Genomic DNA, 68,318 nt, shown 5'->3' with positions numbered 1-68,318 from the left:
AATAAATAAAAAAATCTCTAATTTTGTACTTTATTTATTAATTACTTATTAAGTAATTAATAAATGAAGTATGTGGCTATCCAATTATTATCATCGAATTAAATACTCTCATTGTTGAGGCTTTTTTTAATTTGGTTTTTATACCTGGTTTACCAGTTATATCTGTTGTAAATATTTACGTCATAGAGTAAATTGGCAGAAATTTTCAAATTTACTGTAAAAACAGTTAAATTTTTTATTTACAGAAACCTTTAACTCTCACCATAAATATTCACCATATGTATAATCTCAAAGATAAAACTGAAGTTGCATTTCATGGATTGTTGAAAAAACCTTTTTTTCAGCCATACCAACATCTCTGTTGAATCAATGAGATATTGTATATTTTATTGCAATTTCAACTGCTAGTTGTTTAGTTTTTAAATTTTTATTCCAAACGTAAACCGCTACATTTTCAAGATATTTTCTTCAACTTCTTTCAACTCTTCAAATAACTTTTCAACTTCAGGAGATAATTATAACAGCATTTACCTAAATGTTTGATCAAAGTTTGGGCAAATATATTTTTATGTTTGTATTTTTTTTTAATTTTACTTTTATGCTTTTTAATGCAGGTACAGGGGTTTCTATGCTATGAACGTAGTTGTTTAGTACTATTTACGTAAGCTAAAGTTACACGATCCAAAAAAAATAAAACCAAATACATAAAAGTTTGGGGCATAAAATCAGATACAATAAAGTTGAGATTTCTATTCCATATATACTTTTTACAACTACACAGCATATGCACGCTTTAACAATGTATTGTCTAACAAAGTAACAATGAACATCACTACCAAGTTTGCTAAACGGTAAGACAACACGCAAAATATAGGGGAGACTGGGGTGAGATGGGAAAGAAGTTTTTGTTTGTGTGTTACGCTTTATATTTTCTACAAGACCATACAAATTGGGATAAAATTATACCCTACTGAATTGTCTTGGAAAATTAGTGCAAAACCCATTACTTAACCATTGAATTAAGTTCAAAGCATTGGTTTTTAATGTGACACTTTGTCCCATGTCACCCCGTATCGTGGTAAAATGGAACAACGGCTGGGGTGAAATGGGACAAATAATTTTGAGCATTATTTTATTCTGTCTATTCTTCTCCATATATAACATGCCAATACAGAAAATATATTTATGTTTAAGTAAAATAAGATATTGTTCTAGAAGGTCCCTTGATGTTTAAATCGAGTCAAAATTATGTTGATGTCTCAGGAGGCAACTTTTTTGCTTTTAGTTATCTTTATATTCCTTCTTTCTTTTACATCCTGATAAATTTTCGACTAGTTCATATCTTGTTAGTGTGTCAGTCAATGCCAGAGACCTATAACATTTTCTTTTTGCACTTTTTCTCTTTGCCACTCTTTCGCCCGCATTTGGAAATGGCCTTATTTCTTTTGCTGTCCAATGGTAGGCAGAAGTGTTGATTTACTGTTTCTTGTCATTTATAACTTCAGATACAATTGATGGTGATGTTGGGATTGTTTTTATTTGCCTATCAGATGTATTGCTTAAATTGTAAAACTCAGTTGCAGTCTTATCGGATACATTAGTTAGACTAACAGAAAACGTTTTTGTACCGATTGAGAAATACTGCTGGACAAACTGCCTGATAAGGTAGAGACATTTGCTGGAATTGGCCCATCAGATTCATTAGATCATAAAGTCTACATCACTAAAAACATATAGATCGTACGGGAAAATACTGCTTTAAAACCATTTCGAATGTTTCGGGAAGTAAGCTAATCCTAAATTTTCAGAAATGTCATATATTGTTATAGGAATATTTGGATGTGCCTTTAACGATGAATCACACATTTTTTCAATGGTCCAAATACTGATCTGTCAAGTGATTGGAGTTTGTGGCTGCAAAGGGTCGGCAATATCAAGAGCACAACTTTACTTTCTTTAGCTTTATCCATCAATTCAATCAATATATGACTTATGGTTGTCCATTATTTTGGTAGCAGATCCCCTTAAATTAAAATTGCTTAAATTTTTGTTATGGAACAATTGCAATTAATTTTATTTTAAATTAACTAAATTTCTTTTTCTATTTATAAAGTTTTATCCAAATTTTCAGTGTATTTTTAGAGTACTATTAACTGGGGTTTCTACCACGTATGTGAAAAACGGATAACTATTTTTTAAGTTTTTCAATTTTTTACAAAAAGTAGTATAATGAAGTACTCAAAAAGATAAAAAAATTTAAAATCGAACTTTTATTGTGGTACAAACCCCAGACAACACAACAAGGAACATTTCCTGAAAATTCCAAATCAAAATCTTTATTAGAAGTTGAGAAAACGTGTTTTATGTGTTGCAAAGTATTTAAAAAATAAAACGCTAGAAAAACGTTTATAAAGATTGCGTAATAAAAAAAGTCTAAAATTGTTATTATTCTAAAAGTCACTAGCAAAATATGATGCCTCTTTTTCACATTTTTTGTCAACAAACCTTTTTTTCATAACTTTTACTAACTTTAGTTGGTATAAGGTATCAGCTGAAGAATTTTTTTTGTTGATACCTGCAGTGAAATTTTTTTTTTGCCTTAAATTCATTTTCAAAAAAAACTTCTTAATACTTGAAAAACTAGCAATCGGCAATGAGGCTGTAGATTTTTTTCTTTTTTTTTGATGTGTAATAACTGTTTTAGAATTTATATTTACGTTTTCTAATTGTGCAACAAGTTATTTTTTATTTAAAAGATGCAAACAAACTTCTAATGAAAATAGTTTTTAAGCAAGCAATCAAATATAACCAAAATATGTGGTATTATTAGTAAACTTTAAGCTGTGAAACTTATCTTAAATTTTTTTGAGTACTGGTAAAATATTAAGCTAACAGAATATTTTCAGAGCTAAGTTTTCTTTAAAAACTTGACTATAAAGCTAAAAAATCAATAAACAAATTCGTTGCTATGGTGGTTGCTAGGAAAGTTTAAAAAAATTTAGTGCACTTAACTATGATTATTTCAAAAACTAAATTAGTTTACAACAAACAGTTTTTACACAATTAATAAAACTCTGTTAAGTTCATCATTAAAATTGACAAAAAAAAAGTCGAATTTTTTTTGATTTTTATGGGGATCTGCTACTTTAATAAAAGTAATTAATAATCCTTGCTAGGATGTCCATGCTACACAAAATGATCAAACCATTTCAAAAAAAATTCTGTATTTATCCATCCACTAGGATTAGCATCACCTTTTGTACCTGTTGGTGCACCTTTAAGCATATGGCTACGAAAATGGACATGAGGAAATATCAAAAACGGTGGAACAAAATTTCCAAGGGCATTAATGCAACCCAACATTGTAACAAGGGTTCCCCTTTCAGCAGAAGTTACCTGTCCTACTTGCTTTACTCCTTTACCAGCAATCACTTTCACTGGCTTATGAACAGTTGTCAGACCTGTTTCATCAATATTGTAAATGCAATCAGCAGAAAAGTCATAGCGCTTCTGCTCACTGTCAAGGTTTTTGAAGAAAGTATCTACATTTTTGCGATTGAAACTAGTTGTTCGACTGAAGCTGGTAGCTTCTGGCGTACGAATAGATAATTTTGTACGATTTAAGAATAAATAAAACCATTCAATTCCAGATGTTTCACAGTTTTTCCAATTTTCTGGTATTTTAATGTCATTTTTAATTGCATATTGATATGCAAGTTGCTTTGTTTCTCTAACATCAAGTCCATAATGCATATTAGATGCTTGACGAAGATATATTGAAAGTTCATCTTCTTGTGTCTTATTAAAAATATATTTATGTAGTTCATCAAAGTATAAGTTATTTTAAGAAGTTTCCTTGTTAACTTTTATTTTCCGCTGTAAACTTGATTTTGAAATTTTATTCTCTGTTTTTTTTTATTGCATTTAAATCTAGCTTAAGATTAAGATAATAAAAATAAAAACTACAATAAAATAAAAAAAAAAAAAAAACTACAATGAAATAAAATAAAAATAAAAACTACAATGAAATAAAATAAAGTAAAAACTACAATGAAACTTATAATGAGATTAAATTTAAAAAGGAGTTATAGTGAAGACCTAAATAAAATAATTTAAACTGAAATATGCTAAAATATGCGAAAAAATATTTGTCAATAAAACAATACTTACTGTGAAAGATGTCTTTAACAATAAGGGTAAAATTTCAAGACAAAGAAATTCTATATATTTTTTTCTATGAAAATAAAAACATAGTAACATAAAGTAAACATTGAAATCTTACCATAAACAGAGTTTTTGTGTTCAGTTTCTTTTTTACAGAAAAATTAATTATAAAAGTGAAAACAGTAAATTTAAAAAGTGATAAAATTGAATAGTGTTCCATTTCACCCCAAGTCTGCTGTCATAAGTCACTCCATCACTAGTAGGTGTAAGAAAACCTTTATTTTATATAGTTTTCTTAACCTCATGCTAATCTTTTTTTTTTCAGTAATTAAATTAAACATTAGTGTTTAATTAAAAATTATAACACAAAAATACATGCAAACAGTATTTAACATTAATAATGCTTTCAAAATCCAGGAAACTTGTTAGATTTTTTTCATACTCACGAATAATTTGAAAAAAAACAATTTGAAAATCAAAAAACACAATAACATGAAGTAGTTATCTTAAACTTAACACAGATATAATAAAACTTTGAGTTATTAAATTTTCTGCTGTTCCATCACATCCGATATCCCATTTCAACCAGTTCTCCCCTAGTTTTATGTTAATTCAGTTGACGTGTGCGTGATATAATGTGACATGAAAATATGCAAAAAAGCCATAAATATCAAAAGATAATTAATTATAAAAGATAAGTAATTATAAAAGATAAGTAATTATAAAAGATAAGTGATCCGAGCAATTAAGTTAGTTATTAAGAAACCTTTTGATATTTATATTTTAAAATACCATTAAAGCAAACATCAAATTTAGGTAGGTATTATTTTAATAAAACTATAATTTAAATTTTATAATAAACTAATTTATAATAAATTGATACTAAATTAATTTTATATTATATTAATATTAACTAATTTTTTTTATTAATTCATCTAAATCTTTACAAACTTTTTCTAAAGTTAAGAAATTAAAGAAATTTATTAAAAAATTAAAGAATATAAAAATACTTTTAATTTTAACATTAAATTTTTCTAATGAAATGCATTTTCATACTGATTACAAAAATGATGAAGAAAGAGTTTGTAGGCATTGTTTGCCTCACTTGATTTCAGTATAAGGTCCCAATCAATCTTATAATTTAAAATGACTTGGAATTGTTGTTTAGTTTACCCCTATATTTTTCGATGGGCCGTCATTGTAGACAATTCAGCGAACTGAGCTACAAAATTGACTTAATTAGTAACAAGCCAGGTTTAGCTACTAAAAAAAGATTGCACTTTTTTGCAAGTATTAATTTAGAACGCAAGTTTTTTTCAATTTTCGACTTAGTTTGATGAAATTTTAATTATATTTTAGTTATAATTTGAATTTTCTTATTTTATGTTTTTTGAAAACTACTATCTTTACTTGATTAAAATGTCAGTATTGTTTTTTTTTAAATGTGTTAGTATTTTCCGAAATTTCTAAAATAGATATAGGCCTAAAAAATTTGGAAACACTCCTAATTATCTTGTGAATAGTTTAGCAGAATTTTACGAAGATTTAGAAAGGTAGACCGGTCATGGCTTCTTTTTTACCCCCTTTAAAGATGCCTTTTATGACTTTGCATAATGACTTTTCACAATAAAACGTTGCATATTTTTATATTATATTTTTATCTTTATTATTCATTTATATTTTTCTACTTTATAATTTGAGTAATTTTTAAATTATCTAAAACAAAAACAGCTTAACCCTACGATTTAGTGTCTAAATGCTCCAAGTAATGCTAAATCTTTTTTTTAAAGAGTAAAAAGCTTTATCGAGAGTTCACGTTGAATTTATTTTTTATAATAGAATAAAACATGAAAGACCATTTCAAAACGAAATTTATATTTTTCACTTTTCTTGTAAAAACAAAGTTTCCTTTTTGAGTGGCTATACAAAAATTTGTTACTATTGGTAACTTAGAAAAGCGTGGTAGAGTGATTAGAGTTCAGGCTTCAGAACTAGAGTTCTGTGGTTTAAAGCCGGCTCTGATTCATATGCAATATTGGTTAGTAATAAGAGGTAAACTTTCTTGTTATTCCGTGGTGCCGTACGGACTTTTTGGAGCACTATAATAACAACAAAAAACACTTTCAGTTTTCTGTAAATTATGTTTTTGTTTGCATTTTTGTTAGTACGACACAGTTATTTATAATAACAGTAGTAAATATAGTTTTTTTTATATCGTCGTTGAGCCATTTTTTATTTTTGTTGCCCCTTTTTACTTTGACTTTGGATTTTCTTTTTGGAATATACGACTTATTATCTTTTGGTATTTTAAGTACTACTATTTAGTGTCCGGACTCTCGATTCGATAAAAACTAGTTCGGAACGGAATAAAAATTTTATTCCGACTTACGGTAAAAATCTGTTTCAAGAAATAAAATCTTTCTCGAAAGTCGGAAACTTATCGAATTTTTTGAGAATGTTCATAAAGTTTCGGCAGTCATACTTTGTCAAAAAATTGTAAGTTTATCAATTTTTGTCGAACTTTTTTTACTTTAATCCACAACATTTTTGTGGATTAAAGTAAAAAATAAGTAATTAGCTTATAGGATATAAAAAGTCTAAGGCATAAATTAACAGTTTTAATTGTTAGTTTTTAATTCCACAGCTTTTTACAGAAATAAAAAAAATATTTTTTGATAAAACAAACTTTATTTATTGTTATAATTAATCAGTGGAGCTAAAATTCAACTTTTTTATCACTTTTTTAATCTTTTATATCACTTAGAGGAACTCCGCATTTGAGCTTTGACCTTCTCTGGCTTTTGACTGGGTTTGGAACAAATCCTCTGGTCTAATGGACATTCTTCTTTTTTTCTGTTGTGAACCTTGTTCTGATGTTTTATTTCTCTTTAGAGGTTTTGGGGTTAATGATGCTTTTGGTGGTTTGGGGCTGTTCTCCTTCTCTTTGACTTCCTCTTCAATCATTGCGTCGGCCTATTCTCTCTCCTCATCATTCAATAGTTTGACCTGTATTTTTTTAACCACCAACTCGTAGTTGACCTTGATGAGGGTTAATTTCTTGGAGGTGAAAGGATCCAAGGTCTGTTTTTTTTAACTGATGATGTTTCCACTCTGTGAAAAGAGCCTTTCACTGCTGCTTGAAGCTGCTGGGACACAAAGCCATTCACTCGCCAATTCTGCCAGTAGAGGCAGATGTCCTTTGTTTGTTTTCCACCATTGTAATGGGTCCACCTTATGTCTGTCTGGTGCTTGAGGCATTGCTTGGTAAGCATCAAACTCTCTCTGCAGAGATGGCTTTTGTTGGATGAAAAAAAATACTTATTTTAAAATTGAATTTGTTTTAACTAGATCTAAACAATGGTTTTTTCTCTGGTTATATTATATCAGAGAAAAGTTTATTTTCATATATCTTAAAAAGTAGTAAAACTTTTTACTTCATGCAATAAACAATTTTTTTAGATCCGATGTATATTTTATCAGAAAAAATGACTTAACTTGATCGCTCAAAATTTTTCCGATCTGGGGTATATTTAATTGTAAAATAGATTTACCTAATATTGTGTGGTTCTTGATTTTTCCACAATGTTTCCACTTCCTCCATAAATTCATTGTCATCTACCATAATATCAATGTCACTCGAATTAGTAGATTCCTGTCTTTGCTCATTAAAAGCTTGGGTAGAAGGATGCTCATCTACCAACTTGCTGAAAACCTCCTCATGCAGTTTGTACTCATTCAGAAGAAGACCACGGTATTGAGGGTGAAACAGGTTCTCATAATGTAGGCAGTGGTGTGCTTTCCCATGTCATTAAATCTTGTTTGTTGATTGATCTGTTCCACCAGTTCTTTGCAAAATTATCTAACAACTACAGCAACAAAGTGCATTTCTGGCTCAGCCTTGAATGGCTCAAAGTACTTTGTCATTTTGTAGATGGTGATCATGACAACATGCATGACAGGTTCACAGTCTGTTGAGAACTTTTCACTGACGAGTTTCAATGACTTAAGAGCTGGGAGTAATCCTTGCATCAATTCAAAGTCGTTATTTGATGGAATAACATCCTGAAAAAAAATCGAAACTAAAGTAAAAAATACTTTAATAAAAGTATTGGCTATTATTTATTTACGTTCAATATTTCTATTAAAGTATAAGCCTATTTTCAAAATTAGGTGTTCGTAAAAAGTATTCCTATTTGTCACAAAATAATTTTCCAAAAATGTTTTTTTCTTTTTTCTTCTTCTTGAAAGCATAAAAAAATTATCCCGCACCTCAAGAAATTGGTTTCCTTTCTCTCTATGTTAGATCAATGCCCTCTTCATCCTCACAATTGACTCCAACATCATGTAGTTGGAGTTTCACCTTGTTGCAGCAGGAGAGATTATTTTGACATAATCACAATCAATTTCTCTACATTCTTTCATAATAGCTTGACATGCCAGTGATGATCTGTGGACTTTGATTGACAATTTGGTCGCATTTTCAAGCATTTCCTTGAGCTCTTTGATGTTGTTGATGAACCTGCTGAGGGCTGTGTCCAACAGGTGGTCACCACACAGCAATGAAGAACAGCCACCAACAGTCAGTAATGGGATTGCAGCTTTCCTTGGTGCTGCTGCATCATAAACAATTATTTTTTGATTGACATCTTTCAAAACAGGATATTCTGCCATCATTTCATCAAGACCCTATATTTTTTTAAAAATTTTTAATTTGTTCAAGAATTTTTAATAACATGAATTGAACGATAAGTTGATCATTTTAGTTTTTAAACATCATAATATATTTTTGAAAATAGATAAAATATTTTTAAAAAGCGTTAAAATTTTTGGAATAAAAAATAAAAAAGTAATTACCTTGGCAATCATGTAGGATATATGGCGGCCAGTAAAGTTGTCAAAGTTCAAAATAAATTTTTTCAACTTAAACTCCTTGCTGATGTAGTGAAGGGTAAGTGAAATAAATGGATCTTCAGCTTTGGAGGTCCAACAGTCAGTAGTCAGTGCCACACCTCTACAATCTGGAAGATTCATTTCCAGTTCAGACTTAATTACACCCATGACAGCTGAATTGTACTTCTTAAATGTGGTTGGGTCCTTGATTGACACCCTAGGATTGAGGTACTTGACAAAGTCTCTTAAGGCTAGGTTACTTGCAACTTCAAAGGCCGATCCTTAAAAAAGAAAAATGCTAACCATATTACAAAACCTGAGGCATTTTCTGGATTTATGCTATCCAAGTTATTAAAACATTTTAGATTTATTTGAAATGAATATAAAATGCTTTTTGAACTTTTTAAAAATATATGACTTATAACGTTCTCATTAAAAAGGATTTTTAATTGCACTTGTTAAAAAATTATATATCTCTTTAAAAATTACTGGTAATTTTTATCTCAATCTAACGCAATTAAAATTGTACTTTTGTTTAAAATACAACTCACAAATTTTTAAGCTGTTCTGGCAATGAACTTCATAATTTCCATGTCAGCCCCCAACTGTTTCTTGTGTTGGGAGGAGTACTTTCCAAGGCCATATTCTGCAAGAGTTTTCTGAGACCCCATGGCTTTTATTTTTTCATTCTGAGAAAGGGTATATTGGGCTACCTTGTCTTGAGCCTCGTCAAGGCCAACAGTTGATTTCTCAAGGATTTCTTTGAGGTTCTCAGCCCTTTTCTCCTCCCGTTCAGCCATCAGTTTGGTCAACTTTCCAAAGTCTTGAGCAATTTAGAGCAATTTTTATATATTTTAAAAATTCTTTTTAATTACTTTCCATTTTCGAATGTTTTTTTTCTTATAACTTTGTTTTTTTGTCTTTTTTTTATCTCATCTTTTTCTTTTTTTAATTTGTTTGATTTTTAATTTTTTTTTAGTTTTTGCTTTTTTATATCCTTTTTTTTCTTTTCTTCATTCTCTTCATTTTTATTTCATTTATTTTTCTTATTTTATTCTCTTTTCTTTATCTTTCTTTTTTTTTTAAATTTATTTATAAAATTCGTTATAAAAAAGCGTCTGCCATATGGCAGACGCTTTTTTATAACGAATTTTACTTCCTGAATGGCCATTCAGGAAGTTTCTGCACTGTCTGATTATATAAAATTAAATTAGAATTAATAATTGTCTAGAAATTATTAAACAAAGATTACATCAAATTTTAATTTTTACCACAAAAAAATTAAGAAGTGAATTCAACTAAAGTTATTAATTAAAATAAAATAAAAATAAATCATAAAAATAAACAAAGAACAATAAAAAAATTTTTGTAAAATTTAAAGGTAAAAAAAAGTAAAATGTATTTAAAAACATAGTCGTCAAAAATGAAAATTATTGTAAACAATGATTTTTTTCGATAATACTCGAACAGAAATTTATAAATATTTTATTCATTCCGACGTTACGAAAAAACTAGGAAACGAGAAATAATAATTTACCGTTTCCGAATTTTTCACTTTTTATTGAAAATTTCTCGAAATTTCTCGTAAACCGGAATTTTATTCGACAAAGTACTAGTAACGTCGGACACTACTACTAGTAACGTCCTTTTGTGCTTTTCTGGAGACGGAGCTTTTAGAATCGATTAAATCAAGTCTAATGAACTTTTTATATGAAAAATAAAATAGATTATAGGAAAAATAATAAGAAATAAGAAAAATTAAGCTTAAGAATATTAAGGCAAAATAATTTTAGCAATTAAATAGTATATATTCTATAAAATAAATTTACATTTTGTTTATTGATAGTAAAAGATACAAAGTATATCCTGGGGAGGCGGACCATAATTTTTTTTTAAGAATCGTGATAGAGCATTCGTTAAACTTCTGGACATCACTTTGCTCAGTGCGAGCATGAAATGCATATTTGCGTTTGTTATTATAGTTATAGATTGAAAATTATTTGTAGTTTATAAATAAACTGAAAATTATTTGTAGTTTATAAAAACCAATCAGTAGAGAGAGTGGTCTATGAACCAATCAGCAAAAAATAATCACCAATTGTTTACGAATCATTAGAAAGACAATGTGATTAATAAATAAGCATAGAGACTGATTGATAACACAATTAACAAAAGATCAAGTCAGTTACCCTATTAGCTGAAAAAAATTGTAAGTGGGAATCTGGAATAAGACTATATGAATTTTACTTAATAAAATGAAATTGATCTCGTCTCTGCTAACGATACCAACTTAATTGATGACATTATCTAAACAAACAGTGCATACTAACGAATGTTAAAATGCATTAAGTTTGGTGAAATTGCAGTGTTAATATAAAAAAAACCCAAAAACATCGTAAAGAAACTTTTAAAAAACTTTATTAATAAATAGGAGTTTAAAAATAATGTTTAATTACCAACTCCTCATTTTTAAAAACTATTCATAAGTTCAAACATTATAATATTTTTTTAACGTAAGTTTTGCGTGTTAGTCCTGACCATTTTAAAAAATAAAAGATTTGCGCTCATGTACATATACTTATATATATATGTACATATACTATATATATATATATATATATATATATATATATATATATATATATATATATATATATATATATATATATATATATATATATATATATATATATATATATATATATATATATATATATATATTGCTACTTTTCTTTTTGCTACTTTTCTAATTACTATAAATATTACAATTAACAATAAACAATTATTACAATTAACAACAAGCCTTCAAAAACTATTATATAAAAGAAGCAGATCAATGAAAACTCCATACAACAATTCTAAGACCTTTTAAAATATAAGATTGATTGGGACCTTATACTGAAATCAAGTGAGGCAAACAATGCCTACGAACTCTTTCTTCATTATTTTTGTAATCAGTATGAAAATGCATTTCCTGAGAAAAAAATTGTTATAAATACCGAGTCACTCCAATGTCCTTGGATGTTTAAGGGCCTACTAAAATCCTCGAAAACAAAAAAAGTTGTATGAAAAGTTCTTAAAAAATAAAACAAACTATAAACATTATAAAAGTATATTTGAAAAAACTAAAGAATACTCCAAAAAACTTTATTACTCAAAGTTGTTAGAAAAAACTAATGGAAATATTATAAAGACCTGGAAGGTAATTAAAGAAATTATTGGCAATTCAAAAAATTATGAAAAAAATAATCTGCCAAATAAAATTTTAGCAGATGGTAAATTTATAAACGATAAAAAAATAATTAGCGAAAATTTGAACAGCTTATTAGTTAATATTGGGCCTAACTTAGCCGAAAAAATTCCGTCAAGTTCTTCTTCATATGATTTATATTTAAAAACCTATGATAAAGTAATGGATCTAAACTAGATATTTATGAGTTGCGATCTAGGGAAGACCGGAGCTAGTTCGCTCGGTTTTTACTCTATGAGCTCTGTAGCCCTAACAGTACATTTTTTTAAAAAGATTAAAGTGTAGTCTTAAAGAGTATGGATTAGGGTATCTTATAAAATTTGCATTCATTTACAAAAAAAAGTTCTTGGGGCCTTTCCGGACCCTCAAAAAAAAAAAAAAAAGTTTGCGCCAACTTACCCCACCACGAGGTAAGTTGACGGAAACTATAAAAATGATTATTAATGCACTATTAAGTGCAAAATTAATAGAAATTTTTTTAAAATTAATTTTCGCAACAATTTATCCCAAAATTTAATATTACTTTTAGCTGGTACCAAATATTAGTCCGTATAAAAGCCAAACAGTAGCCCACCTTTTATCTGTGGAAAAAAAAACTAAAAAAATTTTTTTTTTAATTTTTTTGTAAGAATAAATATTTTCAATATTGTTGAAAATTAAAAAAAATAATAATAATTTATAAAAATAAATATTTTTTTCCATAGTAAATGCTATGAACCAACTTACCCTGTGAAAAATTTGTCAACTTACCCCGAAAGCTTTTTTTTTAATAAACAGTTTATAGATCCTGAAAAACGGCAGCTTTGAAAAAAAAGTCTGACTGGATATAGTAAAGCAATTGTGACTGGAACTTTTACAATAATTTTTTTTTTCATACGACTAAATATTTTCTTTGTAAAGTAAAAAGGAAGCGATGTTCTAAAAGTTTCGTTTTTGTCCAAAAAACGCATAAATCTCAATATCTCCAATGCGCACGCGCGAATCCTGACAATACTACAGTGAATGATGAAATGGTCAATAAAGAAGTTTCTGAGTAATTTCTGTCACTTTCTGATGAATGGCTCTAAAGATAAACGCAGTTCGTCAACTTACCCCTGCGGCCAACTCCGGCCCCGGTCTCCCCTACTCTAGATAGTCTTAAAAACAACACTGGTGCAGGTTTTGATTAAATTAGCGTGCATGTTGTAAATCTGGTGATGACACAAATGCTTCAAATTATAGACCAATATCGGTCTGCCATGCTTTTCTAAGTTACTTAAACACATAATGTATAATAGGCTTAACAGCTACTTAACGGTAAACAACATGTTGTTCAACAAGCAATTTGGTTTTAAAAAAAATCAATCAACCGATCACGCTTTGACCGAGCTAGTAACCCATGTAACAAATGCTTTCAATGATGATTGTTTGACATTAGGAGTTTTTATTGATCTGTCTAAAGCCTTTGACACCGTCAACCATGTCATTCTTCTTAAAAAACTCAAATGTTATGGAATAAAAAACAATAACTTACTCTGATTAACGAATATTTATTAAGCAGAAAACAGTTTATACAATATGAAACAGGTAAAACGTCCAAAAGTATATTGACATGCGGAGTTCCTCAAGGCTCGATTTTAGGACCGCTATTATTTTCACTTTATACAAATGATTTATCTTTTACATCAAACTTATTAAATTTTATTCTATTTCTAATCTAGTCTGTTTTATTCACATAGGGATATTAAAACGCTTTTTATAGTGGTTAATAATGAGTTTAACAAAGTATGGAATAAGTAAGGAATGGTTTACATATAATAAACTATCGCTTAACGTAATAAAAACTAAGTATATACTATTTCATAAACAAAATAAAACAGATAATCTTCCTTAAAATTACCTGATCTGAAAATAAATTTAAAAAAGTATTACTAGACAAACATCTGTAAACTTCTTAGGTGTTATTTTGAAAATTTATCTTGGAAGACTCATATAAACTCTCTTGAAACAAAACTTTTAAGAAATATTGCAATAATGTATAAAGCAAAACCATTCTTAAACATTAGGTCTTTAAAAAAATTATATATATTTTCTTTTATACATAGTTATTTAACTTACGGAAATATTGTATGGGCAAGCACAAATTGCACAAAGTTGAAAAAAACTTATTCAAAACAAAAACATGCTTGCAGAATTTTTATTTTTTATTTTTTTTATTTTAGGTGCCCCAAGAAGTCCTAATGGTCTTGTCACAGAGCACCGCGGAAGTGCATTTAACCAGGAAGTTCACGCCTCCTTCCCTACCGTGACGCGAAAATATGTCCAGAGCTCGTTTCGAACCTGGACACGCCTCCTTCCTTACCGTGACGCGAAAATATGTCCAGAGCTCGTTTCGAACCTGGCTTGCAGAATTGTATTTGGAGCAACAAGAAATGTGCCTTGCGAGCCACTTCAACTTGTTTCTCCGTATTCAACTTGTTTCTCAATATTTAGTCTTGAAGTTTAAAAAGTTTTATTTTTTTGTTTCATTTAATCTAAACATGCAGTATCTTTTTGTAAATTATCTTATATATTTTTTATTTTTGACACTTTTATATATTTTATGTTGTTGTGGATGGAATTTTATTCATTTTACTATAAAAAAAAACAATACGAGGCAATTTGTATATATGTGTATGTGTGTATGTGTCATGTGCGTATGTATATACACATATTTTTATACATTTTATATCTTTCTTAACTAGGTTTACTTTTAATATTTTAGTACTTTTTTGTTTCTTAACTTCTTATACTTGACGTTTTGTAAAGATTTTTATTATTTTCAGACTTGTAAAATACGATTGTAATGGGGCTCGGTGATAAGGCTAATTGATGCCTTCTTCTTGCTCCAGCCATTTTCTTTTATCATATTTGTACGTTATATATATACTCTTAACGGCGAAATAAATGAAACTACTACTATATATATATATATATATATATATATATATATATATATATATATATATATATATATATATATATATATATATATATACATATATATATACATATATATATACATACAGATATATATATATATATATATATATATATATATATATATATATATATATATATATATATATATATATATATATATATATATATATATATATATATATATATATATGTATATATATATATATATATATATATATATATATATATAGACATATATGAATGATAAACTCCTAATTTACAACTTTTGTGATTAATACTCAAATATTTTATAAGGTGAACAAATTCACCTGTTATAATGTTTATAATTTAAATTTTTTTACATCCAAAAAGGCATACTAAGATTATATTTTACACGTTCATAGCAAACTTAATTTTTTTAAACCGTTGAAATAATAGTTTATATCTTTTTTAAACGAATAAAATATTTAAAATTTTTTCAAATTAAATAATAATCATAAATATTTATTCTATTTATGAAAATATGAAAATAAAAAAAAAGTTAAATTAAAACTTGGGTGAAACCGGTACTACATGCGGTATACTTAAATAAGTAAGAAATAGTTGTAGCGGTATTTTTTCTTTTTTTTAGGACCACCTATGTTTTGAAAATTTTTATCGCATCAATTTTATCTCAATGTTGCGTTAAAATCATTGTTTAATTCAGTTCATTAAAGTTCGTTTGTCTTAATTATACTCGTTTAAAAGTTTATCAGCATATTTTTTAGTTCTTCTTTTACTCTGTATTTTTGTTGAAATGTAAACGGAAAACGCAATCACGAAACCTACTAAAAGTATACCCACTGTAAACGTAAAAGCTAATCCTGGAAAAAACGATCTTGTTTTTAAATAAATTAGTTCTTGCAATGAACTAAAGCATACAGTTGTAAAAATACTAACAAAAGTTCCCATTTCTAGCACTAATTCAATAGAAGATGAACTAATATTAGTTTTAATAAATGATAATATAGTTGGTAAAGCCATCCCACCAAATATATTCGAGATTACAGCGATTAAAATGCCATTTTTAGACCTAATCATAGACACTATGAGGTAGTAAACAACATAATTAATTGCAGATAATGTTAATAAACCACCGTGACTTAACCCCTTTATGTTTATAAAGCATTTTATTACCAAAAATCCAATGATTTTTATTGCGGCTTGAGCAGCAATGCAGTAACCGTATTGAGTCAAATTCAGTGATAACGAGCGGTGCATCAACAAGTAAAATCCACCTAATGTATTGTCCCCAATAATGGCAACTGTAAATGCTGCAATTAAAATCAGAATAAAAACTTCTTTATTATAAGCTGTTTCCGTAAAAAGCAAAGGAGCTTCGTTGAGTATTGATTGTTTACTAAAAATACTACTTTCCTGTTGAGCACTGCGGGCTAAAAATTCATCCTCAGAGTAGCTTGAATCTTCTTCATTGTATTCTTCTTGACTATCATCTGTATCGTAGTCTGCATTGCATTCTATTTTACAGTTAAATGGAAATGGCTTCATAATTACTGAATATATAAGAAAAACAGTTGATATAGTAAACTGAAACACAAAAATAAAAGCGTTCTTGACATCCATTATCAACGAAATAGATAAACCAGCAACAGCCATAGCAACAAACGTGAATGAAACATGAGCATTATATAAAACATAATTATTTTTTCTCAAGCCTTTTGTTTTCTCATCGTTTTCTGTAAGTCGATAATAGAGCAAAAAAACGCCTTGAAAGTTGCAGTGAATAGCAGGAATACAAACAGATGCTGCCGTTACATACTGCGCTTTTGTTATGTCTTTTATTTCAATAGCAAATGAAAATAGTAAAGATTGAACTAAAATGCAGAAAGGTGGTATAACTAGAGCTAGTCTTTTGGATTTTTTAATAATTATTTTCCACACGATGAAATACGATATTAAAGAAATACAACCAGAAATACTTGTGGTAATAATCATGAAATTAAGCAAGTTATTAACAACAAAGTTAACATTAACTTCATTATTGCTTGACTGTAGCTCATAAATACAAATCACACTATTATTAGTCCTAAACTTTTCTACACAGAATTTCTCAGCAAACAACAGCGGCCAAACTAGCACATTAATCGTGGTTAAAAAAAAGTATAATGCAAAATAAGGAACCAATAACCATTCACTTACTAATATACTTTGCTTGACTTTATCGAGGCTCCAATTTATTAAAAGTTTGTTTACCATTTTACCGAGAAGTCTTATATCTGCATACAACGCAGCATTTTAAATAATTCTTTGAGCTTGAACAAATAACACAATTCAATTGATAGGAAATAAAACGTAATGCTTCTTAATTGGACAATATAAAATTTGACTTTTGAATGCTATTATCAAAATAAATTAGATTTTTTTTTTTTGCGTTATTATTTTGTTTTAAAATGTAATTTTATTTTACAATTTTTTTATTAAAATTGCTTTATTTTTTTTTGCTTTTTTTTTTAAGTTATTGCCATCATCATAACTTTGAATATCATTTTTGCTTTATAAAATATGACCGTAGTAGATAAAAAAAGGTTATCAGCTAGCCGCATTGTCATTTACATAATGTAATATAACCGAAAAGTATAATGAAACTTATATATATTTTTTTATACATCTATTATATTAGAATGTATTAAAATAAGAGTAAAATATCTTTATTAATTTAAATTTCTTCAAACAATTTGTTTTATATATCTTGTAATAATTTTAATAACAAGGTCACAATTATATAGATTATTATTTAATTTCAAGATATGTAAAAACATTGGCAAAGAAAACTAAATTGTTAATAATATAACTTGAGTTTTAGCCAAATCAAGAAGTTGCTCTTTTACAACAAATTTGACAAATCGGTTTAAATTTCCAGTTTTTCTACAATTGGTAAGGAATGAGTTTTACAAATTACTTTTGTCTTTAACAAATTATTCAAAATTTAGATATTTTTAATAAAGCTTTGGTACATAATACTTAATCGATATATGTGCAAAATGTACTGATACACATATTGTATAGTTGACTACATGTATACAGGATCGACGAGAGCCGTCACGCCGCCTTGGATAGCAACCCTGATTGGCGCCCTTATCAAAATTTCTCTATGTTATAGATGAAGGACTTAGGTACCTTCTTTTCATTTGGCGCCCCTTGGATATCTGCCTTCCGGTAAAATCTGTCTCTTTCACACACACACACCTCCCCCTCCCTCCTCTCGGCGGCACTGCATGTGTATATGACCAGATATGAATTGTATACAAACATGTAATTTTAACACATAAGTCCTGTATACAGTACATAAATTGTATACATATATACAGATGTAGTACATATATTGTATTGTCTTAAAATAAATAAATTATTGTTTCTTATGCAATCGAGATATCTTAGAAATGGCTTAGCATTTGATGTATTTGTTGGCATTAAATTTTAGACGACTTATGATTAGCTTTAAATCTGACAAAGAAGCGCTTACCAAAACAATAATACAATAATTAGTATAACAATGAATGAATGAGAAATACATCATTTAAAAATAAATTTTGTTCAACATAAATCGTGATTATACTTGATTAAAATATTTTTAAAAAGTCTTTTTGAACTAATTTATTTATATTGTTTATCTAACTTGTTCAATGATTAATAGGCCATCCAATTGAATCTGGGCCCCATAGGTTTTTAATTTTAAGAGCAGTTTAAAATAAAATCTTGCATACTTAAATATAAAAAAGAAATCAACGGCTTAACAAATCAAAAACAGCTTTTCTACCTAATTCACACATATGTTTGAATTTTCATTTTCAAATTCCATTTTCGCTAGGTATGTTATGTATCCATACGTAAATTAACTGCCGAAAATGGAAAAAATTACGACTGAACTTAAAGAAAAACTTTTATTTGGAGAATTGGTTAGTTTCGCTGCTTTTAAAGAAAACAAAAAAATTAAAAAAGTAACTGAAATTAAAAATAACCCAGTCATCAACTTGATATCATAATGGCCTCATCTTACGAGATTTATATTATCATAACGTGATATGCTTATGAGATCAGTATGATATCAAAATGAAATCACACAGTTATTTCAAATTGAGTTAAAATTTGATATCATAACATACGAGGCCGGATAAGAGGCGACGCAAGTGACGCTGTCGTGTCGGGCCCCGTGCTATAAAAGAGCCCCGCGGAGAGCTTTAGAATGCTATTAAAAGAATTAAAAAGACAAATAAATTGTTTTTAATTTAATTTTGGAGCTTATTAAATTTAGAATACCTCAATGTTAAAAATATTTAAAATTATTTTTCACGAATTCTCAAACCATTAGCCGACTTCACGCAAAATTTTAGATTATTTATAGACATAATGTAGTATTTTCTACTCAAATCACAAGTTTAAAAAACGAGTAAGTTTTCTAAAAAAAATGTGTATAGAATTAAAGCAATACAACAGCATTATGCTAATAAAAGTTTTATTGATCTTTATGTTTGAAAATTTGAAAAAAGCGAATCAAATTAATGGTCTTAACAAAATGTTGTTCAAAGGTTAATTTCTTAAATATTGTTTGTTAACTTTGAGCCAGTCAATCAATATCGCGTATATATTTTAATATTTTTTATTTTAAAAAAAACTGTACCTTTTTTTACTGAAAATGTTTAATAATAAAAAAGAAATCATATTTTTTTTCAAAGTGTCTTTTATAACATAAGGTATCTTTCATTTTATTGACAAGATGTAGAAACCAGCTGAATGAGATAGAGAGGAAGAAAGTATGAAAGTGGCAGTACAAAAAGAAAATGCAAGAAGAAAAGCTAAAAGTGGAAAACTCAAAAGTGCTTTGAATAAATGCTTAAAAACAGACCATGCTGACAAAAAAACCAAGTGGAAAAAAACGAAAAAGAAAATGATAATAAAGATCAAGAAAAAAATGACGAAAAAGATGAAAAAAAAAAATAATGAAAACAAAAACAAAGATAAAAAAGAAGATAATGATAAAAATAAAAATTAAATTAATTAAAAGATGTAGAAAAATAAAAACTGCGAAAGATAATAAACAAGATACCCAGTATGAGATTTTTGAATTAAACATTACAGTGGAAACAACTCAACCCAATACGACTAAGTAAAGAAAAATTATATAATGAAGAACCGAATATAACAGATGATCCTGCTATTTAGTCCGAGGTAATTAGTCAAGTCAAATAAGATTTTAGTTTTTACTATTTAGTTAAGAAAGTACCATCAAAAATTCTTTCAGATGAGAGATCGTTTTCTAGATCAATATTTATAAAAATTATCTAAGATCAAAAATAACTCAGGATAGATTAAATAGTTTAGTGATCATGCCGATTGAAAGTCAAGAAGCAAGACATTAGCAAACTGCTTTACAAAGTTTTGTTGAGAAAAACTTAGAAGCATGTAGAACGTCACTATTGAGTATGTAGATTTTTACTTAATAAAATTCTGTTATACTCATTATTACTTTTTTTTCAGGTTTTCATTTAAAGGCCCCGCAAACTAAACTCGCATCGGTCCCCACGCCTGCTTGATCCGGCACTGATAACATGAACAACCTATGACATCAAAAAACAATCGCATTCTGTTTCAAAATGTGCTATAATACTCTGAGAAGTTTATGATATCACCATATTGTTAAATTGAAATCACACAATGATATCACCCCTTACACGAAATCACACTATGACATTCTAATGAAAAGTATATTGTTTTTATATTTTTATGCAATTTTTAATCAAATTATACCTTGATTAATTATTACATTTATATTGTAAATATAATAAAAATATAATAAAGTTACATATGAAAAAATATATTTATTGTAATTATTGTTTCAGTATATGTTAAAACTAATCTAAGAAAAATGTAATTAAAATAGCATATACAAAAAATGTGTATATTTTCAATCATGCATACAGAATTATAATCGCAGCATAATATTAAGTACATTACAATTAAAATGTACAAATAATTTATATGTAATATTTTGCTAATAATATTAAAACAGCATGAGAGTTTAAAAATTCGAGAGCAAAAATAAATGATACTTGATAATATAAAGTAACATTTGTTTTTATATATGTTATATTAAACCATATTTATCACAATGATATGAGTATTTTTCTTTTTTTTTAATATAAATTAAATTTAAAAGTAAAAAAAAATACAAAATTTAATAACTATTTATTCTTAGTTTGAACTTATGATTCGCTAATAAAAAAAAATAATAATAAAACACTGGAATTAGAAATAAGCAAGTACAGTCAAAGTGGGTGGCAAGTCTGTTTTTTAAAAAATACAATTTAATCGTAATGGCAAACAAAGCTTGTTCAAGTACAAAATTTTTACAAAAAGTTAGAGCTTCGAACACTCTTGAATATAATAGAAAAAGAACCGTGCGTGGAACTCAACTGAAAGAATCAATTCAGATTCAATTATTTTTAAAGGATTATAAAATATTAGAATTTGTGTCGGAAAAAATAAACCCCCAAAAAATTTAAATGGAGTTTTGATGCATTCCCTAAATGACTTGGTCATTCCCTAAATGCATATGTCATCCAGCATTTCATTTGCGTCCTTTTATCGATTCAGGCCAGTGTGGGTAATTGAACCGAACGTCAAAGGTAGAGAAACGTGCGCATGTTCGAAGCATGAAAATATTAAATTTACTAACACATTTCATCAATAAAAATCCTTTGTGAAACCATGACGGAAATATATGTATTGCAACTTGTTGCGATATGATTGAAAAAGATTACATGTACAAGGAATGTAAAACCTTTAAAAAAAAAGTTGTTCCAATATGCCTAACTAACAGTTTGATCAAGGGCAAATAGAAAGAAATCATTTTTATGCACAAAACAACAATTAAGAGGATTAGTTACAGAATTCGAACTGTTGTTGTATCTATTTATGTACTATATATTTGTTACGAAAGATTAGTTTTAAGAAATGAAGGTAAAAAGATTAAAATTGAAAAGCAACACATTCATCATGTAAATAGAATTTTCCCAAAACTATGTTTACAAGTTATTCAAAGAGTCTCAAAGCATATGGGCTTTGAGACTCTTTGAATAACTTTCTTATCTATAGGAATCAACTTAACTAATTTTTTGCAGATCAGACTTCTGATCTGCAAAAAATTAGTTAAGTTGATTCCTATAGATAAGAAAGTGCATAAAAAAAAGTTCATACATTTTTTAACAATTATTTCTTCTTAAGAACTTATTGCTCTTTAATGCTGGGTGCTTAAATTTTATAAAATTTTTAATCAAAAGTTGGTCATTTTCATTTTTACAAAGTTTAGTAAATGAAAAATTGAATGAAGTAAATGAAAAATTGAATGACGTATATGACAACGTATATGACAACAATTAGACATTATGACAACAATTAGACGTATATGACAACAATTAGACGTATATGACAACAATTAGACAACGTAAATGAAAAATTTTAATTTAATTTTATGTTTATACACAAAAATATTGTTTCAGATTATTCTTACATTTCGTTCAAATCTCTTACACAATTTATGTTTCATTCAACACACAGATGAATCTCCACCAAACTACAGGGACAAATTTATGTTTCATTCAACACAATGGTGAATTTCCACCAAACAACAAGGACAAACTTATGTTTCATTTAACACAATGATGAATATCCACGAGACTACAAGGACAAATTTGTAATTGGCAGAAAACACTTTTTAAAATTTTATCCAGCTGTTAATATTTTATATAATCAAGATGATAATAAAAAGTTATAAAACTAAAAAAATAAAAATAAAAACAAAAAAACAACGTCTTTTGAATTATTAACTTAACTATTTATTTAACCAAATCAACATCCTAACCATAAACCTAAAGCCTATTATCAGCAAGTCTCTCCAACGCATCGAATTACAATCTCAGCATTTCAATATGTCTGAAAATGAATTGTACAATACAATGAGAATTGCGTCTTTACGCCTATATTAACAACTCGCCGTCAGTAACAAAATGACATCTATATTTTCACCCTCTGGGAAAATAAGCAGAAACCGAGTATTCATCGCCAATATACTAAACAATTAGTTTTTATTAGTATTTACAGTCGAACCATCAGATGCTGGAACCCGTTGTTGTTTGATAGTTCATTTCATCTCAGTTTATTTTGAAGAGCATAATGTTAAAAGAAATATTTTTTAATAATCAGAGGAAAAAACATTTGAAAAATTAAATTTTTAATTTCAATAAGAGTTTTATGGCTAAGGTTTTGTATATTTGTAAACGTATACTTATTTAGGGGTAGTTATTACTTGTAATTTATTTAGGGAAAATTGTAAAAAAATAATTAAAAGTATATTTACTGAAAAACATAAAACTGATATTATATTAGATATTATCATTGAAAGAGCCTTTGGAAGATCATCATTGAAAGAGCATATTATCAATGCATTATCATTGATTGCGTATATTAAAAACAGGAAAAAACGAATAACTATTTTGAGACTATTAAATTACAAATACAAACAAAATATTCTGTCAGCAAAAAATTTACACGAACAGGTGTTTCCGAAAGGTTCTCGCATTTCTTAACATTTTTAGCGGTTAATCTTTGTTACTTAAGTATATTCAATAAACGTGCCATTAATTAAACGTTTATGTTGTTTGAACCGTTTACTATATCATACTCTGGGACTTTGCAAACTAGAGACAACGATTTCATTCAATGCTGAAATTGCCCAATGCGTTAACACCAATCTTCAAAGCACCGTCAGCAGGGCATATTTTTTTTAGTAAACAATTCAAAGTTTTTCCTTTAAAAGTCTCATCTTTGAAAATCTTTTTACAAACTTCCCAAGTTTTAGTATTTCCTTAACACCATCAGCTTTTAAGTTATTTATCGGAAGCAATTTTCTAGGTTTATCAGGTTTTTAGTTATCTTTTCAAACATTCGATTAACCATCTGACCAAAAAAGAATTTTTTTGTTACAGCATTTTTTTTACGTTATCTATGTGGTTTTTAGTTTCATATATTTTATTTTCAGACATTTTCTTCATCACGATCTCTTCTTGGATTTATTCTCTCTTTTCATTCATAAATATATGTATTGTATATTCTTTATTTCTAATTTGTCATTGTTTAAATCATTTTCAATATTTTAGGGTTGTCCGTTAGGGTTGTCTGCGATTACTTTGGGGTCGTCCATAAATTACGTCACGTAGTTATTGACATTTTTCAACCCCTTCCTCTTCCTCGTAACGCATCGTAACACTTAATTGACATTCGTACTTTTCAGTCTTTTTAGTTCCGTGTAAAATTGTATAAATTAACATCGCTATCCTAAACATGATATCAATTTTAAAAAGCTATTCTTCCAATATATAATACATGCGAAATAATATATAGTACATTTTAACACATAACAACTTATTACACATTCAAATATATTATTTTATGAATACATTTTTCTCGTAACATGCAACATTGGCGTTGCCGAGTGGATTCTGCTTCGGGCTTGAAAACCGAGGGTTCCACGTTCACCTTTTGGTATCGATATTATTTTAATTCTTTTTAGTTAGTGCACAAAGGTTGTTTTTTTTGTAGCAGCACACTTTTGTGCACTAACTAAAGAAAGTTCCACACTTGGATCATATAAAGTCAAAGCGAAGAAAGTGTACTGCACATAGACTTTTAAAGCCGTAACAGGCTGTAACTACTACTACCGTTAACGGAGTGTACACACCAATTAAGTAAGATTTAGGCGTAGTTGATTTTACAATCAACATGTAGATACATCAACTGAGGGTTTTGGTTTAGTCCGATACCCTTTTAATTAAAAGTCTTCTCTAGATTTAAAGCTAAAAAAATAAATGTTATGCCACGAAATGGAGACCCCCTTCCTCCCCCTTATAACAAATTGTCCTAAAATAAATACCGCTAATAAACATAATAGTAAGAATTATTGTAAATATAATAATATAGCAAAAAGTCAAATGACTTTTGGGTAACTTTAAAGCGCAAATGTTTCGAAAGTTTTAAAAATTTACATTTTTGTTTGAAAATTAATTGAACCCAACATTTGAATCTTTTTTGATAGGTATTCCATACTTTTTTACTCGATAGGCAATGCTATACTCAGTATATTTATTAAGTTTCCGAGACAGTTTATAAGTGTTATTCATATTTGCTCTTTGAGAATACTTTTGATTTACAGTTACTTCAATTTTTTTATTAAAGTTTGCAGGGGGATATTTGGTCTCTAGGAGTGGTCATTTTTATTCTTTACTTTTATGTATTTTATAAATTTAATTTCTTTAAAATTGCAAATATAAACATATGAAGTACAATAACATTTAACTTTAATAATATAAAAAAACATAAAGGTAATTATATAAATCAAAATCGTGGTGATGATATACATAATCTAGTCTATTAGGGATTCTTTGGCCTCTTCAGGTAGTGAAAAGTTTTGCTGTTTGTGTGGCTCCTCCTCATTCTGAACACTCTAGAAACTAAGAAAAACCTCCTAGCAGTATTGTCATCATTAGAGTTTTCAGATCCTCCTGACTTAGGAACAACAACATTAATAACAACGTCGTCTCTCAGCGCAAACTAAATCTCTATTTTTTTTTTGTGTATAAGTAGTTCTTTTATTCCTCCTCTAGCCTACTTCTTAAAATTCAGTTGAATTATTTTTTTATTTTGTATCAAATTTGCGTTTCTTAAAAAAAAAAAAGATTCTCCATTTCGAAGATATTTTAGAACTTTCAGATTCAGGTAGGGGTGGGGGAATGTATTCCCCCTCTGGCTTTGTCACTGGCCAAGATTATTTTTTGAAAATATTTGATGAATGGAAAAGTAATAAAAAAAAAAAACGCACAAGATGTAAGGTATCATGAAATCAGCTGTGTGATATTTCAGCATTTAAATTGTACAAAGTATTACATTGGAAGTTTATACAAAACCAGCCGGAAGTTCTAAAGAAAAATTTTGTTTTAGGTGTACAACATGTACATATTTTGATTTGTTTATAAAGTCGGCTACATGCTTTTTCAAGATGACATTTTTTATTATCAGGTAACCAAAAAAGTTCGTGCAGTTTTTCCGTATATAATAAAAACACACAAAACGACAAAAGTAAGTACATTTATTCATCAAAATAGTCACCATTAGCATCTAAAACCTTTTCCCAACGTAAAACAAGCTTATTTATTCCACTTCTAAAAAATTCTCGGTCCTTTGAGTCTATAAAAGCTTTCAACTCCATTTCAACCGCGTCCTGGTCTCGGAACTGCTGTCCTTTTAAATGATTTCCCAGGGAAAGGAAAAAATGGAAATCAGTAGGGGAGAGGTCTGGCGAGTATGGTGGATGAGGCAAACTCTCCCAACCAAGGCTTTGGAGCTTGTCCTGAGTCACGCGAGCGGTGTGCGGTCTCGCGTTGTCGTGGAGAAGCAGAACTCCTCTCCTGTGCACCAGTGCAGGCTGCTTTACAAGCAACAGGTCGTGAACTCGTTGCAGCTGTGCTGAGTAGACCAGTCCAGTAATGGTTTGGCCTGTTGGGAGCAGCTCGTAATGCACCACACCAGCTGTAGTCCACCAAATGCAGAGCAAAACCTTCCGCTCGTGGAGATTGGGCTTGGGTGTCTTTGGGATAGGGTCATCGAGGGACAACCAATGGTAGCAACGCTTCGTATTGTTGTACACAATCCATTTTTCGTCGCATGTCAATAAACGATCAAGAAAAGGCTCAACATTGTGGCGTGATAAGAGTGATGTGCAAATCGTAAGCCGTTGCTTCTTGTTGTCGATCGACAAATTGTGCGGAACCCACCGACTCAGCTTCCACGCTTTCCCAATCGCATGCAGATGCAGGCGGATGGTTTCAACACTCACAGCAAACCTCAATTCAAGTTCTTGGCAAGTTTGGCTGGAGTCAGACTCGACAGCGTCCTTCAGTTCATCCTCATCAACCAACAATGGGCGTCCAGAACGCGGCAGGTCTTCGATGGACTCATCTCCAGAAGAGAATCGCTAAAACCACTTCTGTGCTGTGCGTTCACTTACTGTACCTTTTCCAAATGCTGTGCAGATGTTTTTGGCCGCTTGTGTTGCATTCCTTCCAAGTTTGAACTCGTAAAGTAAGCAAGATCGAATAATCGTTGGTTGGGTTGCCATCCTTTCTTTACACAAAACCTTTCCTGTAAGCTCGTTACAAGCCTACACTATATATGCAGCAACTGCGCGTGACACACGCGTTCTATTACGCAACAAAGCTACTTGCCTTGTGCGATGTGGGTGTTGTAAAAAATGCTAAAAACAATTCAATTACCAAAAACCGCACGAACTTTTTTGGTTACCTAATAAAAAGAGAAAACGTCCATGATCAAACTAAATGTCTGTAAAACCAGAGAGCAGCAAATAAAACTTTATTCAGAAGAAGAAGACAAAGTTTGTGAGAAATAAAAAAAAATGAGAAAATTATTCGCGTAGATGATGAAATAAGAAATTGTTCTAAAGATGACGAAATTTACCTAACGCTACAAAAAAGAAGAGTTAGATTGTTAACTCTTACAGCTTTTTGAATCCGAAAGCGCTGATCAAATTATTAAATGACGTTTTCGATACTCCTCGGCGTTAGAGGTACAATGGCTAGTAAAGCAAAAATAGCCAAAGTACTCGGTTCGCCAAAGGTTCGGTTCGCCAAAGGTTCGGTTCGCCAAAGGTTCGGTTAGCCAAAGAACTTGGTTCTTACCTCGAACAGCAAATTATTTTAAAATTGAATGTTTATCGTCAATAAACGAAAAAATGAGATTAATTAAAAAAATAAAAATTGATTATGAATGCAAACGTTCATTTCATCCATGCAGTCACAAAAACAACAAGCATGTTTTTTCGCTAAACGATAAATTTATTCAACCTTTATTTCTTTAATATTCAGTATGAGGATCATAGGGAAACTTTTACCATGTTCTATTTCACAGGAAAAAAGTGGGTCACGTTTAGATTCTTGCAAGTGGTTGGGATGGGTTGCCTGATTTGTCAAATCTCAAAATTCTCGGGATAATGCAAAAAAAAAAAAAAACAACTTCCAATAAATGGAACAAAAAAGAAATTTTTTTTACCACTGGAAAAAAAGGAATTAAACCATTTAGACATAATAACTTTTTTGCTGCCTCTCGGATGTTAACAACTTTCATGCTGTCTCTCGGATGTTGTGCATTACATTTGGTCCAAGCTAATATAACAGCACCACCTTTTTTTTACTGCTAAAACGAAAACATTTCAACATTATCTTGTCGGTTCTGCAAAATATTAGTTGCATCTTAACCTGCTACTTCTGACCAAGAAAAAAATAATAATACTGTTTTGTAAACTTTTAATAATGTTTATGTTACTTCTGTGTACCACCTCCATACAAACATTTGCCTAAATAAAAGTTTTTATTTTTAAAGTTAATTTAAAGCATTGCTTCAGCAAGTTAAAACTCAATTAAAATTAAACTTACTTTCATTTGCGGCGGCTCGTGGCAGCCTAGATACGCTATTTTTTGCTGGTTTAATTAATACAACTTTCATGATTTATCTCATGCAAAATTTATTATGAATTTATGATAAATATCATCACAGTATTTATCCTCTTCTTTATTATTCTTAGTTATTATTATCTCACCATCTAACAAAGTAACCAGAACCGGATCAAGGGTGACGCCACTGACTTTAAAGTAAGTTTAAGACAAAAATGGAACCCGAAAGCTCTTTCAGAAAAGTTCACTAATTAAATTTTTACTATTTCATGTAAACTCACTTCTAATAAAATTTTTTCGTATTTCAAAGCAACTGATGCAATTGTTCTCCATCTCATGACAATCTTAATTATTTAAAGTTATTTTTAACGTTTTAGCCAATTGTCTTTAAACATTTTAGAAAACCTTTCGGATAGTTTGTAGCAATTGATGCAACTGTTCTCTTAATCATTAAATGATTTGCTAAAAATAGTTTTTAACCAATTATTTAATGATAAAAAGGACAATTGCAGTTGTTACTAACCTGCATCCAAACGTTTTCTATGAGACGCACGTGAGTAGTCCAAACACAAAAATAAATAATAAATTATTAATTTTATATTAATATATATTTGTACAGATAAAAAATTAAGAACCTTATTAACATATTGAAGATTAACGAATTGCCCTCTAAGCTTCGTAAAAACAAACGCACTTAACACAGACTCTATAAAATTATAATAAAAAACATGAAAGTACATTATTTATTGCATAAATCCTCTTTGATGACAATGCCCTTTAAAATGATCATTGAATAAACACCCCTATTCCTTTACTGTTGGTCGCGACTTCAATAGAGGTTGCCTGACAATTTGCTTGGGTTCTCCATTAGATCGTCTAAATATAATTTGTTTAATATTTTGTGAAGTGTTTAATTTTGAATTCGCCTCTGCCAATTAGAACCACTTTGTTTTCCCTATTCTTACAAACTCCTACCTTGGGCACCTTATTTTTTGTGTTTTCATGCTTGTACTGCAAAGAAATAATGTTTGAGAAACTTCCAGAAAATTATAAAATGTCAAAAAAAACTTCACAAACTGATGCCACATATTTCAAAACAAATTGAAGCAATCGCATATCAAGAGTTAAATCTCACTTTTATTTTAAAGTTTGATACTAGTAGCATGAAATAGTAAAATGATTATGTGCCAAAGCTTTGTCAACAAAACAAAATCCAAAGTTGTTATCCAGAACAATTGATTCTAGCGTCTCAAGAGTATGAATTTAATTTGCATGTAAAATTTTAGTAGAAATGGCTCTTGTTATCCACTTTGTCGAATTCAAAACTTTGATGGTAAATTCTTTTTCTGCATCACACACAAGACCAGAACAAATTATCTACAACCGTGAATTATTAAGTATAGAAGTTGAAATCAGATGCCGTCTCACAGGCTTTAATAGCATTTCCGTCAACTAAATTTAAAAGTTGTGCTGTACGACAAATAAAGTCAACGTTTGGGAACTTATTTTTCAGTTGCGCTTGCATGTCGTTTTATTTTCGGGACATATTAGATGCATTTTTATTTGACTGACAACAAGAACCCTTAATATCCAATTTAAGCTTGTAGAATCTTTTTTAGTCATTTAGAAAATAATTTCCTTATAGATTTTGTACAAAATGTTTTAAACATTTGCTCTGTGAATCTAGTTCTAAAGTTGTTATTTAAAATACACTATTTAACTTTTTTTATGTCCTTGCAGAGGTGATATAGAGGGCCCTTAGCATATATATTTAAAAAATTGTAAGCTCCTGCTGGGATCCTATTTTTAAGGGGCTAACACAGCTGCCCCCGGGTTAATCCGGAATTGGATAATTCTTCTCTGATTACAGTCATTGCAGTGTACTTTTTATCATTTCAAATTTAAGCGATACTTCTACTCTGAATACTAATTTTACTTATGCACTCATTTATATTTATGATTTTATAACCTCAATTTTTAAAGTAATAGCTTCGGTTGTGTGTTATTTATAATTATAAAAATACACACTTAAATATTGTAATTTGTAAAAGTTTGCTTTATTTCAAGCAGTGGCAAATTAAGACTTAGTTATAGTTAGTTTTAGTGATTGAAAAAAAATTAAATTAGTTTAGAAACAACATTATTAGTTTTATTGTTGGGGTTGCAACAACTTGGTAAATAATATCAAGGGGTCTCGGCATCGGAATGGTTGAGAACCGCTGCCCAAACTGAATATAGGGGGAGCTGTATTTGAAAAAAATCATGCATCTCCCTCAATAAATTCTAAATCCACCCATGGAAACATCTCTTTATTTTTTAAACATTTATCTTATTATTCTATGTAACTACTTTTTTCTCTAAGGTTATATGTTTAGTAATGTATTTTTTATATGTTTGATCAATGATCAAACATATAAATGTTATGAAAACATGATCAATGATCATGTTTTCATAACATAGTTATTTTTATTTTGTAAAACAGTTTTTAAATTCCTTAATGCTTTTTTTTTTTTTTTTTACAACTTTATTTACTCTTTTTAAAATCAGAAATGTTTTTACTCAATTTGTTAGTAAATAATTTTTTTTTTTAAATTGTGATAACTAGACTTTAAAATATGAAAAATTTTAAACCTATAATTGGATTCAGTTTTCCTGTTATATTTATACCATGTAAGTAAATGTTTAGGTACTTTTCTACCACTAAATAAATGAAATGGTTACTATAAAGTTATTATCTAAGCTCTAACTCATACACTTTCTAAGTATAACCCGAAATATTTATGGTTATTTATATTAGATAATTAGCATATCATCGGTTTTGCAATTATTATTACTATAATCGGAACTAATTTGATGTAAATGAACCTTTTAAGATGCTAAAAGACTTAACAAAAAGTTTAATAAAAGATTCAACAAAAGATTAAATTGCAGGATTCAAAAAAAGATGTTTCCTTTTTTTTAAGTATTCACAACGTTCTTATAGAAGTAGACATTCTTAACTTAATTTTTTCTTAATTTAATTTTAGTTATGATGCGACTTAATCCATAAATGTTGTCTTTTTTGTGTCAGTAATCGCACGAACGAATGATAAGTATAATTATTATCGATGAGCGTTCCTTTAGTATGCTGCGGCTCGTAAAAACTTGACTTCGCTCAGCTATGGCTAATTATGTTCATTGTTAATAATTTGATTTGCAACAAGAATTTATTGAAGCCGTGAAAGACCTTAGCGTTGACGATCGAAAGAATCCACTCCAATTTCAATTTCTTTTCGAAAAATTTAAGAATTTATATTTAAGATTCTGAGTTTTTATTATGTTTCAATTTCGTCAAACGAGTTTTCAATATTTATAAACATTTAATACTTCGAATATTCTTTTTCAAGTTTTTAAACTTTTATTCTGGATTGCATTTTTCAAGTCACTCAATATCTTTCTTAAGAAAAGCCTAAAGTTATAAAGCACAACTTTGGAGTAGTCCTATTTTTGATGGTACTCCGCCCAAGCTTTGCTCCAACACTACATCCCTGCTCCTACTCCGTTCTGTACCCAAAGTGCAATTTATAAAAATTTATTACAAATTCATAAAAATTAAAGAAAAAATAAATATAATGTTATTCTAATTTTTCCATAAAATAAAACTGCTGAGGCAGTTCATTTTATGGAAAAAACCCCATAACGGTTTTAAACCCCGTCAAGAATCTGCAAGTACCGAGGTAAAAGAAATGGTTTAACAAAAGTATTCCCGACAAATTATAATTTCGTATTTATAAATTATACTTTTATCATGGTTTAACAAAGTATTCTAGACAAATTATACTTTTTTAAATCATGACTGGTAGAATACAATATAAAGGGTTATTGAATTTTCGCGTCAAAGCATGGCTTATAACTTAATTGAAAATGTTCTAAAAAGATTTAAAACCGATGATCTTGTTAATTTGAACATTGTTTATGAAACTTATATTGTTTAAATTTATAAATAACTATAATAAAATGGTTAATAATGAAGGTTATATTTATTTGCGTTATGAGTAAAATCTTGTGCTCTAGTGCTCAGCGCTCCAGTTCCCGGTCGCATATTTACATACTCCACAAGGCGATAGCACACATATATTAGAATAACATTTTTTTAATTAAAGTACACAACTATACAAAGATCGTGAGGGTTTATTTTAAAAGAAAAGTTGAATGTAATTAATGCCCTTCTCCATGACTTTTGGCGTTTGCTCTATCTTGGGATATATTTAAAGCCAAATTTCGTGGACGTTTTTGTGGTTTGTTCTTTTTTATACACTTAAGTGGACGACCACAGCGTTTCAAATTTTTTTTTTGTTTTAGTAATATAGTCAGAAAGAAAACAATATATAGGTACAGTAAGTACTTCTTCAAAAATTTAAAAATATGTTTCTTTATAAAAAAGTACGAAAAATCGTGCGCGGGCGCATGTGTGCTATCGCCTTGTGGAGTATGTAAATATGCTTCCCGGTCTCGAAGTTTTAAAAACATAGATTCCAGTTTTAAAAATTCTTCTCAAAAATTACAAACTGCGCGTTAGCTTTTAAAAATCGCAATTTATATGATATGACCGTCAAATTAAAAATACGCTAGACCGTAGCTACGCTTTGGCGTAATCAGTATTTTAATTAAACAGCAACATGTTGTAGATGGTGTTGAATAGATCAAACTTAATGTAAACGTGGTGAGAATGTGGAATAACATAATGGGGATGGTTTCGGGACCGGTAAAACCTTGATAAAGATGGGGTGGTGATAAGAAGATTCATGTTAAAGTAGGGTGGGGTAGGTTTCTATTTCCATTTTACTCTCTAATAAACCTCTAATTATTATTCATTGAAAATATGTTTGATTGATATATTAAATCGACTTAAAACCTCAGTCACAATTTCAGGCATAAACTCGTTTATAGTTAATTTAAATGAGTCTGAATAATATATATACGGATTTAATTACTAAAGTTAAGGTATAAAATAACCTGGTTAAGTTATACTAAGTTTATACTAAAGAACCACAAAAGATAATTATGTGCATGTGATTAAAAGATATTTACTGTGGTCACTTTTTAGTATTTTTGTGGTCTTTTTTTATATTTCAAAAGTCATGCATTTCTTTAAGTTATTTAGAAATGTAGTTACAAGTTACTTGTACTTGTCAAGTATAAATAAGTTATATTAAAATAAAACTTTTAATATTCACTTATAGTTACTCAGGAAGTTTATATATAATAAAATATACATATATTTTTTTATTACATTTAAACTTGTAAATTTATAATGGTCGATATATAAAATTGTTTTTTTTTTAATTTTTTTGACCATTGTAAAGTTTGTTGACCATTCAAAATTTTAATTTTGAATGGTCAACAAACTTTTAAAATTAACAATTTAAAAACTTTAAAATTTAACAATTGATTGTAATAAAACAGTTGATAAAAAAACTGCTTTTTAAAATTTACCAGTTATTTCAAATTTGTTTAAAATTCTAACGTTTTTCTTTTCTAGTCAAACATATTTATCATTTCAAATTTGTATGATTATGCATGCTTTTTGATAAACAGTTTTTTAATATCATGGCATTTTAAACTGTTATTATCAATATGGAAGTAGATGTTGATTTTGATTTGGTTAATAAACTAAATGTTTTGGTTACAAGTGATCATGAAGATCTCCTTAAGCAGTTTCAAATGATTGTTGGTAATCAAATAAGCCCTTCATCGTGCTCTTTTTATTTAGAAATGGGAAATTGGTATGACCCATTACTTTTTAAAAATGTTTATTGTGTTATAATTTTTATTTTTATTTAATAAAATTGGCAGTCAAAACATTATTATCATAGTCATGCATTATATCAAGTATTATCAAGTATTATATTTTATATGACAAGTATTATATGACTGCTATTTTAGCAGTCATAAGACTGAATAATAAAATTGTACATTTATTATCATATATGTTATTTAAAAAAAGTGTTGACAAACTTGAACTTCTTCCTTTAATCAAAGTCAAAACTTTGAAAATGCTTTTAGCAATTGTTAAAAGCATTTTTAAAATTCTATCTTTTAACATATTCAAAAAATCTCAAACAAAAAATCATTCTTTTTTTAGCATTGCATTTAGTTTGTCCTTGAAGGCCAACACTCTTCTTAATTTCTAGTAATTTCTGGGGTGCCATCCCCAGAAGTTAGTGGAAATGAAATTTAGATTTAAACTTGAAATGGCTGGTGAGTTTTGATCAAAAAAAAATTATTAACAGTTTTTTTACTGATAATAGTAATTTTAGTGTTGTTTATATTCAAATAATAATGAATGGCAACAACCACCAATGGCAAACATATTCAGATATTTTTGTTTTTAAGTTAGAAAAAAAAAAGAAGAAATAAACTGCTGGAAAGTTTTAGTTTTGTTTATGTTTACTTATTTTTAATAAAGCATTTCTTTTAATTTTTATTTTTCTTTAATTCTACAAAAAAAATGGCACTTTTACTTATATCTTAATGCCAAAATTTTAGGCGGTTTACCTTAATACCTATCTGTCAACCCTTTTTTTACTCCTAAACAAATTGTTTCTGTTAACTCTCAATTTAAATACTAGTTGTTTGCATCGTTGCTATTAAAGAAAAATTGTATGCATATGTAAAATAAACTGCTAACTTCATAAAAAATATTCAGTGTAATGGTTTAAAGCAAGGTTTGCTGTGGGATATCTGATATATATATATATATATATATATATATATATATATATATATATATATATTTATATATATATATATAAACAAAAATATATATATATGTATATATTAGGGTTATGACTTTTTTTCAACCCCATGCTCCTGTAGTTTGATGAACTTTTACCTAAAAAGCACGAAATGAACTATTATTTGCATATCTTTTGAAAAAAGTTCACCCCACCATTGAAAAATTGGTTTTGACATAAGTATTTCTATGTATTCAAATGTATTTAGAATGTCAAAGTCATGTAATACAATAAATTTTCAATCTAACAATGACTCAGACTGTTGACCTTGCTCTTGCTCTTGCTTGTTGCATAGAAAGATTTGAAAGTGCAATTTGTTTTTATTTTTGTATGGCGAATACATTTCCTTCATTACTTTGATTGTGTGCTCTGCACATTGATTACTTCTGGGGATCTGTAGTATGGATGGCTCTTGCTTCCAGTGATTTTTCAAAGAGCTTAAAACCTTTTTGTATGGATTCAGTACTTCAGCCAAATTATTAAAGTTGTTTTTGTTGTACTGTTGATCTGTAAACCAATGGTCTGGCCAGCCATATAATATAAATTGACATGACTCTCTGCATAACTGTTCTTGTTGAAGGAATTAAAATGAAGGCCAGGATCGCAAGTATAGCTTTGGAATTCCACCTCGCATTATTGATGTTGAGTAATTTCTGAAACCTGATCAATGGAAAATGTCCCTTTTCATCAAAAAATCGGAACACTCAAGTGATATTTTTTTTTATATTAATTTATCTCCCCAAGGCTGAGAAGGCCACTACAGATGAGGAGGCTACTTGTGGTTATAACCCTCTCTCAACTCTATGACTCCAGAACACGAACCTTGACAAACAAGGCCGCTGTGCGGAGAACTAAGTTGACCGCAGTACTACCAGGAACATGGTGGGAATCGAACTTGGAACCTTTCGCTTATGAAGCGAGCACACAACTACCGCATAGATGAAATAAAAATTTCATATCATCTCTCCAGCCTTATGTTTTGAAAATTACTTCTATTCCGTTATCAAACTGTGTTTTCAGTTGTTCGTACTCCTTCAACAGTTGAGATACAACTGGATATTCTATGTTTGGCGATTGTATTTTACTTCCAAGCTCTTCATCCATTGCCGAGGTGAGGATTCTATCTAATACATGGTGTTGACAACTGATAAACTGAGGTTTGTTGATGCGTTTCTCTGTGAACATTCCTTACAATATTACAATGACACCATTCTTTTTTCCAGTGTTAGTGCTGGTGGTATCTGCAACAATCATCTGTATTGAATTCCATAGGTGAAATTCATTGAGGACTTTAGAAATTCCTTGAGAATAGCTCTTCCCCTGCCATCTACTAAGTCTAGGACATCCAATTTGATTTCTCTTCTTTCATTTTTAAGGATGACCACCTAATAATTGGTTCCATTGATATGCTTGCCATCAAAGTGTAAGGACTTTCCATATGCAGCTTTTCAATCATTTCTTTTTTTCAGCTTGATTGCCTCTTTGATTGTTGACTTGTAAATAGCTAATTGGCATGGAGTAGGGATGTCAATGCCTTCACAAGCCAATTGCTTGCATGTGTTAGCAGCTTTGTTTGTTCATTTTCTTGTGTTGGTCACCAAGTTGACTGCAATTTTGCTTTTATGATGTTTTCTGCTTGGTGTAGGAGTAGTCTCATCTTCTTCATCATTTTCATATTCACTGTCATCAGCCTCAGAGTTAATCACTAAAACCAGGATAGTAAGATGATGAGCTGGATGACTTTTTAGAAAGTTTTAGTCTTTTAGAGGGATGGATTGTTTCTTTACTGGGCGCTTGGCCTGTAGAGTATCCCAATGTTTCTTTGCTTTCCACTTGGAGATGGTACAATCGCTTGTCCTCGAAAGATAACCATGTTCCATCCACTTTAGTAATATCAAAAATTTCATCAAGGGGTTTGTAGCTTTCCCGCTTGACACATTCATGGTAACATTTCAGTATTTTATCAAGCTTTGCTTGTATAACTTGATCAGATACATGAGAAAAATTCAGTTTATTCTTCCACAATTTGGTGACTTCTTTAGAAATTTCCGCTATTCGCTCCTTTCTTCCTTTGACTTCTGGTCCAAGGAAATGGTAGCGACTGATAATTTGCTTTTGGAGAGGCATTCTGCACGTTTCTTCCAGTGAATATTCTTCCAAAGGGACCATTCTTCTTTTATGAGAGTCTTCAAATTTTACCAAATTATTGGTCCAGACATCCTTGTTCTTCTGAATGCTGCTATTGCTAGGCTTATATGTTGCCATGTGTTGCTTCTGTAATAACTATAAAGTTAGATAAGCAGCTATATATATAAAGTCTAAATTGTTCTATAGTATTCTAAATTGTTCCGGAATGTTCTAAAGTCGTCTTAAATATTCTGGAATTTTCCAAAATATTCTAAAGTTCTAAACACTTCTATTCTATACAAGTTTTAAATACTTTTCAGCAAAGCCACAAGATTAAATAAATGATGATTCGTAGTTTTAATTGCCGGGTCACCTTTTTTTTACAACCTAGAGGAATTGAATATGTTTTCAATGTTTTTCTAACAAAAGTTCATTGATTTATGACACAGGAAATTTTTTTTTTCTAAAAAGTCTTTATATATATATATATATATATATATATATATATATATATATATATATATATATATATATATATATATATATATATATATATATATATATATATATATATATATATATATATATATATATATATATATATATATATATATATATATATATATATATATATATATATATATATATATATATATATATATATATAGAACCCTTGTTCTATATATATATATATATATATATATATGTTGATGTTGTCCGAAAGTTTTTTCCATATTTTGATGACAAAAAGTAAAAATTAAAATTCAAGACCTGAATTATTTTTTTTTAATAATTGATAGACTGCCTGCCCCAACCAAACCCTCAGTCGATGTAGCAGCACTCCCTTGCGGGTCAGGCTAAAAGATAGTAGATGTTGCAGCACTCCCTTGCAGGTCAGCCTATAAGATAGTCAATGTAGCAACACTCCGCACATGATTTACAGTAAAAAAAAATTAAAATAAAAACAAATTGATTAAAAAAATTAAAAATAAAAACATTTTATTAAAAAAAATTAAAATAAAAACATTGTTTATATTGTTAAAAACATTCAGAATGTTTTTAAAAACATTCTGGTCAATTAAATTTGCGTTTTTGTAGTTTTTTTAAAAAACGATTTATTTGTAATTAAATTAATGGTTTTTACTTTCGTCCAACACGAAAATGTTGGACGAAAGTCAAAAGTAATTAAAAGTGACGTATGTGTTGGCGTAAGAATCACTTTTTCCTTCCGCTCTTCCCAAAAACAACAAACTATAGATCTATATATATATACATATATATATATATATATATGTATGTATGTATATATATATATATATATATATATATATATATATATATATATATATATATATATATATATATATATATATATAAATTAGTAGAAAATCACCTAACAAAAGTTTTTATTTTATTTTTTCTAAGTGATTTTTTGTTAAGTGATTTTCTACTAATTTATAATTGCTCTGTTTTCCAAGAACATTGAGCACTCTATTTTGTAGAATACATTTTAAAATTGTTTATATATATATATATATATATATATATATATATATATATATATATATATATATATATATATATATATATATATATATATATATATATATATATATAGATATAAATATAAATATAAATATATATATGAATGTATATATATATATGTATATATATGTATATATATGTATATATATATATGTATGTATATGTATGTATGTATATATATATGTATATATATATATATGCAGCGTGGAAAATAACGGGCGGTCAACGGTCACTGACCGCCCGAAATGACTGAAATTGCTATTTTGACCTCTCAAAACGAATTCTTCCCGGTCAAGGTTGACCGGTTGAAAAAAAAAGAGTTATATAATGTTTGACAAATTATCAGGATGCCTTTAAAAATGCATATACCAAAATTTTATAAAATGTAAATCTTTGAAAAAAGCTTTTAAAATAATTTTATCCTTTGTACGCTACTTTAAATCGCTTCGTTAGTGAGTATTATAAATGACGTAAACTATTAATATTTTTTGCTTCACTTATCAAGACTAATTTCATTTTAGTGGTGGTGAAATCCATAACTGCTTTTTTCATAAATGATTGAAGTTCTTATTTTATTATTGTTTTAATAATAATATAATATTAACTAAGAACATTTTTTTATTCCTACATTTTATTTATATTTTCTTTACATCATTTTACTTATTTTTCTTTTTTTCTACCTTTTGCTTTTAAATTTTACCTTTTGCTGCCAATTGCAATGAAAAAATACCTTTATTTTTTATTTTTAGTTTAATTTATCCGTAGTCAACAAAACTTACAAATTATCGACTAAAAGCCGCACACCAAGCCCTTCTGTGATGAAAATAAATTTCTTAGATTTCAATTAGTTAACACTCCGGAAAATAGAAAGTTCGTATTTGAAGTTGTCGAGGTTCTTATGTTCTCTATTTTAAAGACTCTTGGTTCGGTTGACGCTGAGTGACTGAGAAGTTAACTTTAATATTTAGATAAATTTAAAATTACCAAATGCGCGTTTGCTTTTTTTTTTCTACTATTAAAATTTAAAAAATATATATACTGTAGTATAAAGTTTCGTTTTAAGTAACTTAAATAATTTTGATAGTAATTCATAAAACGATTGTCATGATTTTATTAAATATTAGTTCAGCATCTGCCGACGAGAGGCATTAACATTATTATCAACTAAATAACATTAATAGTTTATAAAATGATTTTAAATAAAAATGAATGAAAGATATAAAATGATACAAATGAGATATAAAATGTGCAATCATTTTTCTTTTTCAACGTCGGTAACGACTGAAGTTCTTATTTAACCATTATTTAAAATCAATGTATGTAGCTAAGAACATTTTCTCCTTTTTTTTCATTCATTTTTCTCGTAACCTTTTCCCTCGATTTCTGAAGTCATAGCAATGAATGAGTTTTTTTAAATAAGTTTCAAATTAACAATTGCGAATTTGAACATTTTTTATATTACTAAATTGTAAGAGAATCGTCAAACATCAGCACTTCAAAATGGAGGCGACTAAAAAGAGACAAACAACACTTTCATTTTTAACACAAGCAGGATCGGAATTAAAACCACCTGTTGAAAAGAAGAAAAAACTCAATAGTAGAAAATTACAGCTAACAACAGCTCAAAAATGGGTAAACACTACTCTTGCAAAATATAATGCAAATGAATGGCTAGAGATATTATATAATGGAAACTATGTTACAGCATTACAATGCACTGTATGTCGTCAGTATACTAAACAAATTGATATTTATAAAGGATATACGCCAGAATGGGGAAGCGATGAAGGTAGTTGTAGGATACAGCACAGTGCCGCAGTGGATCATGCAAATGGTTTGCCACATCAAAGAGCCTACGAATTAGCAATGAAAAGTAAAGGAATGGATGTAAGCGAACGAAATGATAAATTAAGCAACCTGCAGAAAGAAATGCGGCAAACTGATATTTTATCGGGCCTGAAAACCATGACCACGAAAGATCTAAATTTAACAAAAGAAAAATTTGAGGTAGCATACTTTATTGCCAAAGAAGAGCTTCCGCTTAGCGTATACCCTAAAATACTACGTTTGGAAGAAAATCATGGTGTAGAGTTTGGCCAAGCATATAGAAATAAAATAACTTGTGGAACTTTTATTGATTACATTGGATTGAGTTTGTCAAATATTCTCAGAAATAAGTTGAAAACACGAAATTACTTCAGTATTTTAATTGATGCATCAACAAATGTATCTGCAATTGAAAAAGAAGCTATATTTATTATCAGTTTCGATCCTACTCCAATAGGAAAGACCGAGATATGCGTTGAGTGTTCTTTTCTTTCTATTTCTGATCTTGAACATGGAACATCTGAAGGAGTTTTCAATAAAATTAGTCAATCCCTTGAATCAGAAGGTATCGAAAATTTTAAAACTAAATTAGTTGGTTTTGGTGCTGATGGCGCAGCTGTAAATAGAGGAAGTAGAACAAGTGTAAATGTATTACTTCAGAAAGAAATTCCATGGGTAACTTTTGGTTGGTGTGTTGCACATCGCCTTGAGTTAGCGTTAAAAAATAAATTTGCACAAATGAAAGCGTTTAATGATGTCAATAACATCATTTTGAAAATGTATAACATTTATAAAAAATCCCCAAAAAAGTTACGACAGTTAGGAAACCTTGTTGCTATCCTTGAAGAGGGTAATTCATTTGACATTGCAGGTATTCGCCCCAAAAAAGCATCAGGTATATTGGATTTTTTTTTCAATTTTAACTATAAAAAATACTTTATAAAATAATATACTTTATTAGATGCTGGTTTTTTATACAAAAGTTCTTTATAAAACAGTATTTTGAGCAATAAAAACTTTTTATAAAATAAAATACTTGTGCAATAATAAATAGGAACACGATGGATTGCACATAAAATTCAAGCACTTGAGATGATCTTAGACAAATATGGAGTATATATGAAACATCTCGAAAACATGACTGCAGATTTCAGTTTTACTCAAGCAGAAAGAGCAAAGTTTAAAGGGTATCATCAGCAATGGAATCATGGACGAATACCGCTTTATATAGCATTATTCATAGAAGTTTTATCGCCAGCAAAGTTGTTATCTTTATCTTTTCAAAGCAACGAAATTGATTCCGTAGCATCATCTGGATTTATTGAACAAACTAAAAAACAGTTAAGTCGCTTGAAGAAAAAAGAATTTAATGATTTACCAACTGTCAAACGTTTCCTTGCAAAAGTAAAAAACAACACTGGTAAGTATTCATTCCAGGATGTTGAGCTTCATGACTTTACAAACGCACTAACTTTAGTTAAGAATTCGAAATCAATGATTGTATCGTTAATTGCCGAATCCATAGAAGAGCGTTTGGAAACACAAAATACAGTTCCTGATATGTATGGAATGTTAATCCTAAACACTGGTAGCTGGTTTCAAAATAACACCAATAATTCATTTGCTGATGATAACATCGAAAAATTGTATGACTTTTATAATATGCCGTTACGTAATGCTGGCTTCACTGGGAGTGTAAATAATATGTTAGATGCTTGGCATAACTTAGTTGATTACACTGTCAAATATTTGGCACCAGATAAAACTGAGTACCGTAAAGTATGGTATCAAATTTTTTCGAGTTCTATGAAAAAAGATTGGAGTCCAGTTCTACTTCTTCTTGAATTGTTGTTCGTATTGCCTGTTTCGAATGGAAAGGTTGAGCGTCTTTTTTCTCTTATGAATAGAATTAAAACTGACACAAGAAATCGCTTAACTGAAAAACGGCTCAATAATTTAATTCGGGTGTGTACTGATGAAACAAATAGTGGAGAATTTGATGTGAATCCTGCCATTGAATTATGGGCCGAAGATACGTTGCGAAGGCCTACACAAGAAAGTCGAAAAACTTATTCAAAAAAAGAAAAGAAAAAAACAACTATAAAAACATTAATTGATTTAGAATCGTCATCAGACGAGTCTTTAGATTTAAAATTGTCTTTCGATGAAACTTTGGATAATGAATCAGATGAAACGTATATCTAAAAACATCTTTAAAAAAACATTTTTAAGTTATATAAAACTTTTTTTTTTGTAACTTAGGCAATTATTATAGTTGTATTACATAAAACGATACTTGATTAAGTATTCAGTTTAAATTTTTTTGATATAACATAAAAATGTGTATTTTTTATTTTTTAAAAAAATAGAATACAAATAAAAAAGGAATACGAGTTCGTTCATTTTAAAGTATCAAGTTATTGTTTTATTTACAAAGCTTCGTCATGCAAACGTAATTCGTCATGCAAATGTAATTGCTACGTTAAAAATTTAAACCAAAATAAAAATTAAAATTTTGACCGCCCAATAAAAACAACTGACCGTCAATTTTATGTATTAGCCGGTCAGTTTGACCGCTCGCCTTTGATTTCTTATTTTCCACGCTGTATATGTATATATATATATATATGTATATATATATATATATATGTATATATATATATATATATATGTATATATATATATATATATATATATATATATATATATATATATATATATATATATATATACATATATATAAATATATTTATATATATATATATATATATATATATTTATATATATATATATATATATATATATATATTTATATATATATATATATATATGTATATGTATCAAGAGCTATACTAGGAAAAAAAATTGGGCGGCGGTGCCCCTTGTCCTGCTGAAATTCAGCAGAAATATTGCCAAATATCACCGTTTTTTCGCAAAAAATAAAAACTTTGCTATAAAAAACGTAAAAAAAAAAGTTCTCTAATTTTTAATTTGGGTGGCAGCCAAATATGGTTGATGCTATCGAAAATGGTCTAGAATAGCCCCTGTATATATAATAGAATAGCCCCTGTATATATACATACATACGTATATACATATATATATATATATATATATATATATATATATATATATATTATATATATATAATATATATATATATATATATATATATATATATACATATATATATATATATACATATATATATATATATATATATATATATATATATATATATATATATATATATATATATATATATATATATATATATATATATATATATATATATATATATATATATATATATATATATATATATATATATATATATTTATATATATATTTATATATATATATATATATATATATATATATATATATATATATATATATATATTAGGGCTGTTCAAAAAAAATATTTTTTCAAAACGCAAATACACAAGAAGCCAAATTTTGGGCAAATATAAAAAAATAAGATTACAAAAAAAAATTCTAAAAATATTGACATTTACCTTGTGCTCAAGCGGCAAAATACCCTGAATAATGTCGCTATTGTTTTCAAATTATTTTGCTTTAAGCGCAATAAGTCTCAATTATTTTTAAAAAAAATTTTTCTCAGTGATTATAATGGTCCTAAATTTTTTTTCAAAAAATAATTTAGCGCAAATATGCAAAAAAATAATTATGCGCAAATACACAAAAAACAAAATTTATGCAAAATTCAGCAGAAATATTGCCAAATATCACCGTTTTTTCGCAAAAAATAAAAACTTTGCTATAAAAAACGTAAAAAAAAAAAGTTCTCTAATTTTTAATTTGGGTGGCAGCCAAATATGGTTGATGTTGTCGAAAATGGTCTAGAATAGCCCCTGTATATATAATAGAATAGCCCCTGTATATATACATACATACGTATATACATATATATATATATATATATATATATATATATATATATATATATATATATATATATACATATAAATATATATATATATATATATACATATATATATATATATATATATATATATATATATATATATATATATATATATATATATATATATATATATATATATATATATATATATATATATATATATATATATATATATATGACATTTACCTTGGGCTCAAGCTAAAAAATTTTTAGCCTATATAATAAGTGTCACTCATATAGTTAAAATAGATTGGTACCTAAAAAAACAAAATATTAAATAAGACAGAGATTTTTTTTTTTTAAAAAAAAAAGATAAACAAAGAAAACTTACATAAAATACATAAAAGAGAAAAAGGATGTAAAAAAAAAATAAAGCACTAATAAATAATCACAATATTAAAAAATAACAATAATAATAACAAAAATAATATTTATAATAATAATAGTAAAATGTATTTTACTGTGTTATTTGTTTAAAATGTTTAATAGTTATTTCTTATTTAATTAAAATTTTTGTTATTATTAAATATAAAAGAATAGTAATAGTAAAAAAAAGTAAAACTAATTATATAATATAGTTTTATATAATAAAATAATACTGGATTTAAAAATTTTTTGAATAAAAAATATTTTTACGGGTGCCACAAGGCCCTTATATATCAAACAGGTTCCTAATATTATAAAAAAAAAAGTTTTTCAAAAGTATATCATGTTGGGGCTCAAATGAAGCAAAATTATGTAAAAATTTCAAAAATAATCATTGTTTTATAAAAAGCAGAGATAAAAAAATTCTAATTAAAAAAATCGTGTTAAATTCCCTTTTTTTTGTTATAAATTAAAAAATGTCATTTCCTATTTACTAAAATCTAAAATAATAATATATTTATAAAATGATTCATATTTTTGAAATTTTTATATATTTTTGCATCATTTGAGGCCCAACATGACATACTTTTGAAAAACTTTTTTTTTTATAATATTAGGAACCTGTTTGAAATATGAGGGCCTTGTGGCACCCGTAAAAATATTTTTGATTCAAAAAATTTTTAAATCCAGTATTATTTTATTATATAAAACACATTTAGGGGTTGTCAGCTGACATTTTTAAAATATGTTGTTTTTACCACCACCCTTATATATATATATATATATATATATATATATATATATATATATATATATATATATATGTATATAGTTCTATAGTTTGTTGCGTTTGGGAAGCACGGAAGAAAAAAAGTGATTCTTACGCCAACACATATGTCACTTTTAATTACTTTTGACTTTTATCCAACATTTGCGTGTTGGACGAAAGTCAAATTCATTAATTTAATTTCAAATTAATAGTTTTTTAAAAAAACCACAAAAACGCAAATTTAATTGACCAGAATGTTTTTAAAAACATTCTGAATTTTTTTAACAATATAAACAATGTTTTTATTTTTCTTTTTTAATAAAATGTTTTTATTTTTTTTAATAAAATGTTTTTATTTTTATTTTTTTTACTGTTAATCATGCGCGGAGTGTTGCTACATCGACTATCTTACAGCCTGACTCGCAAGGGAGTGCTGCTACATCGACTGACAAATAGCCTGACTCGCTAGAGAGTGCTGCTTCATCAACTGACAAATAGCCTGACTCGCTAGAGAGTGCTGCTACATCGACTGACAAATAGCCTGACTCGCAAGGGAGTGCTGCTATATCGACTGAGGGTTTGGTTGGGGCAGGCAGTCTATCAATTTATAAAAAAAAATTCCGGTCTTGCATTTTAATTTTTACTTTCTGTCAACAAAATATGGAAAAAACTTTCGGACAACATATAAGTATATGTATATATATATATATATATATATATATATATATATATATATATATATATATATATATATATATATATATATATATATATACAGTATGCAATAACAGTAATAATACCCTTAAAAAAGTTACATCTTTCAAGTCTAAAATTACAAATAAAGTATTTATTAGAGTATCAATAGCAAAATATCTTCAAATTTTTAGGAAAAAAAATCATAATATTCTTTGGTATAATTTAAATTTAATAAAAATGTCAAAAAAATCATAATACAGTTCGAAAAAATATCAAATATCATGAAAATTAGTATTGAGTGAGGTCTCCTTTGGTCTCTTCTGTGGTTTCTCTTTTGTTGATATTATCCCATACATTTATTGTAGCTTTTTTAAAGTAGTCTTTGAAATTAAGACTTGCAAAAAAAGTCATTAGAAAATTTTTTATCGGAAGAACATGCAACTCACTTGTATGTTCTCCCTATATTATTCAATGCATGTACTGAACCCTTCGCAGCTTCCTAAATCAGTATGACATCAGATTGCCAACCTAAATGTGCTTCTATAGTTTATATATATGTATGTATGTATATATATATATATATATATATATATATATATATATATATATATATATATATATATATATATATATATATATATATATATATGTATATATATATATATAAACTATACCACACTTGTAATACTTAGTTGCGAAAACTTACCCGTGTCTTTTTAGATATTTCAAATACAGGCTAAAATAATTAATTTGAATTTTTACTAATGTTTTTATATCAGCAAAACACTTTTAAACGGAGCAAAAATTTACTTTTATTGAATCTTAACTATAAAATCATTTTTCAAATTATTTAAATTTTGTAAAATTTACAATAAATAGTTATAGTAAGTTATATAAAGTTTAGTAAATTTTATATTAAAATTTGATATTGTGTAAGAGTTACATCAAGTATGCTGTTTTGTAAGTATGTATTTTTTATGATAAATGTAAATCTTTCAAGACAATGCATGATTGATTTTATAATCAAGACCTTAAACAGCAATTGTGTTTTCAATGAACCTTTTGTTATTAAATCATTAAAGTTAACAAAACATTCAGATATAACCATATTTTAAAACATAACCATATTTTAAAATGTAAGCATATTTTAAAACATAACTATATTTTAAAACATAACCATCTTTTTTAGAAACTTGCTGAATAAAAACATAAGTACATATAATTTACTTATGTTATGATATTTATGATAAATTAAAGAAATTATATAATTCTTAAATTTGTATAGCTAATAAAATTAGTTTCCTTATTAAATGATCTTTAAAAGTAAGTTGCTACTTTATTTAAAAGTGTCTCTTAATTTTATAAAAGCATTATTATTAAAAGATCCAAGTTATTCCAAACTAATAATTTATCTATTATTTATTAAAAATTTTAAATTAAATAATACTTAATAATAATTATCGCTTTCCTTATTTCAGTAAAGTTTTTTTTTGTACATGCTTCCATCGATATTTTTTTGAAAATACTTCTATTGTAATTTTTTTGTAAATGATTTATAAAAGTAATGTTTTTTTTGCACATTTCTGAAAGGCTCTCAGTGCATCTAAAAAGCTGTTATTAGGTTGCCACAATAAAATAGTAAATGAGTGCTCTGTTTTGTTCTTTGAGTTGAAATAGGTATAATTGGTTATAAATTTATAGATCTTATTTAAGGCTGGTTTGAAATTTTGAGTGATGTTGTTAAAGCTGTTTTTCTATCTCAAGATAAGTATAGAAAAATGCTCTGGAGGGGACTTTAGGAAAACTTACAAAAATACTTTCTTCAATTAAATAAAGTCTAATTGAGAAATAATTTAACCCACAGAAATATCCATAACAAAATTGAAGATCAGAGTTGTTTGTCACGGATGTGGTGAAGCTCAAACATTTTAGCTTTTGTTCATAAAACAATTACTTTACCCAGTCCTTAGAATTAGAAAATTAAGGTCGCCAAAATATCTCCAACCTCAGACACTTTTAGGTCAGCAGTTAGGTTGTTCACACACACATATAATATAAACGCATGCTCACACACATAAGTTTTATATATATTTATATAAGTTTTATGTATTTTACAATTTTAAGTGTGTATATATATATATATATATATATATATATATATATATATATATATTATATATATATATATATATATATATATATATATATATATAAATAAATAATCATAATACTTAGTTTTTTATCTAAACAAAATATTATGCATTGTCTAATAAAAGTTTTTTCTTTTAATTTAGGAATCTACAGGTATCATTGTTTTTCAATTATTACTGAGGGTAGTGTAATTTTTTTAAAAACTTATTTTTATAACGTTAATAAGTAACTACCAATATGTAACTATCATCGGTGACATAACTACCAATATGTAACTATCATCGGTGACATAACTACCAATATGTAACTATCATCGGAGACATGATAAATATTAATTTTTCTTCAGAATGACTTCAAGATTTAAATCACTCAATGTGATTTAGTTATATTCAGTCAAATAATTTTAAAAATAAATACATTTAAGGAGGAAAACAATTGTTATTACTTTTAATAAAAAGCCAAAAGAGTAAATTTAAGCTACTCATTGTTTTTTCAACATTACTATTTACTTTCGCATGTTTTTAATATTACTTACTGCACATCTTTCTTATATTATTTTATCTTTAATTAGGGTTGCAAAAAAATCTTTTAATTAAATAAAACAATAAGTCCTAAGGTATTAGTTAATCTTCAAAAATTTAGTTTATAAGAACTTATTTTTATGTTATAGTAACTTATTAGTTTTATTATTATTATTATTAATTATTAATTTTTACTTATTGTTGAAACCATTATGCTTGTTATTGTATAAATAGTTTAATGAAATAATTATTTACTGTTTTAATGATTCTTTTTAGTAAATAATTTTTTTGTGATTTGAAATATATAAGTTTATACTTCTATAAATATATTATTTTCCTTTTCTTTCATTTATTGCTTGCATTTGTATTGTACTACAATTGTAGGCTGCCTTATGCGCATACTATGATGTGTTTAGTACTCAAACTTTGCCTTCATTTATTGTCCTTGAGGAGTCTGATCATACTGGGCTTAATAGTGTCGCACCCAATCAAGAATTTTCAAAAAGATGGAAAATACAAAATAAAGGTAAACAAGTCTTATTACATTAAGTCAAAATTAAAAAATAAAGTCAATATATTAAAGTGACGCTTTTTAAAGTGATATTTTAAATGTTCATTAAGTTTGTAGTTTGCATTTAATAGTTATTTACAAAATCGATTTGCGAAATTTTTTTTATTCTAACTATTTTGTCTTGTTTCTTCAAACTTTTTCATTTCTCTTTAAAATGTTAGGGTTACATATTAATTCTTGTTTTGAAGGGTTAATAATTTTTTTTCTTGTTTCTACAACTGATATATCTAAATGCTTCTCTTTTCTGATATTCAGATTTTTATTGACTTATAGTTTTCTATGTTTTGCGCAGGTAATTCTTCTTTCAGTTTTTTTTCCACCTTTATTAGATATCATTTTTGTTTTGAAACTGTTTGGTAATTTGATGACTAGTAGAGAGACCTTTTCATTTGTTCATTTTTGAGTTTCCTCTTTTGATTTTATTTGTTATTTAAGTAAACTCTAATAGTATTTAAAATTATATCAGAATTAAAAATATTAGAATTATTGCAGTAAAAGTTTATTAAACTAAGCCAGGTAAAAAAAAAAAAATACATGTTTTGGCTTATTCTTAACTCAGGAATATTAACACAGCTTATTAACTCAGGAATATTAACACAGCTTATTAACTCAGGAATATTAACACAGCTTGTTAATGAAAGAACTATGACTTTATTGATTATTATTATTACATTTTCAATATGGTAGATATATTTTGTCCAAGACAATAAATTATTTGTACATTTTAGATAATTAAATCGATATATTCCAATGTATTGAAAATAGTTTTTTTTTAATCTAATACAATTATTTATCGATTTTTTGAAATTTTTCACAAAAATCATCATATTAATTTCTGTTTATTATATTTCTTTAGGGGTTGTCCATAAAGTACGTACGCCAAAAATTTCGAAAAATTGATCCTCACCCCCCACCCTCACCCCTTGTTGCCATTTGTACTTTTTAGCCCCCTCCCCCTTTTTGAGAAGTACGTACGCTTTTGAAATACCCCCCCCCCCCCCTCTTTTCTCTTTATGAGTTAAACACAACATTATTTTAGGAATTTAAATATTAGGAATCGTCCATAAAGTACGCCGGGAATGAATAAAAATATTAAGTCATCAAAAAGTGGTGATATTCTTTATATTTCAAAACGTTCCATTTGATTAAAATAATTGCTCAATACTTTTCAAAAACAATATGAAGTATAAAAAGAATTTTAGAATTTCTTCATAATTTAATTTTTAATTAGTTAGCGCGATAACAGTGTTGTCAAGGGTAACAACTTTAAAAGCTAAAGTTTTAAAGTATTGTTAAACTTTAAATATTAATTTTTGAAATTGTTATTTTAAAAGTTTTTTTTACAATTTTATAAACTTTATTTTGTAAAAAATATTTTATAATGAAAATAAGATACTATAAATTATTTCAAAACTAAACAAACAACCCTCGTTTGCATTTATTGTACCTTGTAAATTTAAGTTGTGCTTTAAATAGTTAGTTAAAAGTTAGTTTGAAGGCAGAATTATTAAAATGAATAATAATGAAAAGTACAAAATTATTTACCAACAAGTACCAAAAGCTATGCCACAAACAAGTAAACAGGAGCAACAGAAAGAAGCTAATCGATTTTAGTATAAAGTTAAGCATAAAGAATTGACGTATGAATCAGTTTTAAAAAAACTCACACGAAAAACAATGGAAAGCAAAAGTCAGTTGATTTCTTTTTGTTCTAATGTTAAAACATCAAAGAATCAATCTATTGCAGTGAAGCTTCCTCTCATAAACGAAATATCAGATGAGGGACCAGAAGCTTTGTTAACATCCGATGAAGCAGACAAAATAGATTTTGTAATCAATGAAACACTAGCTACTTTTTCTAAATTTGATATTCAAAAAAGTGAAAAACCACAAACAAAAGTACCAATTGATCAGCCGCAAAAACCTACTCCCCAACAAGAGAAAATTCAAACTGAAATTTTGCAGTTAAAAGAGCAGCTGTTAACATTGGTAAATGTGCGCGGTGCAGGATTGATAACTGGCGAACTTAAAATAAAATCAATTTTTGTTGAAAAGCAAATAAAAATAAAACAAACCCATCTTAAAAAAATGAAATGCGAGGCAATCCGTCAAAGACAACGGAGAGCAAGTTTGAAGCGAACACTTAATGATATTGTTGATGACACGCCCCGCTTAAAATCAAAACTTTCTAAATTCAGTAGAGAAAAAAATGGTAGACCAGCTGTAATTGAAGATAAGCCAGATCTTCTTAATGCCATCCTTAAAATTGCATCAATAGGAGCCGCTGCTAGCGATCGACAAAGATTGCAGGAGTTACGTTCATGTAAGACACTTGATGACTTAAATAAAAGTCTACTAAAACTGGGTTGTTTATCGCGATCTGCAACTTATTTAAGACTGATGCCTAAGCGATCAAACACACTTGAGGGAATACGTCTCATTAAGACAGTTCCTGTGAAATTGATCAGGACTGCTCATATACAGCTCGTGATAGGCATATCAATGCTGGATTTGCATTTGCGTGCATGCAATACATGGATGAAATTTGTTCAATGTTTGGTCCAGATTCATGCTTTTATTTAAGTCTAGACGACAAAGTCAAAGTACCATTAGGATTAGCAGCTGCAACAAAATAATCACCAATTTTGATGCATCTTGATTATCAAGTATGTTTGCCAGATCATGATTTTTAGTGGCTTCCAGACATAAACTTATACCGTCTGTTTATGCAGCTTGTATTATTGATCCAAACAAATTTGCTGGCGCAGTGTCATATTCTGGACCAACGTGTATTGCTATTAGATCTATGAAGCATGATAGCAGCACTGCTTTTACTCATGGCTGTGATTTGGAGCGTCTTGTTTCAATTGAAAATTTTAAGCTTCACATTTGTACTCCAGAGGGTCAGGTAAAGCCTATATTTGGTGTTGCATGTGATGGAGGCCCTGATGAAAATCCAAGGTTTCCCAAACCATTGCAAGTTGCAATTGCAAGATTTATAAAATGGGATTTGGATGTCTATCTAACAGGAACTCATGCACCTCATTATTCAGCATATAACAGGGTTGAACAGCGTATGGCTCCGCTGAGTCGAGAGTTAGCAGGATTGGTTTTGCCACATGATCATTTTGGGACACATCTAAATGCATCTGGAAAAACAATTGACATTGATTTAGAAAAAAAAAACTTGTAAAAGCTGCAGAAACTCTAGCTGAGGTATGGTCTGATATAGTAATTGATAACTATTCTGTTTGTGCTGAATATGTTGAACTTTCCCAACTGTCACCAATACTAGAGCAAGATTCAAAATGGATTGAAAATCACGTAAGACAAAGTCAGTATTTTTTAATGATCGTTAAGTGTGATGTTCCGAGTTGCTGTAAATCTTGGCGAAGTTCCTTGAAAAAATATTTTCCTTGACGTTTTTTACCAGGTTGTAATGTCTCATGCTGCTGAAGGAATTTTTATTCCTGAGCCAAAGGTAGCACAAAGTATTCCTAAACCTTACTTTTCTTCTCTAGCGCAGCGCTTGGGATGTAAAGGTTCAAAAATTATGATGGAAGCTTCCTTTGATTTGTACTGCCCATCAATTTCACAACAAAAAATCGATCAAAGAACTTGCAAAACCTGCAAAATTTATCACGCTTCTAAAGCAAGTGTTAAGCGTCACAAATGTGTGTTTAGAAACATAATCAACACTACCTCTGAGGAAAATAAAAATGACGATGAAAACAATGATACTCAGTTAACAGTAAATGAAAGTGATTCTGATCAAATTCATGTCATCGAAAACATATTTGATTGGATGAAATCACCCTTTGATTTAAATCACCAACAATTTAAATTAATTAATTGATAAAGACTATATTATTAATTTTGTTTATACAATATTAAAACGATGTTTTGAAACCTATAAAGATAACAGTTTGTTTTTTTTAGTTTGTATTACTTAAAAAAATTTTATCACCCTGCCCTTAACCACAACCTATACTTTAAAGGTACCAAACAAACACTCTTGCCAGTTTGTTGATGTAAAAGTTTCCTGTTTGCCAGCAAAAGCGCTTAAAGATCAACTGCACAAATTTTTCAACAAGTCTTTTTTGTTTAATTTTGTGTAAACGATCTTTTAAATGATTGCAAAGTAATACACTCACTGTTACTTTGATGTTTAAATTTTCAAACACTAAATTGATTGCTTTCATTTTTTTAGCTGAAATACTTTTCAAAAATTTATAATCTCCAGTTTTCTCAAACTTCTTTGTTTATTATATTTATCAAAAAAATTACCCTAGATAAGATGATGCAATTTTGTAACGTGATATTTTTATATTTAAGAAATAATAACTATGTTCTCATACACAAAAAATTTTCCTATTTATATAAGATTGAGCACAAATTTGTTTTCCTCAAGGTAATTAATCTTCTACTTTAATTGCGATACAACAACATAGATGGAGGGTATGCAAAATATTGTGAAAAAACTATCCAGGCTGGATATAGTCAAAACAATTGTTTTGACCATCGCAAGCAAATCTTTTTGAATATCGCAAGAAAATACAATAATTGTGCATTATCATTAAAACTTTCCCTATTCCTAAATAACTAATAAACGTAACCAGGTATGTGAGATGTTACATTTATAAAATGCTTCAAACGTAACTATGAGGTGCCATTTAAACGTTCCTGCCTGTTTATTTGAAACTAAAAACCCACAATATTTTTACCAAGCCCATTAAAACTTATTACGTTTTTATTGTTAAATTTAAACAAATTTTACTAATTTTTAAGTTCCTTTGGTAAAAAGAACTTTAAAGTTTCCAAAAATAAATTTTAATTAGATCTTCTTTAAGGGCAAGTATACTTCCCTCCCTCCTCAACCGTCATTTCATAGTGACGGTCATGGTTTTATTATTTAAAAAAAATTATTTATTTATTATTCTATTCAAAAAATATCTAGTTATTTATTAAAAAACATCTAGCTATAGATAAGTATTTGTGAGTGGTGAGTGGTGATAAGTTAGAAATACAAGCTTTTTCTAAGAAAAATTACTTTTTTTAATTAGTGCGTACGTACTTTTATATTCAACCCCTCCCTCCCCCCCCCCCCCCCCATATGCTTTCGTACGCTTTTTGAAGACCTCCTCCCCCTATGATCGTACGTACTTTATGAACGACCCCTTACTTCCTCTCATTTTGTCTCATTGGGCAACAATATGTGCTAAGTAAAAAAATATTAACAATAAAATTGTATCCTATCCATGGTAATAAAATCAAAAAACTAAACAGCTTTATAAAATCAATAAACATTTAGATATGTTTTTATGCCAAAGAAAGTTATTTAAATAATATAGAGCAGGAATTGACTGCCTCATTTTGAATTCATCAAAATAAGTAAAAAGATTTTTATTAAGAACAAATTTGTTTTAATTGTTTGTCTAAAGTCTTTGTTTAAAAAACTTACACTAAGGCTATATAGTTATATACAGCCTTAGTGCAAGTCTTTTAAACAAAGATTATTTAAGAGACTCGCACTAAGCCTCACTTTTTTGTAATGAACTACTTTATTTGTTTTTCTGCTAGTCCAACAACTAAACTTTTGGAACCCAAAATCTATTAAATTTATTCCAGCAAATATTTCCATCCCAAGAATCTCTAAAATCTTTGCAATTGGTTTCTCAGGCAACTAGAAACCAATGAAAATAAAGTTTAAAGTCTTAAACCTTTTAAAGTCTTTTTTTAAATGCTTTGCATTTAAAAAAAGACTTTAAAAGGTTTGCTCATGTAAATAAGCTTGTAAAGTTTAAACGAAATCTTTGTAAATTCATTTCACTTTTTATGTCTGTGAACAGTGATGGAAGCTCTTGTTAATTCGTTTTTTAATTCTTTTTGTGAATTTTTTTATATATGCTATATTGTGGAGCTTCCATGAGGATGCATAAAAACTTAATATATATTTTTAAAATTTTTTTTTCTCTCTCTTTCTTTCTTTCTCTTGCTTTCTTTATGATTGAAGTATTTTTAAAACTTGCAAAACCAATTATATTACTTCATTTGCAACTTTATGAAATTTAAAAATTTTTTCTTTAGCCATGGTTAACAAATAAATTAATTTATGATTTCAAAATTATATTGAATGGAGTTTTGGTTTCTAACATTTTCGGAAATAATTCAGGCAGCTTGTTTTTATAAATTGTTGGACCATCTAACTTATTACTCATTGTTGTGTAGATTAAAACTAATCCACACCAATATTCTTTCCAATTTTTTCATCCATCAGATTACACTACATAACCACTCAGTGTGTAGGGCTGTCAATTACATCTAAGTTCTGTCTAATTTTTTTAGAATTTAGCAAAATTAAAAATTTTTCCATTCTACTATCATGTTATGTTCAAATATATTTTTACCAAGTTTTAATAATTTCCCAAGAGGTCTCTTATAGTCCTCAAACATTTGACCTAATGTTAATAATTTGACTTTTATATTTAAGAAAAAAAACCTCAATAGTGAACAGACTCTTTCTAAGACTTTTAGACGCTTGTTTAGATTTTTTCCTTTTAAACAGCAAACTACGTGATGCAGAATAATCTATGCATATGTTCAATACAATCTATTAAACACATTATGAAGAGCATAATGTTAACATAAGTCAAGTAATTAGCTATGACCATCAATTTGATAAAGTCAGATTAATGTTGTTTCTTAAGAAGACCTATAAAATTATGCATTTGTTTTTTAACTATTTGTAAAATAAACTGTTTTACCCCCTTATTTTTTGTGATGCTTGCATTGAATTTCTCTATCACATTTCTTTCTCCACATAATCATAGTTGCTCAATGTTTGGATTAGCTAAATGTCATTGAAAACTGCTTTAACAGCCTTTTGATTGAAAAGCAAGATTTCCAATAGACATTTGTAATTTATCTTTTGAATTGTTTTATTGTCTTGTTGAATGTATCTGTTGAATCGTTTTATTGTCTTGTTGAATGTATCTGTTAAATCATTTTAATCGTTTTATAGATTACTTTAGCCATTTAAAACTGTATTTAAAACCATTAACCATTTTTTTAGTTTTGACACTAATCAGGGTCTGCAAAAACCTGGGTTTTTCGTAATTTTGGGTTTTATTGGGTAAACTTTTTTTAAAAAAAAGGTTTTTTGGGGTTTTTTATTTCGTATCTGGAAATGTTTTTTTTTTTTTAATTTAATGATATTGAAAATTTCTACTTTAACTTTATTAAAAATATATTTTATATAAAGTTATTAAATAATTTATATCAAAAATTTTTCAAATTATTTTGAAAAAGATTTTTAAACATAATTCAAAACTTCAAATTTAAACTTGAAATTCAAATGAACAAACTTGTTTCTTCGCTAAGCGGCCTTGTTCATAAAAGTTTGTGTTTCAGAGTTAAAGAGTTGGGAGAGGGTTGTTACCACAAGCCTCCTTAGGGTGGTTCTAAAAAAAAAAATTTCGAAAATGACTGCTGGTACCTCCTTAATATGTTGTATATGATTAAAAAAATGCTGGATTTAAAAAATATTTTAAGGGGTTGCTACCGGCCCTCGAACATTAAATAGGCCTTAATATTATTAAAAAAAAGTTTTTCAAAAGTATGTCATGTTGGGTCTCAAACGAAGCGAAATTATAAAAAAATTTCAAAATTATTAATCATTTTATAATTAAATTTTTATTTTAGATTTTAGTAAACAGAAAATTACGCTTTTTAACTAAAAATAAAAAATAGGGAATTTAACGAGATTTTTTGGTTATAATTTTTTCAAAACATATTGAGGGTGAAAACAACTTTTTTTGAAAATGAATGCTGGCATCCTCTGAATATGTTGTATATAATGAAAAATTTGAATTTTTTAAATAAAAAATATTTTAAGGGGTTGCTACCGACCCTAAACCGCCTCCACGTTAGTGGCCCTCTCAGCCTTGAAAGGTGAATAACACAAAAGATAAAAAAGTGATATCTCAATCTGTAAAAATATGTGAATAAAAATTGTAATAATGTTTTTCAGTGACGGATCCTGGATTTTTTGGTGTTTGAGCTAACTTCCAGACCCATGTCTGGAAGTTAGCTCTTTTCAACAAGACAATAAAACAATTTTAAACTCCAAACATTTGTATGTTTATACTTACGATTGGGGTGAAGGAGAAGGAGGGGGGGATATGAAGTTAAAGACCTTTTTTATTCCAAAACTCCAATCATTGCAATGTTTTGCTAAACTTCATTATTTGACATAAGTATAAACATACAAATGTTTGGAGTTTACTCCATGTCTGCAATCTCAAACACCAAAAATGAAAAAATTCCGAATAATGATTCGAATATTAATAAATCTGCTCTGGTTACAATAGTAAATAATAATAGTTTATAATTAATTCAGTTAATAATATAATAGTTGTAATGTTAATGTTGGTTCAATAATAGTTCATAAAAATTATTAAATATCTTTAAAAAAACCCAATAAAACCCCTGATTGCTTGGGTTTTATTGTTTTTTTAGGCAGGTTTTATTGGATTTTATTGGGCGGGTTTATTAATGCCAACCCTGACACTAATCATGTCTGGTAACATTTTGTCATTTCAGCTACAAGTTTGTTTATGTGAAATTCAAATTTCATTTTTTTTGTTTCACATGGATAAGGAATTAACCAGACTTTATCAATATTTTGAGTTTTGGGCCTAATTGATTTGGCCATCTTGCAACATTGCTGCAAATAATAGATAAATTTATAGATAAGAAATACTAAGTAAAGTTGTTAAACGCTGATCAACATTATTATATAGCTTAGTTTAATTACAATAAGATTATATAAAAATATGCTAGTGTAATCCAAGGCAGATACATGTTTCTTATAAAAATGTAAGAAAATCACTAATCTCAGAGTGAAATCTAAATTTATTATTATTTAGTATTTAAAAAGCTCTATCAATTAAGCATGTAATTAAATTTATCTAGTGTGTAAAAGAGATGAAGCCCAAAAGAAATGGTATGAAGACCAGACCTGAGACCTAAGAAGAACCCCCTCTTATTGATGAAAGATAGAACCCCCTCTTATTGATGAAAGATAGAACCCCCTCTTATTGATAAAAGATAGAAATGTATTGTTTACTGATTAGAATGCAGCAAAAATCTAATATTTATACATGATGTTTCAATAACAATGTTTATAGATATTTTTTTTTTAAATAACTTTTAAAAGTATTAATAAATTCATTAGTTAAAGTATTAGTTTTGTTATTATTTAAATTTATTAATGGAAATATATATATATATATATATACATATATATATATATATATATATATATATATATATATATATATATATATATATATATATATATATATATATATATATATATATATATATATATATATATATATATAAAAGCATAAATAAAATTTATTTTTTATTATTATTTTATATTTTCTCCACCAATGTCCTCAATGAATTGTTTTTTTTTGTAAAAAATATAGCTTTTTTTTTTTTTGCATTCTTAATTTAACTTTTTCATTAATTCTTAATTTAACTTCCTAAACTTAACTTTTTCATTATTTTGACCTTGAATTATTTAAATAAAATCTGCATAGTGTTCATTACATAATGGTGTTTCATTGCAAAATGATGCATGGTTTAAATGAAAAAACTATTTTTTTACCGTTATAGTACTTGATTGTTTAAAATGTTTATAATGTTTATAGGAGATGAAAAATGGCCATTAAATTTAAAATTAAGGCATGTAAAAGGTCATAATTTTGAACATCCTATTCAGTGCCCAATTCCAAATATTGATCCTGAAGATGTAACAGAAATTAGTATTTTAATGACCGCTCCTGCTCAATCAGGACAGTATGAATCAGTTTGGCGCATGACTACAATTCAAGGATCTTATTGTGGAGGTATGCAAATGAGATTTTGGTAAATTTAAATTTTTTTCTGCAATATTTATACTATGTATTAAAATTTATTAAGTTCCACTCATTGTATCTGTAAATGTTGAAGACAATCCTAGTATTAATTTAATAACGCATCAGATGTCTGCGTTGGGGCAGCATGATTCCGTTGCTTGTATGCCAGATGTTTTTAATACTCACCGAGAAACTAATTCTTTTATACATTCAAATAAAGAAACTTATATGGTAATAAATTGTTGTTTTTAATTTTATTTCTCTACCAGATAAAAATGTTATGTTTTGAAGTTGCTTTCACCTTTTTTATTATATATATATATATTATATATATATATATATATATATATATATATATATATATATATATATATATATATATATATATTAAGCTTCGGCGTCCCGGTAAAAAAAAATAGCGTTACGTGACAGCAACTTACCAAGAATAACGTGACAAACCGTGACGTTCCGGGACAAACCTTCTTAAGCGCCTTTTATGACTTAAAGTCACTATTCAGAGCTTTTATAGGTTAATGGGGCTCGTCTAAAGCGACAAGCCCGGTCAAAAACTAAGAATACTCAGTTAAAATCTTATTTTACATTCCAATTTCATATTGTTAAATTGTTTTATTTCAATTAATGATTCAAAACTTAAAAAAAAGTTAGAATTAATAATTTGTAAATTGAAACATTTTTTTTTTTTTTGCATTGACAACGGTTACCCATCATTTGGTAATACTGCCCGGGCAGTAAACAAGGAGCGGGTACCCGGTTGCCCGGGTAATTAACAGCTTTAGTTATTATATGAACCAAAATTAGATAAAGCGCTATCTAAAGGGGTGCGTTATCTGCATTTGTTTTAAAGCATAACTTGTTAAATAACAATTGCCTTTAACGCGCAATTTGTGTTGAAAATATTTTTAAAATTTATAAAATAACATTTTTGGAAAAGTACGGTAACGTAACGGAACGTCACGGTATTAAACAAAAAAAACTGGTGCGGTTTGATCTTGGTTGGTGCGGTTTCCCGATTGGGAAATGAACCGGTTTCAACCGTTACCGCACCAACCTCGTCCCGATTGAACCAAGACGTTAACGCACTTTAAAAATTTTTGTCCCGATTCATTTTTACCGTTACATTCCTACCGGGATAACGTGATTCCCGGTTCATTTCGGGAATAACGTTCCGGGACGGCGAAGCTATATATATATATATATATATATATATATATATATATATATATATATATATATATATATATATTTGTAAAGTGACCTTTTTATATTATTTAAAAAATACTATTATATTCAATATTTTATAATATTATTTTATTATCTTATTCTAATGATCTCTAATTGAAATATTAATTACAAATTTATATAATTATTTGAGGCAAACACTTCTGGTGATGTGTCATCTCGTGAATTTAATCTGACGGACAGTTTAAATATAAATTCTGACCTCGAAACAATAGAGCTGATAGATTATGAAAATTTGTAATTTTTTTTTGTATAAAAAAAGTTTATTTATTTAAGCATAGCTTTTTGTAAATAATAATTTGTTTTTTTGCGTGTTTTCTTTTTTTTAATAAAATATATTTAAAACCTTTATTAAGTTTCTTTGCTTTTATAGAACATCGGCATATAGACGGGTTGCTTTGTTTATATTTTAAAGCGCCCGCGCAAAAAACGACAGACAAAACATGTTCAAGTTTTTGTTCAAAGTCCTGCGTATTTCCGAAACAGTGCAATTTATTCCCTTTTTCAAATCATGCCTGATAATAAATTTCACACAAGCGTAAAACCCGTTTGTAGTGGGTCCCCAAATTTAAAGTTCTACATTATGCATAAAATTAAACTTTTTTAGGATTTATTTTTTTTATTTAGAAGTCTGTTTCAAATGAAATTTAAAAAATAATTTGAATTTAATTTAACTAAATTTCTTTTTTATAGATCCGAAAAAATAATCTACAAATTAAAAAATTTGAATATTTATAACGTTTATAAAATATGTTATGACAAAAGTTTTGTCAACAAATCATAAATTATGTTTTTCAATTTGAAAAAAAATTTTATTAAGTAGTGTTACACGAAAACTTATTATATTGTCTTTATGTTGCAAAATGCATGTAGAGCAATACAATTTTTTATTAGAAGACGGAGACATTGTAATATTAGCACACTTGTAATGATACCATTTGACTGGACAATGAAAATTGTTACACTGAATCAAAGGAAGAAATTTTAAACTTTTACAAACGCATAGTAGCTGTAGTTTATTTGGATTAAATTTTCTTGTTACAATTTTTGTCAATGTAACTTCTTCAAAAACTGTTTTAAGTTTATCTTTAAACATATAACAGAATTTTCTCAGATACTGAGTTTTTCATTTGTCATCTTTCGAATACTCTAACAGAACATTAAATAGTTATACTGGTGATTAGTTTTATTTAAACCAACTTTATTAAGTTGATAATTTTGGTCATCTTTCCACAATTCTAATCTGTTTCTATATTTTTAGAGAATTTTATTGCATTCAAAAGTTAGTAGTAGTAGAAAAATGCGGGTTCTGGCTCATTTTTATTTTCGACCATTTATCCAGCCACAATTTTATATATATTTTAAGATATAAAATTGACCACAACTTCTATGAGTCTTGCAGACTTACTCTGCATGGGTTCGAAGTACCTACTTCTTATGGATCTGAAAGATCTATCAATTCTTTATTGTCAACCCATGAGTTAAACGATTCAGAATATATACCACTTTACTAGTGATTTATTTTTGAGTTTGCGAATCACTTTTTCAATTCTAAATATATCTTGATTCGTTTTTTGCAGTTCTTGTTCATAAAAAGTTCCTTGTATTTCTTCACCATTATTGTCAATTATTTTATATGTTGGAGGATCTGTGTACTGAATTTGTGATATAGTAAAAACTTCTTCAGTCCATCTTGGTGTGTATCCTTCTCAAATGTTGTCTTCTTTTTAGTTATCCTGACTCTATCATTAATTGAAAACTTTGGTCGCACTGTTTCTGATCGTGCATTTTTGTTCAAGTTTAACCAAACAATATTCTTATTCTTTTCATCACTAGCTTTAACTGGTGTCATTTTAATTGAAGAATGTCTTGTGTTGTTGTATTTATTTACCATTTCATCTAAGACGTCAATATATTTTCTAGTAGAATTAGCTGAAAAGTATTTGAACATTTTCTCTTTCATTGTTCTATTCCAACGTTCAACTACACAACTTTTTTCTTCATTTTCAGTTGAGTATAACTCAACACGTAGAGCTTTAACATGCTTATTATAAAATTCTCGACCTTTATCTACCCACAATTTTCTGCACTTTCGTTCTTTAAATATTTTATTTAAAGCATTTGCAACATCAACTACAGTTTTATTCTTTAATCAAACAATCCATCCATACTTTGAAAATACATCTATTACCATGAGTAAGTATTTTATACCGTTGTTGAATTTAGAGAAAGATTGCATGTCGACTAAATCAGCAGCCCATATTTCATCGATTCCATTTGCAATTACTTTTCTTTTTCTGAAATGTTTTATAACGGGTCTATGAAGTTCGTTCGCAAGTTCGTCAGACCATTTCACATTTTTTTCTTTGACTTTTTCGCTGATCGATTGTAGTTTTTTTGAATACCGACTTTGCATGGATATTTGTAAAAAAATTTATAATATTTAATCTTTAAGTTAGGTAAATAAACAACTATAAACCTATCAAGTTCATTGGTAATTATTATTTGAACCTTTTATGTAAAATATAACTATTTTAAAACTGCATTATGGGTTATATCAACATAGAAATATTGTTAAATACACAAGGTGACCACAGCTTCTCTAAAATCCTCTAAAGTCCTCGTTTTTAAAAAACCTCATTTAAAATTATCTATTATCCTCTAAAAATTTACAAATATGATTATATCTCATCTCTTTTTTGACATTATTGACCCTTGTATAAACCCCAAAAATGTGGAAACATGGATGTTAAACCTATAAAAAAAATTTCTTAAATCCTCTATTATTATTTTAAATTTCGTAGATTGGGAAAAAATTCCTCTAATTTAAATGCAAAATCTCCCCTAAAATATTTTATTATCCTCTTTTTCTTATGAAAATTTTATGTCACCCTGAAATAGCGTGCTTGTTAGTGAAGTTGCTTGTTAGTGAAGTTGCTGTGTTATTAAAGTTAGATTTATATTGTTTTTCTTATTTTAAAGTCTTGATTTTCATATTGTAAAGACACTTTTTAATTTTAAATTTGCATAACGTAAGTTTAAACCCTAGATTTAGAATTTTCATAAAAGTTCGTGCGCTTTTCCTAAATGATATAATTACGAAGTTTTAAAGTTATAATGTGCAATTCCCTAAGGGCCTCTAACGCAAGTATATGAAATCATCGTTGCAACGTAAACGGCTAATTACTCTCTAGTGGTAATTTAGATAAGATTTACAACGATTTCAAGCAACTATATTTATACCTTAGCAATCTTTTTTTTACATAAACTAAAATCTCCTTAATCGCTCGGTAACCTAAGTGAAGTAATACGTGTTACACATTTACTAATAATATAAGATACTAATTTAATAATATTTGTTGTATGCGTACGAGTAAAAATACTACTTGCTTTTTAGTTTGAATAAACATGTCAAAAACAAAAACGTTATTAAAAAAGGAATAAGAAAACGAAGCTTCGTTTGGACATATTTCGAAAAAGACCAAAAGAATCAAACAAAAGGCAGCATGTTATAAGATTCTACCTTACAACAGTTCGACCAGTTCAATGCAATCCCAATTGTCAATTGATCATTGCATTAATTCAAAAATATCTAAAAAATTAACAATTTTACTCAACTTTGACGATATATCCGATATTGAGAGCGGTAATGAAAATAGTTTTGAAGAGACTGATCATAAAAAATTCAATAAGTTATTGGTGAACTTTATTGTTGGTACTGATCAGCCGATTTCGATAGTACGTCATCCAGTTTAACTCACTAACTCTAAATTTAGTTAGTGAGTTAAACAAAAGCTACACAATGCCATGCATGAATACGGTAAGCAAGAAATTAATTCCATCAATTACAGACAATCTAAGATCAATTTTAGTGCTAGAATTGAAGGGATGTCATTTCATTACAATTACTTGTGACGTTTGGTCATCATTGAGTAAAAACAGCTACCTCGGTGTGACTTGTCATTTTATTGACAAAAATATGATTCTGGTTGCCCGAAACCTGGATCTTAGTTTTATGTCTGAAGTGAAAACAGCTGAATATTTATTTAATACGTTAAACGAAATCTTCAGTGGATGGTCAATCAGTAATAAGATTTTTGCACTAGTAACTGACTCAGGAGCAAAAAGTTTCTCTGCAGTAAATAGATTTGATGATAATGTTCTTAAGATTCCATGAGTTGGTCATCGTTTGAATCTTGTGATCAACGATCTTCTAAACACAAAAGATATAAAAGTAAAAAAATTAAAAAATGGGTCAAAGCGTAACGAAGTAAAAGATTACGGCGGTAATGAAAAATTAATTAATAAAGAAATTACAGAAAGTGAAGTTAAAGAAGTTGAAAAAGTTAACGAAGACAAATTGGAAATCGCCAAGGTAATTTCATCCTGTAGGCACATTGTTGATTCATTTAAGCATTCTGAGATGTTACAAAAAAAGTTAAGAGAAATTCAAGAAACACTTTGATATGAAACTAAAATAAAGTTAGTACAGGATATAGCTATTCGCTGGAATAGCCAATTCGATAGATTGAATCTATATTAACTAATAAAACTGCGTTGGATATGATAAGCATTGAATATCAAAATATAAAAGACTTTCTTCCCACTGCTAATGAATTTAAGGTGCTGGAGGATTTATGTGATTTGTTACACCCAATTAAAGAGCTAACAAAACTTTTTAGCGGAAAGAAATATGTTACAGTAACATTTTTGTTTCCAACATTGTATTCTCTACTAAATGGAATACTTGAATCGCAACCCATTTTTACAGAACTAGTTAAGACTTTTCAAAAGGAATTATGAAGGTCTCTAAAAGGGCTTTTTAAATACATTTTTACTAATGATTTTTTCGTAGCAGCTACTTTTCTTGATTTCAAATTTTGTAAATTTGAGTTTATCAAAAATGATATCAATAGATATTAATGCATTACAAAGGCAAAAATGTTTATAAAAAGGTTTTATGAAATGCATCTAAAAGAATCCGAAGAAATCGATATAATAATTGAAACAAATTGTTTAAATAACACTTTAAACTCATCGAACAGCTCAACTGACAATAACATAAAAACATTTCAGCAATCGTCAACGCCACCGTTTGCAAATACTACTACTTTCGTTAACAACAAAAGACGAAAACCAATCAACTTAATTGAGCTTGTAACAGATAAATCATGTTGTCATTTATTTGAAAACAATGATAAACTTGAAAAAGAAATAAACGATTACAGTATGCAATACTTTTATAGCTACGAAAATAGTGCCATCGAATTTTTCCAAGCTAATCAAAAATTGTTCTCGGTTTTGACACAAATTGCACTGGTAATATTTTCAGTTCCAGAAACATTGGTGCCATCAGAATGCTTATTTAGTTTAACCGGTTTAATAGACGGAGCTACGGAACCAGCTGGCGCTGAGCTTATTGAAGCAGTTAGTTTTTATTAAAGAAAACAAATAACGAAAAACATTTCTTTATTAAATAATGTTAAAAGAGTTCGAATTGAACTGAAATTTGTTTTCACTTATAATTCTTAGTAACTTAAAACACTTGTATTCTTTTTTGTTTATCTGATGAGCTTTTCAATGCATGAAACAGCTTAATCAATGACAAGTTGTTTTCTTTCCAGCCTTTATTTTCTTTTCCTGTCTGGAAAAAACACCAGTATTCAATCATTGAGCTGCCATCAAGGCAGGCGCTAGTAGGTGTCACGTGGTTGGGTGCAATTAAAATTTTTTCTAAGTAAAAAATAAGGTCTTTGTTTTTTGAAATTCGACGACTGACAGGTCTAAAAGGTCTCCATTTGCCGGCTTATTTAAAAGGGTAAATTTTTTCGACTAAACGCACAAAAAATGCATTGAGGAGAAAAGGGGTGTGAAGAATTTTAAATTTAAGTAATCTTTCCCCGTCACTGAATGATTTAGAATTTGTAACTAAAGAGACTAATATCATAGCTTGCAACAGTAGCACTTACTGTTAAGATAGTGCCTCTTTAACAAACCTTGTTGTCCAACAAACTAACTATAAATTTATTTTTTGTTTTTTTTTCACTAGTTCGTCAAGAAACTGGTTAAGTTTTTTAGATGTTTTGAATCATGGTGCCTCTTTAATTAATAAATTATATTCTTTGCACACTAAAACAGATTCATTACATACCAAAGTATTATTATTTTGCCATATATACATATATCTCTATATATAACATATATATATATATATATATATATATATATATATATATATATATATATATATATATATATATATATATATATATATATATATATATATATATATATATATATATATATAATAAAAGGTCTACCTGCTGAAACACCCCGTGGTAAATAATTTAGGCGCCCGGTTATTTTAATATTATTATGCAAATGAAATATAATGTATTAAAATTACTTTTTGGAATAAATTTAACTTTCCAAAATTCTTTTTTTTCTTCCTGAAATTGATTAAACTTTTTGAAATCTAATTTTATTTCGAAATTAATTTTACTTTTCGAAGTCGAATTTTTTATTTTGAAATTAATTTTACATTTCGAAATTCCTTTTTTATTTCCGAAATTAATTTGGCTAGTTCGATTATTTTCATAAGTTTTATATAGATTTCGAAAAAAAAGAAGTATCGGTACTGTTTTAATCGAAAATTTTCGAAATTTGCAATTTCGATAATGAACCCTAGAAAATAGTAAAAATCTATCACAAAGAAAGGAACGTTGTAATGTATATTATAAAAAGAAAGAAGTTAAATCGCTTTCTGAAAAGGATAACAATCCTCAATTCAATAGCCTGCGAAGAGCTAAAACTAAATCCAGGTTGCTAAATCCAGATCAATCAAGTTTTTCCTTTGATAATGAGAATTATGAAATTTAAAAAAAAACTTTAAACTTTGAAAGTTATTTTTTAATAACTATTTTTGTTGTCAAAAATATGTAGCTCAAATGATGTTACTTTATTGATCAGATTTCATTCAGAAAAAAATATGTGTATAAGTTAAGCTTGACATGTCA

At 27.9% G+C, this 68,318-nt stretch overlaps 1 protein-coding gene across 1 annotated transcript; it reads left to right on the top strand.

Annotated features, from left to right (window-relative positions):
• The first annotated feature begins 34,337 nt into the window (after positions 1-34,337).
• Positions 34,338-61,653, top strand: LOC100200131 (protein ILRUN). The gene is made up of 6 exons (XM_065791308.1): positions 34,338-34,583; positions 49,168-49,177; positions 49,930-50,071; positions 59,836-60,033; positions 60,107-60,273; positions 61,436-61,653. The coding sequence occupies exons 1-6, from the start codon at positions 34,435-34,437 to the stop codon at positions 61,541-61,543; spliced, it is 774 nt and encodes a 257-aa protein (XP_065647380.1). The 5' UTR covers positions 34,338-34,434; the 3' UTR covers positions 61,544-61,653.
• The last annotated feature ends 6,665 nt before the right edge of the window (positions 61,654-68,318 follow it).

This window comes from Hydra vulgaris, chromosome 02 (genome assembly GCF_038396675.1).
Source record: "Hydra vulgaris chromosome 02, alternate assembly HydraT2T_AEP".
NCBI lineage: Eukaryota > Metazoa > Cnidaria > Hydrozoa > Anthoathecata > Hydridae > Hydra > Hydra vulgaris.
This window is presented reverse-complemented; position numbering and strand designations above follow the sequence as displayed.

What these genes read in the sequence shown, in the direction of transcription:
- LOC100200131 (XM_065791308.1), top strand. Translation starts at nt 34,435, where the DNA reads ATGGAAGTAGATGTTGATTTTGATTTGGTTAATAAACTAAATGTTTTG. An exon ending in TCAAGGATCTTATTGTGGAG is followed by an intron (nt 60,034 to 60,106) that starts GTATGCAAATGA and finishes AAATTTATTAAG; the next exon opens with TTCCACTCATTGTATCTGTA. An exon ending in CAAATAAAGAAACTTATATG is followed by an intron (nt 60,274 to 61,435) that starts GTAATAAATTGT and finishes TAATTATTTGAG; the next exon opens with GCAAACACTTCTGGTGATGT.